We start from the raw sequence: 72,089 nt of genomic DNA on the forward strand, positions 1-72,089 counted from the left end.
GCAGGACCTGCACTTGGCCTTGTTGAACTCCATCCCATTGCAATCAGCCCATCTCTCCAGTCTCTCCAGATCCCTCTGCAGAGCCCTCCTGCCTTCCAGCAGCTCGACACTCCCACTGCCAAAGTCAGGGGGGTTTGGTGGATTGTCATTGAGTCTCACCTGGGGTTTAGCAACAATATTCATTTCTCTGGGGTAAGAGAAGCAGTTTCCTAGTTCTGAATGTGGTCATCTAAAAGGACATTCCTGTCAGTTTTGCCTTACAGTGCTGCAGCAAATGGAGATTAAATCCAGGACATGGAAGAGGGATGGAGCTTCTACTGTGGACAGTGGCAAAGGATACCCCCAGAGTCCTTTTTCCTTCCAGAATCCCAGTTTTTTCAGAGCTTACTGCAATCCCAACACAGCACAGATGTGAGTTGCTTTTCAAAACCATGGCAAGAAAATCAACTCAGGCCACAGTCCAGCAGTAACTACACATCTTTTCACCCTTTTTCATCCTTTTTTTATTATTATTATTTTTTTGTGATGAAGCACTGTCTGAATTAAATGTTGCCTTTTGGTTTAGACACAGCCCCTGTTTCCCCTCAGCAGCTTCAGGATGAGTTGAGAGCTGATATGATAAAAGTAAACTGTCCTAACTGAGGGCACAAAACTTCCACACACCCTCATATGTCACTTCAAAACAATTAAAGATAAATTGAAGTGATTTATTTAGAATACCATAAATTTAATTGCAGTATAAATATACTCTCAAATTTGTCCTCTATTTGCATTGCTTATGCAGAATCCATTCAATCTCCATTTTTTTCTGAGTGTAATTAAGGACTGCTCAAGATGAAAGAATATTGAGCCATCAATTTTAAGCAAACTACAAGCTTAAAACAGAACACAGTTTTAAAAACAGTGGAAATTACCAGTTAGCTTTCAAGCTTTTATTTCTTATTTTTGGGGATGTATTAGAAAAATTATTATCATATAAACTGAGTTTTAGAAGGTTATATTGTGGAATAAAAGAAACACAGGGGACTTCCTCATTATTAATGCCTTGTGCATCGTATTTTAATCTGATTGAACACATTTCAATCTGATTTAACCTTGTGCAGATATTGCAGATGTTGGAGTGAAATTATAAATTCGGGGAAGTTAAGATTGATATTATTGTCAGTTGTGTCCTTCCTTACAAACTGCTTGGGAGTGAGGGATGCACCCACTGCCCTGGAAACTCAGGGCTGGGCTGTTCTCAGAAACAACATCTGATGCCAACCAAAAGAGGGGGTTTTTTTGAGAAGAACAAACAGGAAAACCAAGTCAGTGGTATCCAAGAAAAGCCTTTTTGTCCTCTCTTTTTATTTTCTATAAATGAAAATTGGTATTAATTTGCAAGTGACATGAGTGTGTATTTATGAGTTTCTACTAAAGAATATTATATTTGTTTATTATTTGCTTTCCTACCTCTCTGTCTAATATAAGGTTCCCCAGCAGTTTCCCCACAGGGAGGTGGTGGCACCAGCTCCTGCAAGAAGCCACTTCAGGAAATGTTGGAGCAAATAATGAAATGTCTTCTAGGAAACTGTGTGGTTCTCCATTGATGCAGTAAATCAAGAGGGCATGAATTAGTGGATCATGGTTTGGGTTGGAAGGGATCATAACCACAACCCCCTTTCTGGAAGCACTGCCAAATAATTCCTGTATGAATGGCCCTGGGCAATAGGAACAGGGCGTTGCATTCCCATGGAGTGGAGATGGAGAGTTTTGGGGGGTTGTGGAAACGAGGTTGGATGTTCACCAAGCAGAGCAGAGAGGTGAACAAATACATCATCTGAATCAGACTCTGGGAGGGGCTCAGAGAAGCTTTCCAGGGAGGATATTTGGACACACATAACCTGATGGCAACCTGTTCCACCCCAATTTTAGTGACATGCAAAACGTGTCTGAAATGATCCTCTTCATGCCCCAGACTCAGGTGAGCTCTGGAATGTGGCAGGAGTTGTTCCTCACAACTTGGTTTCTAAGGGATAAAAAAGACCAAGTTGGTTTTGCACTTGGGTAGGTCGGGTGTGTTTTCCTCTCTGTGCTCCACACTTGCAGTAATATTGTTCTTCATTTTGCAGAATTCCCCGAAGAGAATGAAAGAATAAATGAAATAATCTGGTGTGAAATTGTCACTTGTTCTCACTTTTAGGGTAATGCAAACACCTGGAGCCAGAGAGGGGGTGGAGAGGGAAGGTACATTTTGGGTTTGTAGCTGAATGTGACATAACACAATTCCTGTGGTGAAACCTGAAGGACAGAAGGGGATAAGGATGAGCTGATATTTCTCTCTCAAGCAGCAAACTGTTAAGAGCTCTGTAAAAAATTAGGGCACTCTTTAGGTGTTGGAAAATAACTCTGGGGAGCAGATTTGTAGGTATTTATTTTGCAGTTTAACTATATAGGGAGATTGGAATGTTGCATCCCTCTGACTGTCACTGTCACTGTTGTCTCAGTGACTAAAGGAAACATCTCACTTTGAATGCAAGGATCACATCCCAAATGGGAAAGGACACCTTTGTATTAAAAAAAAAAACAAAAGTCAAGCCATCAGCTGGTGTAAATCAGCTCAGGCTTTCTACCACCACCATCACCAAATTGGCTGATTCTATCAAGAGAATATTCAGACCATTAATGCCAACAGACCTGTGCAAAGAGGACTGGGAAAAAAACCCTAAAATTCCTCACAGGAAGTGTCCTAACTTCTAAAACTGAGAATTTCTAATGTATCAAAAATAACTACATGATTCTAAAAGAAACAGAGATGCCATTGATCTCAGGAGGGTCTTTCTAGTCCAACCTCCTGTTCTGGGCAGAGCCAGCTCCAGAACTGGCACAGATTGCTTGAGTCCTTTCCTGGGAAGACCTCCAAGGTCTAAGATCTCTTGTATCAGCTTGGATTAAGAAGGATCTTGTATCTACAAAGCATTTCTTCTTCCCAAGGGATCATAAGAGCTTCCCTAAAGATCACAAACACCCCCTGGCTCAGGTAGGATGCTCAGTTCAGTTTTGATTGTTGCTGGGAAAATGCTTAGTACACATTAAAAGATGGAAAAATATTTGAAAATGCACTATTTTGTCTGGAAGTCGTGCACATATGCATTTTGTGAACATATTTAACAGCCAGCAAATACATTCTGTCCTTTGACAGATCAACATTTGAATTCCTGTGGAATAGAGAGAGGTTCATTTGGGGGGGGGAGATGGTGTGCTTTTTTTATTTTTTCCACAGGCTAAATCAAAATTATAGATAATTCATGAAGTTTCCTCGTTGAAAAACCAAGTACAACAGAGTCTGACAAAGGGAACGAAGATACCAGTGTGATATTCAGCAAACATGTACCGAGGGCCATGTTTTGAATCCCGGGTTTCTCTGAAGCACCAGGTCCCAAATTAACAGGACTGTTAATTTTTAATGCACTCTGTCAGTCAAAGGACCATTTTCTCAGGGAGGAGAACAGCAAGAATCTTTCAGCTCCTTCACGGGCTGTGTTGGGAAGCCAGATAACATTTGGGGTTTGCTTCTTCTCATGTTAAAAGGAAAAATATGATGTTATGATATTGTATGAATGTATTTGGCAAATAGGAGTCCTGGTCCAAGGGATCCACATAACAGATCCAGGCACCTGAGTTTTAGAACTTTGAAAGCTTTGGGTGTCACAAAGTTAAAGCTGTTAAATAAAACAGTTTCTGAACTGTTCAAAATTATGAAAAAAATAATATGTTGCTCTCCTTCCTTATGGTTGAACCTCTTCTTTGACCTTAATGAGAAGTGACCTCCATGCTCCTTAACAGACCAGCCACTTCCAGCCTTAAGTAGTCCTGGAAAAGTTTAGTTTCTGATGGGTCCACCCAAGCCCAAGTGAGAGCTTCCTGAGAGGAGAGGGCTCTGAGAATTGAATCTGAGGTTTAGAGAGAGTGTTGAAGCCCTTCCTGCTTGTTCCTTGAGGCTGTTTTCCATTAAAAACAAAAGCAGCATTTTGCACTTCCACGTTTAGGAGCTCCCCACAATGTACCTTCTGGAACACCACAGAATGTCAATGTTTGAGGCAGGCATTGGCTCCAAGAGGAGCCAGAGCAGAAACCAGCCCATCCCACTCCCTCCAGGGAGAGTGTCACGAGCACACCTGAGGCTGGAGGGGAATTTTGGTGCTTTCTGTGGCTTTAGCAGGGCTGAAGTAACAAAGCAACTCCTGTTATTTATGGTCAGAACCAAGTGCCATGGACAGCACCTGAACGTGTGGCCTCCTGTGGCACTCTGGCACCTGGGAAGGAGGCACTGGCACCTCCTGTCTCTGCTCCTGCCTATTTTCTAAACAGTCTTCAGGAGGTTTTTTCGATCTGTTTTAGCATCATGTGCAAGTTATTCCAAAGCAAATCCTCGTTCAGACTTTCACTTTGATCAGCTCCACGTTTTTTGATGTCTTCACCTGAAAGAAACATGTGCAAAATTGTGGTTTTCCTTGTAAACTGGGAAAAAAATCTACTGAATTAGAAAGGGGTTTGGTAACTAGATCAGTCTTGGCAAGAATATAAGTCATTAAAAGGCACTTGTATAACAAAAACAGCTTTATAAACACACATGATTATTACAACATCTGGCTTCAAAATCACATTTATGGTAAACTGCAATGTCCTAAATTAATTCTAAATAGATTCTGCCTCTGGTTAAGGTGTTCAAAAAAGAGAGCTCTTCCCAGGAAGGCCCTGGAGAAGAGTGGAAGTAACTTAAGAAAGAAAATTGGGAAGAAAACAAGACCCCAGTTTCTATTTCATGTTCTATTTCAGGAAGGGAAGGGAAGGGAAGGGAAGGGAAGGGAAGGGAAGGGAAGGGAAGGGAAGGGAAGGGAAGGGAAGGGAAGGGAAGGGAAGGGAAGGGAAGGGAAGGGAAGGGAAGGGAAGGGAAGGGAAGGGAAGGGAAGGGAAGGGAAGGGAAGGGAAGGGAAGGGAAGGGAAGGGAAGGGAAGGGAAGGGAAGGGAAGGAGGAAGGGAAGGGAAGGGAAGGGAAGGGAAGGGAAGGAAGGGAAGGGAAGGGAAGGGAAGAAAATGAAATGTCAGCTGTGATAGAGAAGCGTGCTGGCTTAAGGACAAACCTTGCCATCCATCTCAGCCCCAAATCCACGATAACTGGAAGCTGAACATCACCCCCACCTCTGCAGCCCTCCTGGCTGTCTCTGCAATATTTAATTCTGCACTGCTGAGGAAGCCTTAAGCCACCTCCAGAACTGCTGGAGAAGGGTTTAATCCCCACTGAGCCCAACAGCTTCCAGCCCCATCCCTCACTGTGGAGACCTGAGATATATTTCTGTCATAAGCAAAGACAGCAGAGGAATTTGTATGCGCTGAACTCCGAGGGGTTTATGGATTTTTAGAGCACTGGTTTATGCTTTCATGTTTGTTTTCTTTTTCCCAGCTAATTAGAAAGAAGAGGAACACTTGAAGGAGAAAAGCCTTCAACATGCTCTTCAAAAGGTATTTTATCACAGAAAAATGTAGCCCAGCTGCTTTTAAAGTTGCAGTTAGACTTGCTCAAAGGAGCCCATGGTCTGAGAAGGAAAACACAAATAAGAGCAGATCTTTCCCACATATAATCCTGTGCTTTATACAAAAATGTATCGAAGGATTCTGAAAGATGAGAAAAATCATATCAAAGCAGCACTCCCTTCCAAATCACAAAAAAAAAAAATAAAAATCTGCATTCTCAGTAGAAATAGATGGAATTCCTGAATTTTAATAAAAGTAATCAATCATTGGTATCAGGTGAAGACAAGGTCCATTTTGCTATGCTGATGGAGCTTAAAAAACATATTCAGTGATAACTTCTGCCAGTAATATCCCTGCCAGTGTATATATATATATATACATATATATACATATATATATAGATATATATAGATATATATAGATATATATATATATTAAAAAACAAACTCCTGTGTTGTGCCATCTTCTATATTTGTCTCAGTCTCAGCTACATAGAATGGCACTAGAAGGGCAAAACCTTGAATAAAATAAAAAAAATAAAATAAAATAAAATAAAATAAATAAAAGGAAAGGAAAGGAAAGGAAAGGAAAGGAAAGGAAAGGAAAGGAAAGGAAAGGAAAGGAAAGGAAAGGAAAGGAAAGGAAAGGAAAGGAAAGGAAAGGAAAGGAAAGGAAAGGAAAGGAAAGGAAAGGAAAGGAAAGGAAAGGAAAGGAAAGGAAAGGAAAGGAAAGGAAAGGAAAGGAAAGGAAAGGAAAGGAAAGGAAAGGAAAGGAAAGGAAAGGAAAGGAAACTTTCTATTTGTTGCTGTCCATTCACAAATGAGCAGCTTGGGGTGATCAAAGCAGCCCATCTGTGTGACCAGAGCCTGCCATCAGCTCCCCCAGAGCAGCTTTTGAGAAGCACATGGAATTAGCTGGGATTTACACCAGTGCAACAGAATCAATTAACTCAGACCCCAGTCTGCAGCCAGCCCATTGCAGATATATATGCAGCGATAAAAAATGGTAATTATTGTGGAATAATGTACTCAGAGAAATGGTTTCTTCTTTCATTCATTACTTTTATTTCCTTAGAGATCGTTCCCTGGACTTTCTTTACCTTAATTACAGCTGTTCAAGGCTGGTGCAGGCAGCTTTGGAATTTATGTTTGTCTATTCTAGTCCACTCATGTGGCAAACTGTTACACTTCCTACACTGCTATCACTGATATCATTTTACCTCCTGACAGAGAATTTCCCTTCCCTTCCCTTCCCTTCCCTTCCCTTCCCTTCCCTTCCCTTCCCTTCCCTTCCCTTCCCTTCCCTTCCCTTCCCTTCCCTTCCCTTCCCTTCCCTTCCCTTCCTGAAATAGAACATGAAATAGAAACTGGGGTCTTGTTTTCTTCCCAATTTTCTTTCTTAAGTTACTTCCACTCTTCTCCAGGGCTTTCCTGGGAAGAGCCCTCCTTTCTTTTCTGAACACCTTAACCAGAGGCAGAATCTATTTAGAATTAATTTAGGACATTGCAGTTTACCATCAATGTAATTTTGAAGCCAGATGTTGTAATAATCATGTGTGTTTATAAAGCTGTTCTTGTTATACAAGTGCCTTTTAATGACTTATATTCTTGCCAAGGTGGGGGGGGGTTGGGTTCAATGTTTTTTTCTTTTAAAGATCCTGGTTCCCTATAGGGAAAAAAAAATGTAAGAAAATCCTTATGAATGAGATAATAAACTGTTTTGAGTCATAAATTGTAACCAACAAGATAACATCCCTTTCCAAGACATTGGAAGGGATTGAATTGAAAAGGATAATGTCAAGATATTGGCTTTCTTTAAAGTGCATGTGTGTACACACACATATATATGTAGATGATTCTGTATTAGAACTCCTAAAAGCAGGCACTGGACTCTATTTCCCTGTAATATCCACAACACCTTCAGGGTGGGAGAAGGTGGCAGAGCTGGGTGGGAGCAGCAGTTCTGTGGTGCCTCATTATTCATGTCCTTATTGACAGCAAGGACTGGTCAGTGGAGATGGAGGTCTGAGACAAAGCTCATTCCAGTGCCAATAAATATTTTCTCTAACTCAGGAGGGAGCAGATCATCTCTGGTGATGTGTTGGCTGTTATGGAATCATAGAATATCCAGAATGGGAAGTGACCCATAAAATGACAGAATCATAGAATCAGCTGGGTTGGAAGAGACCTCTGAGATCAAGTCCAACCCTTGATCCAATCCCAATTTGATTACAAGATCATGGCACTCAGTGCCACGTCCAGTCTCATCTTAAAAACCTCCAGGGATGGGGAATCCACCCCCTCTCTGGGCAGCCCATTCCAATCCCTGAGCACTCTCTCTGCAAAGAAGTTTTTGCTGCTCTCCAACTTCAATTTCCCCTGGCAGAGCTTGAGCCCATCGTGCCCCCTTGTCCTATTGCTGAGTGCCTGGGAGAAGAGACCAACCCCCACCTGGCCACAACTTCCCTTCAGGCACTTCCAGACAGTGCTGAGGTCACCTCTGAGCCTCCTCTTCTCCAGGCTGAACACCCCCAGCTCCCTCAGCCTCTCCCCACAGCACTTGTGCTCCAGTCCCTTCTCCAGCCTCGTTGCTCTTCTCTGGCCCCGCTCCAGCCCCTCAATCTCTTGCCTCAACTCAGGGGCCCAGAACTGAACACAACACTCAAGGTGTGGCCTCCCCAAGGCAGAGTCCAGGGGAAGGGTCACTGCCCTGGGCCTGCTGGCCACGCTACTTTGGATCCAGGCCAGGATCCCCTTGGCCTTCTTGGCCACCTGGGCACACTGCTGGCTCCTGTTGAGCTTCCTGTCCCTCAGTCCCCCCAGGTCCCTCTGCCTGGCTGCTCTCCAGCCACTCTGTGCCCAGCCTGGAGCGCTGCAGGGGGTTGGGGTGGCCAAAGGGCAGGACCTGCACTTGGCCTTGTTGAACTCCATCCCATTGCAATCAGCCCATCTCTCCAGCATTGAGTCCAACTGCTGGCCCTGCACACCACATGGCAGGGGGTGGAAGGGGTTTGGGGGCAATACTGAACCCAGGAGCTCCCAGGATATGCCCAAAGAGTGATGTGCTCTTCCCAAAGCTGGAAAAGTCAGGATCACAGCTCCTCAGGGGAATCCCAGCCAAAGGTCAAAGAGTGATGCCCATCCCTCGTTTCCACAAAGCAGGACTCCTAACTTGGAAAGAAGCTGGACATTAAATAAATATTTTGCTTAGAAATGGATTGTAATTTTGATTTACCTCTAGAATATTATTTCATCAATAATTAACATGCTGAGTGTATAAAGCCTGTGCTCCAGCCTTTGTGGCTGGAGGTATCTGTTCCTTCAGAGATGTTTTAATTTGAGTATTCCACTTTGTTTACTTGCTCAGGTTTAGTAATCTCTACTACTTTTGGCATTGAAATAATTTGACATAATTTAAGAGGCTTCCAACCACCATAAAGGAGCAGAGCTTATGAATCATTAAAAATTGTTGACTGTTACTTGTCTGAGTAACACAATTTCAAAGATCAAATGTTTGCCTCTAATCTCAGCCTGCCAAAATAGAAATGGGTTTAAATATGTCAATATTTCGGTTTGGGAACTGAGAAATTCTCTTCTGGTGGTGGGATACTGAACACAAACAGCCAAGTACCTTTTCAAGGAGTTGGACTCTTTTTTTTTCAGCTCTCTGAAGGTTGTTGGTTGGGGTTTGGGTTTTTTTAAAGCAATAAATGTGACTTGTTAATATAACCCAAGGTGGGTTAACCTGTTTACCAGGTGCCCACCCAGCCTGTCTCACTCTCCCTCCTCCCAGCAAGACTGGAGTGAAAATAAGATGAAAACTTGTCAGTCTAGAGAAGGGCAGGGAGATCATTCCTCCATTTCCATGTGGGCAAAACAGCTTCAAATTGGGGAGGATTAATTTAATTTATTTCCAATTAATGACAGAGTAGAACAGTGCAAAACAAACAAAGAAACAAAGGTTAAAACTGGGGACACAAACCTTAAACTGGTGATCATGGAAAAGATTTTGGGGCTGTTTTGTTCCCCAAGATTCCCACAGGTCTCACTCTTGTCCTTCACAATCTTATCAGACAAATCATTTATTCCAAACTGTCCATGAAAACAGCATTGACATCAAAGGACACTTTATGGGCAGACAAGAAAGGGGGCAAGAACAGCATTTAAGAAGCCCAAGGTGATGGAAGAACTGAGACTACAACAGAAAGATAATCCATGATTGTTGCACAGCAATAACTTCCTATAATAAGGGGGAAAGCCTCCCTGAGCCAGAAACAAAGTCCCAGCCTTGCACCAAGGATTTTCTCCAGCTGTTAAACTGCTTTTAGTGTAAGGTTTTGTAATTATGATGTGATGATTGTCTGACAACAGTAAAGACAGGCTTTTTCTGTTCCTTTTGGTTGGTTTTTTTCTGTCCATCGAGTGTAGCACTATGTGGGGAAAAAAACCCATGGCCACGAGAGTGGCAGGAAAACAAGAGTTCAAGGAGTGCTCTCTTTTTCTCCCTTGAACATCTGATGAAACCCAAAGGAATATCCTCATACTGTGCTTGTGGCCATGCAGCTCACAATAAAAAATGTTTTATTTCCAGCTGGGTGTTTCCTGGTGATGGAGCTTTTACAAGGTCCCAGTGAAAATGGAATGGTTATTGGAGAAGCGAATCCTGTGCTCTCCATGAGCATTCCAACAACAGGCAAAGGGTAAGGAAGTCTCCAGAATTCTCTGGTTCCAGTCATAAAGACAACTACAACTTTGCTGCTCATTATGCTATTTTTAAAAAATCATTGTTTTATTTTTTCAGGTACCCACGAAAAAAATGCCAAATTCCTTCTTTTGCCTCCTACACACGAGACATTTTTCATTTCTGTGGGTCCCTTGGAGCCAACTTGAAGCCTCGATCCAGGGCAGCTTAAAGTAATGATTCAACTTCTGGCTTATTAATTTGTTGCAATACAAAAGTGATATTTCAATCTCCTGAGTAAGGACCAGCCAGAATTTCTGCTTTTTGGCTGCAGATCTGGAAATAGTTGGTACTTCTTTAGGTTAAGAGGTGCTGAATAATGAAGTCATGTCTTTGGTATCTTGCTGTTGAAACCATTGAGAGCTTGGCCTACAAGGTAAAAATACTCATCACATCACACACCCTATGAGGATGTTACTGATATTTTGGTTTTCTTTGTATTTAAGTGGTTTAGTGACTTAAAAAGTGATGCTCACCTGGTTTATTTGGGAACAGTGGGAATACCTGCTCAGCCTTGCTGTTGGCTTGACCTGGAACTGGGAAGAGCAGCAAACAAAGGAGAGGAATCCTCTGAATCCTAAAATCCAATTCCTCTGATTTGCCCTGCCACTCATCAGTGTGCCAGCCTGGCTTTGGTTTATGAGGAAATCAGTTCAGATTAAGCAAAAGTTCTTCTGGTTTGTATTTAAATGCAAAAGAAAACAAAAGAACTACACTAAAGTAGGAAAATTTTTTGTATATATATTACAAGAATTTGGTGTAAAACATAATGATGACAAATTCCAGCCAAGAGAACTCCAATTCAGTGGAATTCAAGTACTGAAATCTTATTTCATGAGTAAGAACTCCCAGGGGACAGTGTAGCTAACCAGGATTAGAAGTCCTGCAGTGACTTTTTGCCATACTTTAGTCCTTAATTCCCCTTAACATTCATAACAAACACGTTTTCCTTAAGAGGGTTTGCCAAGAAGTCAACCTGCCAATGAACCAGACAGTTTGATCTGATATGTCACACTTCATTCTCCCCATGAGCTCTAAATTTAAAAAGGCTTTCTTTGGGGAATCTTAACTGTAGCAGACACAGTTTTTTAAAAAGGGAATAAATCACAGAAGCTGTAAAATGATTCAGGCCTGGCTATTCACGTGCTGTGCACAGTGTGGATCCTTTTCTTTCTCTTGCTTGGCAGAACTGAGGTTATTGTTTATTTGGAGTTTAAAAAAAAAAAAACAAACAACAAAAAAAAACCCTTTCTTTAAAAAAAGAAAAATAGGAAAAAAAGGTGGGGAAAGGTTTTTCCTAATTCCCAGTTCTGGTAGATCAAATAAATAGTTCTTGAGCCAATTTTTCATGAGTATGAACAGCCAGATGAAACTTGGAGAATGAGGTTTCTCCCAGTTCAGATCATCCCTATATCGTTTCCTCTTTGTTACACAGAGCCTGGAAGGTGTTTATTGATAATTCCAGTTTTAGTGCAGCTTGGATTGATGTTTTTTTTTTCTCAGAAGATGCTGTTTCCTTCTCTGCCCCAGGAAATTAAATTCCCCTGGAACCATAAGTAGAGATACAAGTGAACCATCCTCGGGGCATGACATTGACTGAAACTTTTCGTTGGAACCCAAACCCAAACTTAGAGCTGCTGGTTTATCTCCAGTTATTAAAAATACTCATAAACAGCAATAAGAGAAGCTGGAGATGGAATAAGTTGAATGGATGTGGATTACAGAAATTAACATTTCTCAGTCAAACAGTGTTTTTTGTAGTTGGAATGGATTATTTTGTTCTTTCCTGAGATGACAGAGATTGTGGGGGCTTCTCTTCTGCAGGACACTTTAAGAAGGTTATTATTGCAAAAGTCAAGAAAGTCCCAAAATCCAGAAGGGATCTTAGAGAACCAACTCCCCATGGGAAATAAATTATTTTCAGCCCAAACTCATAATATAATGGAGTTGTGAATTACCTCCCTTATAAAAATCTTAATATTTCCTCTAATAATTATGCTTGCTACACTTTCAATGAGGCTGGAACATCCAAGAAAAATATCAAACATTTCAATGCCTATTTCCTGCCTTAAAAATGCTGAAATGCATAGGATGGTGGTCATTAAATTGGGATGCTTCTTTGCACAATAAAAATAATTAAATAACAAACAAAGAGGGGAGGGGGGAACACAAGAAACCCCCCCAAACAAACCAGAATAAGGCATGAGCTAAGTGAGATGCCCAGTAAAATGGACTATTCATCCTCAGTGATCAGCACCTGAGTGTGACCTCTTGCCTGGCTGTACATTTTTCTCCCCAGCTCCTTGACAGGAGGTGGAACCAAGTGGGAATCAGGTTCTTCTCCTAAGGAACAAAGGACAAGATGAGAGGAAACAACCTCAAGTTGCACCAGGGGAAATTCAGGTTGGATGTCACAACAAAATGTTTCATGGAAGGGGCTGCCCAGGGCTGTGGTGGAGTTCCCACTCCTGGAGGTGTTCAGGAGACATGTGGAGGTGTCACCTGAGGGTTAATGGTGCTCCTGAGGGTGGTGCTGGGCTCATGCCTGGACCTGATGCCCTCAGAGGTCTTCTCCAAACATCACAACTCCATGGTTCCCTCTGCACAGGACTCACCTATCAGGCAGAAATGGACTTTGGTTTCCTCAGCCCAGCCTGCCCATTTGGCTCTTTGGCAGCAGAAGTTGCATTTCAGGCCTCTGGAGTGAAAAGAAACTTCCCAGTTTTTAGCAGACTGCCTTTGGAAAGTCAGGAGGGTGAGTTGCTTTGAGGAGAATCAGCTCTTGTTTAATCCTCTGTCAGCAGCAGCTCTGTGAGATTGTGTTTGGCTTCTCCAGTTAAGCAGATTGCAGCCCTGATGGGAGATAATGTGATTATCCTGCTTACATTATTCCTTAGCAATAGTGAAGCCAGAAAGAAATGGCAGGAGAAAACTGGATAATAAATGTAAATAATGGAAGAGCCTTAAATATAAGGCATTCTATGGATCAAATATTAATAATCACAAGTCTCCAACAATGAACAAATGTGCTTGTTATTAAGTCCATTTTCCAAATGAAGCTTCTTATATTTGAGGATGCAGTCCCCATTCTTCAGCTTTGATCAAACTTATCTCCCAGCAATTAAATTAAGTGTCCTACTTTTTTTTTTTTTGATTCTAAGCACTCTGAAACTTTTTCTTATTACAAAGAGGCTTGTTGACATCACAGCTCATGGGATTGTTTGTCTTACTCAATTAGAGTAAAGCAGGGCAGCTCCAGCAGGACAACAGGGGATTATTCTTTCTCCAAAGAGATGTACTCAGGGTACATTCATCACAGCAGCATCATTAGATTGTGAGGAGACTTTTCCAAATCTGTTTTTCAGTATCACATTACAGCTAAACCAAACAATTATCAATCATTTCCAAGTGTACAGGCCGAGCTATTTTGAACTGATGTCTCAGGTTGCATCTTCCCCAACTCAATGCTTTGCTTTCCCATTACCCAGGAAATGTTTCTTTATATGAGCTAGAAGATAAAAGTGCTGAAGGCTGACAAATTACAGTTCCAGAGGAGTTTCAAGTAAATATTAGCTGTTGTTTATACTGGTTTAGGTCTGGACCGTGGAGGTAGGTTAAGAAAATTCTATTAACCTGAGCTTTAGTACTCTTAAAATCTCGAGAGTGATTTCAGTCCACTCTCCTAGAACACACCTCAGGAATGTTCAAGCAGGACTGGGGCAGAAATACAACCTGGTTACCTACACTGTCCCCTGAGAGTTCTTACTCATGAAATAAGATTTCAGTACTTGAATTCCACTGAATTGGAGTTCTCTTGGCTGGAATTTGTCATCATTATGTTTTACACCAAATTCTTGTAATATATATACAAAAAATTTTCCTACTTTAGTGTAGTTCTTTTGTTTTCTTTTGCATTTAAATACAAACCAGAAGAACTTTTGCTTAATCTGAACTGATTTCCTCATAAACCAAAGCCAGCCTGGCACACTGATGAGTGGCAGGGCAAATCAGAGGCATTGGATTTTAGGACTCAGAGGATTCCTCTCCTTTGTTTGCTGGTGTTTAAGTAATCTGAGCATGAAGGGTTTGATGAGAAGGCTGTCCATGAGTGGCTCTCACTTTTAAATCCCTTTGTGAACACTCCAAACCCCCCCTCAGCTTCTCAGGAGATGCAGCTTGGCAGGAAGGTGCTGGTTTGACACACTGCTGTGCCAATGGCCTGGGAGATGTTGCTCCTTCTCTACCACCTCTTTCAGGTTCACACAGTAAGGACTGAATTCCTTTAAGATACCAAAAGGAAAGAACCACAGGAATTTTGGCCACCTCAAGTTCCTCTACTGAGTGTCCCAGTGAGGAGGAGTTACTGTGCCTGTGTCTGTGCCCTGCCTGCCACACTGGAGCTGCTTCCTAAGGGGCCATTTGACAACTTGTGCCCCTGCTCCAGGATTCCCACTGACTCCTGAAGGGAAAACAAGCTCTCTCCCAGGTCTGTGAAGGAATGGAGGTATGAGAGCTCAGGCAGAGCACTGGCTGTGCAGGAACAGCAGCCACAGCCCTGGACTTTCCACCAGAACATGGAAATCTGTGGCCTGAGGAGGAGCATCGGAGTCCAAAAGGGAGCAATGAGTTCCTGTGACTTTTAAATCATGGCCTCATAAAACCCCAAGAGTTCCAGTGATGCCTCTGCAGTCACCCCAGACCTCTAAGGATTGTTTGCTAGGACACAAAGCAAGGGACCAACCCATGGAAATCACAGAACAGGGAAACCCCAACAACTAAGCACAGTTTTCCTTCTTTCCTGCAACCACTGCCTAGATACTCTGAGAAAATCCATGGCTCAGGAGCTTGAGCTCAGTCTATTTGTTTTCTTGTTGCTGTGTTCTTATCCCATCATCACTCTATTCCCTAAGGTGACATTCAAGGTCCTAATTGTGGAGATCAGGTTGTTGTCCTGGACAGCCTGCACGTGTTTCTGTTGGAGCCACACCAGGCTGGTTACACTGGGCTGGATCTCGGCTTTAAAGATGATTTTCTGAGGCAGAGAAGGGAGAGAAAGGAAATAACAATGTTTATAGGAGATTGTCAGTATGAAAGTAGCAAGATCAACTTACCTTTCCTTGGCAAAGTATAACGTTGCTATTCATTAGGAATTAAAACTCAGTACAACTCTAATTAAAGGATTAATTTTCTTATAATTTAAAGCATCTTATTTTTTAAAAAATCTTTCCTACGTCTGTTACATACTTAATAAAAAATTGATATTTTGAGCAACATGTCTAATAATGCTTTTCTGGATGTTCAGATGAATTTGACAGAACTCAGAGCAGAGTGAAAATTAATTGATTCTATGCAGAAAAAATGTTATTTTTCAAAAGCATTTAAATTAAAAAAAAAAAAGAATTAAAAAAAGAGACATTTAGAGTAACAGTCATGTCTCATTTGTGCCTTTGCAAATCTCCCTCCAAAACCCTGAAGTGCCATTTTAACAAACTGCTGGATGTAATTCAGTACAAAAAAACCTCCTCGTTGTGTTGGGTATTGCAGAAAACTTGACATTACTCTATGAAATTAATTAGCATGGAAATGCTTCTAATATCAGAGTGATGTTAATTGCCTCCCAAGGGTGAGTGTCAGCCAGAGCTGGAGAGGAGGAGGTCAGAGCAGAGGAGAAGCTCAGGCCTGACTCCCAGCTCCTTCCTCTCTGCTCTGTCCATGTCCATCCATGGTGTGCCCATGTCCATCCAGGGTGTGCCCATGTCCATCCAGGGTGTGTCCATGTCCATTCTTGGTGTGCCCATGTCCATCCATGGTGTGCCCATGTCCATCCTTGGTGTGCTCATGTCCATCCTTGGTGTGCCCATGTCCATCCAGGGTGTGTCCATGTCCATCCATGATGTGTCCTTGTCCATCCATTGTGTGCCCATGTCCATCTTTGGTGTGCCCATGTCCATCCTTGGTGTGCCCATGTCCATCCATGGTGTGCCCATGTCCATGCATGGTGTGCCCATGTCCATCCTTGGTGTGCCCATGTCCATCCATGGTGTGCCCATGTCCATCCTTGGTGTGCCCATGTCCATCCATGGTGTGCCCATGTCCATCCATGGTGTGTCCATGTCCATCCATGGTGTGCCCATGTCCATCCATGGTGTGTCCATGTCCATGCATGGTGTGCCCATGTCCATCCTTGGTGTGCCCATGTCCATCCATGGTGTGCCCATGTCCATGCATGGTGTGCCCATGCCCATCCATGGTGTGCCCATGTCCATCCATGGTGTGCCCATGTCCATCTTTGGTGTGCCCATGTCCATTCTTGGTGTGCCCATGCCCATGCATGGTGTGCCCATGTCCATCCATGGTGTGCCCATGTCCATCCTTGGTGTGCCCATGTCCATTCTTGGTGTGCCCATGTCCATCTTTGGTGTGCCCATGTCCATGCATGGTGTGCCCATGTCCATCCATGGTGTGCCCATGTCCATCCTTGGTGTGTCCATGTCCATCTATGGTGTGTCCATGTCCATCTTTGGTGTGCCCATGTCCATCCTTGGTGTGCCCATGTCCATCCATGGTGTGCCCATGTCCATCCTTGGTGTGCCCATGTCCATCCATGGTGTGTCCATGTCCATCTTTGGTGTGCCCATGTCCATTCTTGGTGTGCCCATGTCCATGCATGGTGTGCCCATATCCATCCTTGGTGTGCCCATGTCCATCCATGGTGTGTCCATGTCCATCCATGGTGTGCCCATGTCCATCCTTGGTGTGCCCATGCCCATCCATGGTGTGCCCATGTCCATCCATGGTGTGTCCATGTCCATCTTTGGTGTGCCCATGTCCATTCTTGGTGTGCCCATGTCCATGCATGGTGTGCCCATATCCATCCTTGGTGTGCCCATGTCCATCCATGGTGTGTCCATGTCCATCCATGGTGTGTCCATGTCCATGCATGGTGTGCCCATGTCCACCTTTGGTGTGCCCATGTCCATCCATGGTGTGCCCATGTCCACCTTTGGTGTGCCCATGTCCATCCATGGTGTGTCCATGTCCATCCTTGGTGTGCCCATGTCCATCCTCGGTGTGCCCATGTCCATCCTTGGTGTGTCCATGTCCATCCATGGTGTGCCCATGTCCATCCATGGTGTGCCCATGTCCATCCTTGGTGTGCCCATGTCCATCCATGGTGTGCCCATGTCCATCCTTGGTGTGCCCATGTCCATCCATGGTGTGTCCATGTCCATGCATGGTGTGCCCATGTCCATCCTTGGTGTGCCCATGTCCATGCATGGTGTGCCCATGTCCATCCATGGTGTGCCCATGTCCATCCTTGGTGTGTCCATGTCCATCTATGGTGTGTCCATGTCCATCTTTGGTGTGCCCATGTCCATCCTTGGTGTGCCCATGTCCATCCATGGTGTGCCCATGTCCATCCTTGGTGTGCCCATGTCCATCCTTGGTGTGCTCATGTCCATCCATGGTGTGTCCATGTCCATGCATGGTGTGCCCATGTCCATCCTTGGTGTGCCCATGTCCATGCATGGTGTGCCCATGCCCATCCTTGGTGTGCCCATGTCCATCCATGGTGTGCCCATGTCCATCCATCGTGTGCCCATGTCCATCCTTGGTGTGCCCATGTCCATCCATGGTGTGTCCATGTCCATGCATGGTGTGCCCATGCCCATCCATGGTGTGCCCATGTCCATCCATGGTGTGCCCATGTCCATCTTTGGTGTGTCCATGTCCATTCTTGGTGTGCTCATGTCCATCCATGGTGTGCCCATGTCCATCCATGGTGTGCCCATGCCCATCCATGGTGTGCCCATGTCCATCCATGGTGTGCCCATGTCCATCTTTGGTGTGTCCATGTCCATTCTTGGTGTGCTCATGTCCATCCATGGTGTGTCCATGTCCATCCATGGTGTGCCCATGTCCATCTTTGGTGTGCCCATGTCCATTCTTGGTGTGCACATATCCATCCTTGGTGTGCCCATGTCCATCCTTGGTGTGCCCATGCCCATCCATGGTGTGCCCATGTCCATCCATGGTGTGTCCATGTCCATGCATGGTGTGCCCATGTCCATCCAGGGTGTGCCCGTGTCCATCTTTGGTGTGCCCGTGTCCATCCTTGGTGTGTCCATGTCAATTCTTGGTGTGTCCATGTCCATCCTTGGTGTGCCCATGTCCATCCTTGGTGTGTCCATGTCCATCCTTGGTGTGCCCAGGGAGCAGGTAGAGAATTCTGTAGTTCTTGGGATAAACACAGCACTGAGAATTTTTCCCCTGCTTTTGCCTCCAACATTTTTTTCCATTTTGATGCTTTGCCATGAGCCACTCATACTTCTTATGGATTGGAATAATTCCTGAAGGCTTTCTTTCCATTTTTAATCCTCACCTTTTCTATTTCAGCAAAGGGTTTTAAGAAAAGCCCTTTCACTTGTCACAGACAAGGCTCTTTGGAAGGGCAATCCTGTTTGCCTTTTTTTGGTCTAAACATCAGCTAAATGTAACCATTTCACAAAATTTCAAAAAAAATGGGAAATGTCTAAGTGTTCCCATAGAGCTAAATCCTATGAATTTCTTCCAATGAAACATTAGCAGTGATTTCAGAGGTCTCAGCCAAATCAAAGAGCACAGGCAGCATATCTGAGGCCACCATGTACCTGTGATGAGAATCTGAGATTCAGATTTAAATTTTATCAGGAAAATCTGGTTTTTTTTAAACTCCTCAGACTGGCAGGCTGATTTTTCTCTTCTAAGACATCAGGAATTGATAGCACACATATCCCATCATAATAACCTCATCACTAAAACCTCATAGTTCTTATCAACATCAATAGATCTTTAATTTGACGTATCAATCACTGTCAAAAAGCTGTGATAGGCCCTGGCCCTTCATTCTGTAATCCTGAAAAAACTAAAGCAAAAGTGTTAACAAAGGAAAAATGTTTATTTGAGGCTTCTTTTACTAAACTGTTGAAAAATGAGTCTTGCAAAAGGCATTATTTGGCAAAATCCAGCCAATTGAGAGCTGGTGCTGTTGGTACTATTATGCACTAACATAAGTGTACAAGTGGTTGCCAAGAACTACACAGTTACCTGAGCAAGAATTTCAAGTGTATTTTGTCAATCTTTCTTCCTTTTCTATGTCAGATCTGTTCATTTCAGCTTTTCTGATGTCCAGGAGTTCCTGAACAACTTTCAGAATCTTTTACTTCCTGTGATTTTATTTCTTCTCTCTCTCTCTCTCTTTTTTTTTTATAGATCTATCTTCATTAATTCATTCTTTTAAGACCTTGTTACAAAGACACAGCTTCAATATTAACAAAAAAAAAAAAAAAGGAGAGCAATGGGTGAATTATTTGACTTGTAAATCACCAGCAGAAATTAAATTTCACACTGTAATTCAGTCAGAAATGTAACACTCAGGTTTGTGGTTGCTAAAATCCTTATTAGCATTTTGGAAGAAGGAAAGTGATGGTTTGAATTTTGAGCACCATGAGGGGTTTTTTTTTTTCAAAATATTTGAAAAATCTTGGGTGATGATGGAATTGCATCAAGGATGTAAGAGCAGCTGAAGGGGAACAAGGAGCAGATGAGTCATTCAGTGTTGGCTGAGCATTTGCAAAATGAGGATGTTTGTGCAAACTACAGCAGATGGGTCTTATCATCAGTGGTGAGATCACATCTCCAGTCCTGGGGACAGTTCTGGGCACTCTTGGACGACACACTGGAAGGGGCTGCCCAGGGAGGTTTGGAGTGCCCAGCCCTGGAGGTGTTCAAAAACCATGTGGATGTGGCACTTGGGGACATCTTTAAAGGTGGTGCCAGGTTAATGTTTGGGCTGGATGATCTTGGAGGTCTTTTTCAACTTTAATGATTCTGTGATTTTATGTTTTAAAAAAATAATATAAATATAGTTATTTAATGATTTTTATGGTGGGGGAGTTTACTAAAAATCAAAGATCAGCTCAGTTGGTTAAAACTTGGCTGTAATAATGCCAAGGTCATGGGTTCAATCCCCTGTGTGGGCCCTTGACTTAAGAGTTGGACTCGATGATCCCTGTGGGTCCCTTCCAACTCAGAATGGTCTGGGATTCTGTGAATTTTTTTCCTAATATCTGAACCTGCTGTCTTTCAATTTGAAGCTGTTCCCCTCTGTCCTGTCACTCCAGGCCATTGTAAACAGTCTCTCTTCATTTCTTTCTGTATTAGGTGAAGGTCCTCAGAAGGTACCTGGTCCAGGCTCCTGCTCAAAGCAGGGGCAGCTCTGAAGTCAGACCATCATTATCAGGGCTTGACCCAGTCAGTGACCAAAAACCTTCAAGGGTGGAAAGGAGGCAACAGCAACCATGGAAGGCTGAGGTTGGAAGGGACCAACCCAGTTAATTCTGCCTCTCCTTCCCACCTGTAGCAGTTCTGCCTTTCATAGACTAATGAACAAAAATAAATGTTGTAGCATGTTTTCCTCAGGTAACTATCACCACCCAAGGACTCATCTTCATAGTAATTTAATGGTTACATCTTCAAAATTGCAGATTCACACATTAAAAATAGACAAAGTGCTTCTAAAAGTCAGTCTGAGTTTTCTTACATTAATATCGTGTCTCTAGACTCATTACATAAAGAGCATTAGTGATCATAACATCCAGATTTCCCCTCAGACTTCACATGATGCCACTTCTATGATACTTCTGAATTACAAAAGGAGGTAATTTCAGGTTCAAATTGCACTTTAATGTGTTACCACCACCCCAATTATGCTGCAAATACCATTTTCCCCCTAATAAATACATTATACTTCAAAGCTGTGCCTGCAGAGTTCAGGCAATATTTCCATTCCAACACTAATGACAAAGCCTCAGTAGATACCCCAAACATGCTCTTCAGCTGGATGACATTTGAATGGACTGAGCAGAATGTTCAGAGTCACAAAAAGGAAATGTGGTGCTTCAAGTGACATTCCCAACTGTAATTTGCCTGCTGGATTTTTGGAAAGTCTTAGCCAGGAATCAAGAACCAGCCTTTTCAACCTGAAGGAGCCTCAATAGCCTGGTAATAAGTTGGAAATGAGTAAAGAAAAGCCAGAAAGAAACGGAGGTGGTGAGAATTGACTAGGAAAAAAATACTTACTGAGCATGTTCTTCATGTCAGGGCTAAGAGGGACAACCAATTCTGCAAATCTTCTCCTTGCTCTCATATCGTAGAGGAAGATGCAACTTCAGTCTCTGGGTGCTCAAATTAAACAGCAAAACTGGCCAGCTGGCACAGGAGGGCATTTTACCACCTTGCAATGTGAGATGGCAGCTCCAAGAAATCATTAACAACACATCATTTTGAAGGTCCTCGATGTATCTGCCCATTTCTCACAAGCATGGTGCACATGTGAGCAGGAAATCCAAATGACATCAGCAGCAAAGCTTGTTTTTTAAGTTATTTATTATTTATTCCACCCAAGGTTCTTAGTAATAAGTGAAAAATTGCTTATGTCTGCTGGTGTATCAGTTGTACATGGCAATCAACAGTAAATTAGTTAAAAAATCTGGTAGGCTGGAAAAAACCTCCAAGATCATCAAATCCAGCTGCCAACTCACCACCACCAACATGGTCATCACTGAAACAGGACAAACCAGGAGCAGGTTCATCCTGAAGGATCACAATCCATGGGAAGGAGAAGAGGGAGGAGGAAGGAGGGCAGAGGGAGCTGCTGTGGACTGATCATAACCCCCATTCCCCCTGCACTTCTTGGGGTGGGGAGGAGTCAGCAGTGAAGGAGTGAGCCTGAGTCTCACCAAAAGGGTGGGGGGAAGGTGGTGTCATAATTTTGTCCTCATTGCTGCCCAAATATATTTTAATTTATGTTTAGAGAAATAATTCAATATTAATCATGACTCTATAATTAAATAGCAAAAAATAATTGTTAGTAAAGTAACTACTATTATACTTTCTATTATTGATAGTAAACAAAATGAAATAATTATTAAATTACTCCATAATTTAATTGCTCACTTGCTCAAGTTGAATCTGTTTTGTCTGTGATGGTAACTGATAAATGACCTTCATGTCATGATCTCAACCCATGAATCATAGAATCATAGAATCATAGAATCATGGAATGGATTGGGTTGGAAAAGACCTCCGAGATCATCAAGTCCAACCCTTGGTCCAACTCCAGTCCCTTTACCAGATCATGGCACTCAGGGCCACGGCCAAGCTCAGCTGAAAAACCTCCAGGGATGGGGAATCCACCCCCTCTCTGGGCAGCCCATTCCAATGCCTGAGCACTCTCTCTGCAAAGAAGTTTTTTCTGCTCTCCAACTTCAATTTCCCCTGGCAGAGCTTGAGCCCATCGTGCCCCCTTGTCCTATTGCTGAGTGCCTGGGAGAAGAGACCAACCCCCACCTGGCCAGAACTTCCCTTCAGGCAGTTCCAGACAGTGCTGAGGTCACCTCTGAGCCTCCTCTTCTCCAGGCTGAACACCCCCAGCTCCCTCAGCCTCTCCCCACAGCACTTGTGCTCCAGTCCCTTCTCCAGCCTCGTTGCTCTTCTCTGGCCCCGCTCCAGCCCCTCAATCTCTTGCCTCAACTGAGGGGCCCAGAACTGAACACAACACTCAAGGTGTGGCCTCCCCAAGGCAGAGTCCAGGGGAAGGGTCACTGCCCTGGGCCTGCTGGCCACGCTACTTTGGATCCAGGCCAGGATCCCATTGGCCTTCTTGGCCACCTGGGCACACTGGTGGCTCCTGTTGAGCTTCCTGTCCCTCAGTCCCCCCAGGTCCCTCTGCCTGGCTGCTCTCCAGCCACTCTGTGCCCAGCCTGGAGCGCTGCAGGGAGCTTTCATATGAGCTTTCATATCCCTGCTCTTCCTATTTTCCTCCCCTTGTCCCTTGAGAGGGGACAATGAGGAAGCAGCTGAGGGGTAGCTTGGCTCTCAGCCAAGGCTAACCCAGCACTTGAGCAAAAAATTTCTCCTAAATTTTGGAAAGACAGGAGTTACCAGGGGATTCTGGGTGGGTTGGATGCAGGACCAGAATCACACAAGGCGGTGATGTGTAACCAAACATTGATGTGCTGAGCAGGATGGGCAGTGACTGAGGACTGTGACCCACCAAACCCAGCCAAGGATCCTGTGACCCAGTGGAGAGCAGCACCTCAGACTCAGGGAAGGGACACCCACTCCCATGGGAAGGGACCAGCTTCCCAAGCCAAACAACTCACACAGTTTAACCTGGTCACAGCCACATCAAAATCATACTCTGGGGGTCTTCCATTCCTTTCTCCACTGTTTGATTTGTTTTTATCCCCATTGGACACTACTGAGATGCTAAAACTGTTAAAAACCCTTTAAAACTCTCCAGTGTATTTTACTAGAGAAAATGTAAAGCATGTGAGTTTTTCTATCCTGGAATACAAATCAAGAAGAGACCCTATGGCTTTGCTTCACCACAAAGCACCAGGTAACTTCAGCCTTCCTGTTGCTGAGGCCAATTTGCCATTCCACAATCTGGCTGTGCCTTCTGGCTCTCAAAACCTTTGGCTATTTTTTTTTTTGGCAGTGTTATTTCAAAGTCTGTATGGAAATAATTTCCCCTCTCCATTCTCATGCTCTGGTTTTTGTGCTGTTTGTGACCCAGCATCTGCACATCCTGTTTTGGTGTGATTCCATGAGAAGAATCAGTTGCCTGAACATCATCTCTCACTTTCCTTATCCATTAACTTGCTAAAAAGCACCTTTTTTGTCCTTCTTGAAGAAGAACCTTTCACTCTGGGAGCTGAGGTGTGTCCTCATCCGTGATTAGTGCTACCAAAGCCCTGTGCCTTTGGAAAGTCTCCTTCAGGAAGCAGCAGGTGCTCAGTCCTGGCCACACTCGTGTCCCAGCAGAGACCACAATTTTCCCAGGCAGCCCCAGCACTCTGAGCTTTTGCCCACTTTTCTTCTACCTCGTTATGCCTTGTCTTGTTTGGTTTGTCCTGGTTCATGACAGAAAGAGAAAACAACTGTTTGATTTCCATTTACAGCAATAATGGAAGGAAAGCAACTGCGTGTTTTAAGTGGATCATCAAATTTAACACCTAAAAGAACCAACAAACATCTTCAGAACTTGTCATGAAATGTGACCTCTGGAGAACTGACAACCCACTTTTATGCTTCTGACTTGGGTTTTAGTATCTCCAGTGTTAGAAGAATCATAGATAAAAAAATTTCTGAGTTTTATAGTGGTATAAATACGATCAGAACTTGGCCAAGCCCATGACAGTGAGAAGAGACCTATCAGAAAGATATTAATTAGATAGAAAATAATTTACTAAGGCACAGTTGATCAATCTCTTTACACCTTAATTATACAAAATGTTACAAATAATATGACATCATCTATAGTCACCTGGTGGATCCTGATACCTTTATGATGCCATTGCTCTCCTGGTACTGCCAGCACATTCTGATAACAAATTGACCTTATAATTTAATTTATTAGACTAAACCCAGAACTTCCATTTCAACAAAACACCCCAAAACTGCCTGGAAGAAATGACTGGAGGTGACTCTCAGTGCTCTGGTTTCGTTGACAAGGTGGACTTGATGATCTCAGAGGTCTTTTCCAAACTTAATGATTCTGTGATTTCATTCTATATAAGAATTTCCTTTTTAATACAAAAAAAAAAAAAAGAAATTGGGGTCCAAATTAATACAACTGCAATTCAAATCCTCCCTGAGACAGTTGTCTTTTTTAACCCTCTGCCAATCCAGACTCCTAAATCTTTCTTTAATTGAGGCAAAACCTTCATCTGGAGTTTTTACGGAGTAGGAAAAAGAGAATGAGAATTTCATATTTAGAAATTATATTACATGGAGAGTAAAGTGACTTTAAATTCACACATTTTCTGATTTATAAAGTGTATTATTCTCGGGATTATTGAATTTCACAGGAAAAGAAAACATTCTGAATTAATATAGTAATTCCCTCTCTGTGAATAATGTTGCTTGCTTTAATATGCACATCCTTCTCAAACTTTCACATTAATAAACCAGAAGTGTTCCTCATTTCCCAATTCTTTGTTGTATTGTCTTTTGGTTTGGTATTTTTTAATAAAGTTTCAGGATTTCACATGGTATGATGTTGGCAGGGAACATAAACTGATATTACCTGTGGCTTGAACTGCAAGAATGTACCAAATAACTGCAAATCTCATTCAGAGTTTGTAAATGTATTTTCCTGACTCCCAGAAAACAGACTTACACTAGGAAATAAATTTCCCTCATAGTCCAAAGGATGAAGTCTCCTACTTGGTGCAAAGCCTTAGGATTTATGAAGAGGTGGGTAAGAAATCCATACAACAAACCTGGATGGCAGGAAAAGGGTGCCCAGCTTTTAAAGTAGAGGTCTATAATTTGTTTTATTTTTAACTTCAATAGGCTGAGGGTGGCAAGGAAAAGGAGGGGAAATGAGGGACAGCAGCTCTTGCTAGTTTAGGTCATCAAAATTATTCACACATAAGAAAGAACATTAGGTTTGGCTCTGGAGGAGTAATTCTGGGAATTAAAAATACTTCTGAGTTCCTGCCTGAGTGGGAGAGATAAGACCAAGGTTTTGGGTCTCTGATCTCCTTTCATATTGCTGAGTTGTGCTTGGCTGTTTCTTCTCACTGACTGGAATGACCATTTTCTAGGATCAACTCCTGTAACCTGAAGTTCTGCTTGTTATGGGTTCACCCAGGTGGGCCTAGATTTGGGCTCTGAAGTCTGGACTAGGCCGAAGCTGTCAGCTGACTTGAGCTGGGCTGAGCCAACAGCTGACCTCTTCTAGCCAGTAACTTTGTATTCCATCCCACATTATGGCATCATCTCCAGGGAAGTGGGAACCAGTGTGGGAGTGGTTAAGGCAGTCACTTCTCAGCCTCCTCTTGGGAGGACTCACGATGCTGCCCCAGGGGGGATGGAGAGGACCAGGCCCACCACTGGCTCACAGGGTACCTCAGGAAAGTAAAATGTGTTGTTCTGGGTCTCTCCTTTCTGCTTGAGTTTGTCTCCCTGGGGAATAAGTTTTTTCTTAAGTAATGTGTAGTTAAGACAGTAAAGTTTGTGTGTTTGTTAAGAAGTGAGGAATTTGTTGTGTGTTGCAGACTTGTGTGAGTGTATATTTGTACTCTCTTCTAATTGTCTCTTTCTTTCTGTGAAAAATATGTGTAGATTTAGTATAAATGCGGTTTGAAGTGGTTTTTTTTCTTTCCCTTCTCTTTTCCTCCCTTTCCCTGGTGTTAGGAGGGAGGCTTTTCTCTCTGTGCTTGGGGGGGTTGGCAGTTGCTTATCTCAAACCAAGACAGAAGGTTGTGTGGACATCTCTGGGAAAGCTCTCAGGACTGTCACCTCCACAGGGAAGATGTGTTGAATATTGAATATGGTGACAACACAAGTTAAGAACTGTGTGACAAAGGAGTCACAGTTGTGGGATCAGTATTAGTCTGTTATTTGTCTCCTCACCTCTAAGCAGTTCCTGAGATATGGCTTAAATTTCCAAACCTTCCATGGGTTTTTGTCAATGATTATACACAGATATGTGTTTTACTGGTTCAACATAAATGTCTTTGAAGTCACTTATGAAAACTTCAGCCCATTTTACTGAGTATAGACCAAGTTGTTAATAGAGTTAATTAATATATATGAATATATGTTAATTTAGCACAGACATGATTTGCACTCCGTGATGTACAAGTGTGTAACTAAACCACTGAGCTTCACCAATTAATGACTTTTTACCAACTGAGACTCGTGTGCTTGTATTTTTCTTTTTATTTTTAATTTTTACAATAGGGGTGGAAGATTTATCTGTCAATTTAATCCGAATAAAGTGTGTTTGGTTCCCAGAGTGCCATTCCTTGGTGATCTATATTGAACCTCTTGCCCATCTTCATCCATTTCATCACAAAAGCTGCTTTCACTCTAAATGCAGCTTATTGCCAGCTGTGATGGCATTGCCAATAGAGTAAATTAGCCTTAAAAGAATATAGGAGCTTATTTCTCTTCATCTGTTAAACCTAATAGTCAAGTTAAAGGTTCAGGGAATGGCATGAAGAGAGAGGAGAAACATTCAATATTTATTCTTTAATAAATAAAACAGTAAAAATTGTTTACTTTGCAGACCGTGTTTTGTTTCTTTTTTGTAATGAGAAGTGAGTGAGTATTTGGGAGAAACATCATGATATAACCAGAGGATGAATTTCCAAGCAACGTTTGTCCTTCTGTGAGGAGCCCTGGTTTGACTGCCATGGGAATGCTCTGCCTCTGGAGCATCTGCATCTCACTCTTCTGAAAGGATGGATGGAAAAAATTGATGAATTTTCTGGTTCATGTTCTTTTCAACTGTATATTTCCATGTAGGTGTGTAAATGTGTGTGTACATGTGCATATCTCTCTATATATAGTTAAATACCTACCTACATACATATATATCTTAAAACTTCCCTAGAATCTGTTGTTTACAGAGAGTTCATGGGACATGGCATTTCATTTAAGCTTTCTAACACATTTTGCTTTGCCAAGAGCTTCAATGTGTTCCCTGTCTGAGTCCCTGAACCCTTTCTGGCAGTAGGAATTGGGATGGAGGACTAAAATGGCTGTGTCATAGGATTGACTTCCAGCTGTTCACAAATACATTTTTGTCCTAGTTCAGCAGGTGGGATCAGTTTATCCCTGTGTGGGTGTGACCAAAGCTGTCCATTCTAAACCCTCTGTGCCATTTCCCAGGAACTGTTCCCAATGGCCCATTGGCAGCAGCTGGGAGCTGGCTGGGAAAGAAGCCTGGCAGAGGAGCTGGGAGAACTGCCCTGCAGGGACTCCTTGGCACCTCCACACCCACCTGAGGGCTCAGCTCTGCTCATGGACCAGCAACGATTCCAAAATCCCCCCTGACTGCCAGAGTCAGATCCCCCAGGGTGGAACTCCCTGCCCTGGGGGAGGCACTGGGGGCTCCCACCTGCATCTGAGGGGAGAGAATCTTGGGGTCTGGGGACTTGGGGGACCACTCATGGGATCCAAAGGATGACCAGAATCTCGACCAGACTGTGCCATCATCTGCACCAACAGGCTTTTACCTTCACAGAATCACAGAATCCCAGACTAGTCTGAGTTGGGAGGGCCCCACAAGGGTCATCGAGTCCAGCTCTTAAGTCATTGGCCCACACAGGGGATTGAACCCATGACCTTGGCATTGTTACAACCAAGTTTTAACCAACTGAGCTAATCCCAGGGTGTATCTTCCTTTTCCTTTAGACTCAGGGGAACCCCGTGGGGCTCAGCACAGGGGCCAACAAACCCCATTGTGTTTGTGCCCCAGGGAGTGGGTTATACTTGTGGATTTTGTGGGTTAAAACCAATTTCTCTTTGTGCTATTGCATTCATTAAAATATTTTTATTAAATTGCAACTCTGCCTTATAATCTTTTTTGTGTTGGGTTCCTTTTCTCCTTCCAATTTACCTTGAAACCAGCACAATTTTCAGAGCAGCTTCTGCTTTACCAACAGCTCAGGATGCAGAAGATGCAGGGCACAGAGTCCACAGCAGCAAATCCTGGTGAGTAGCAACACACAGACTGGATTTGGGATGAATAAAGGAGCAAAGAGTGTAGTTTACTTTTCCAAATTATACCTTCTTCTCCAAACCCTCATTAAGAGGAAAGGTGGCAGAAAACTGGAATAAAATAAAGAAAATGTCAACTTTTTCCATTTGTGGCCTCCTTAATCATTACCTTCTACCAACCACTCCACTTGCCCAGCCAAGTGTTTAAGGAATTCTCTCCTCTGAAGGTCCAAACCACACTGAGGTGTTTGGGCCTTTTCCTTAGGAATTTTTCTTTATGGGGCATTGGGATCCATATTCATACAAGGCAATGTCATTATTTTCTGTAGTCAGCCAGTATATTTACATGTGACCAACACTGCCTAATTACAGTTGCAGTTTAACTAATTGTAAGGAGGTTAAACGAGCAGTTTAGCAGCTTATTTGGGGCGAAAGTTTTCTTTATCATTTGAAAACCAGAAATTTTGCTTCTTTTTAAACATTCTGCTTCTGAAACCCAGAGTGGGTATTTGAAGAAAGTGAAGATTCAATTATTTTTCACCAGGGTGTGCAATTTAACCCAAGGATTATTAAGATTTCATGGCAGATGCTCTCCACCACCAGCCATTTAAACAAAATTTCCCTCATCCCAGAGGGAGATGGTTGCCCATAACTATCCCCTACACCATAACATTTAATTAGACTTAAAACTTACACCAATTTGCAGTTTTCAAAATAAACTTTCCATGGATAGTTTTTATTAGAAGGTTTCTCCTCATTCCAAAGCCTTTTAAAATTTTCCAATAGGTAAAATCTCATGAAGTTGTTATTCTCTCAGATAACTCTCTTCTGGTCAAATAACAGACCATGTTGAAATGTGTTTTCTTTTCCAGTGGTAGGAGTAGGTGTGAGTTAGAGTCATGTTAATTATAAAAGTATCATTTCCACCTCCGGCATAGCTCTCAACCTCATGAGGGCACGCAAGCTTCTCCCCCACGACAAGGGGGTGTCACCTGTCTGGGAAGTATCATTTCCTCAGATGGTAAGACTGACAGAGACAGACAACAGGCCAGCAAAGGCAGACAGAGCCTTTGGAAACCTCCATAAAAGAGTCTGGTCCAATAAACACCTGAAGAAAAGTACAGAGATCAGTGTCTACAGAGCCATTGCACTGTCTACTCTTTTCTATGGGTCTGAATCCTGGGTCATCCACCGCCACCACCTGCGGCTCCTCGAACGCTTCCATCAGCGCTGCCTCCGTTCAATCCTAAACATCCACTGCTCTGATTACGTGCCCAATGTGTCTGTTCTGAACAGGCAGGGTCACCAGTATGGAGGCCCTGCTGCTGAGAATGCAGCTGTGCTGGGCAGGGCACGTCTCCAGGATGGAGGATCACCCACTGCCTCCCGAAGATTGTGCTCTGTGGAGAACTCGCCACCAGCTGCCGCAAGAGAGGAGCCCCGAAGAGGAGATACAAGGACTGCCTGAAACAACAGCTCAGCCTTGGCCATATTGACTGCCCCAATGGGCCTCTCTGGCCCCCAGCTGGGATTCATGGAGACCATTCCCGACGCTGCTGCTTCCTTTGGGAACGCAGCACAGTCAGTGTGGAGGAGAAAAGACAACGCAGACAGAACCGTTCCTTGCCAATATGGCCAAAGGAGACGTTCCCCTGTGCCTTTTGTGACCGGACCTGCCTATCCCGTATCGGCCTCTTTAGCCACCAGCAGCTTGCAGAGAGTGTGGGTAGTGCCCTTCCCAAATCTTCCTTGCCAATATGGCCAAAGGAGACGTTCCCCTGTGCCTTTTGTGACCTGCCTATCCCGTATCGGCCTCTTTAGCCACCAGCAGCTTGCAGAGGGTGTGGGTAGTGCCCTTCCCAAATCTTCCTTGCCAATATGGCCAAAGGAGATGTTCCCCTGTGCCTTTTGTGACCTGCCTATCTCGTATCAGCCTCTTTAGCCACCAGCAGCTTGCAGAGAGTGTGGGTAGTGCCCTTCCCAAATCTTCGTTCGCAAAGCCTGGCCATGATGATGATCATTTCCATACAGTCTCAATTCCTCCTCCCATTCCTGTGGCTGCAGAACTCAGAGCCCACCGGGGATTTTTCCGTGTTTGGGAAGATTTTGCACTTGTCAGGGTGTTCTGTGAAGTGCCTGCACTGCCCAGAATTTGCACTCTGCGTTTTCCATTTAAATGTCTCTGCTAAAAGGTGTGATCACACTTGCAATTATATTCTCTGCCTTTCTGAGCACACCTGCCCTGTGTGAACCTTTGGAAATGTCATGCTCTGAAACAAGTAATGCAGAACATTTAGGATGATTCCTCTGTTATGAGCCTGCATATGTGTGCTATTGGAAAGATTTTATTGAGGTTTTTGCCTAGTTTTATAATGTTAAAATAATTTCTCTCATTATAAAACATCAGTAATGGGAATGTCTCCTCTCAGACAGGGAGCCCAAAATGTGACTAACACAACAATTAACACCATGATTCATTTTTAGTATGTCATCAAATTGCTCTGACATCCATTGAGATCTTTTCTCTAATTGGGGTGATTTTGCTCTTCTGAATGCACAGTGTTGAAGGGCCTGAGGGCTGGACAGCTTTGGCCCCTTGGGATCTCTGAGATCTGCCAAACACATCACAGGGAGTGACCCCCAAACTATTTCCATTTTCATTCCTATTTTCTGTAACATGTGCACGTGCTTTAAAGCAGCAAAGTGTGTTACTTTTACATTTTATCATTATCTGTGGCCCTCTATACAGCTAAAACTTTCCTGCAAAAGGGGAAACCTGCACAGATTGACCTTAAACCAACACATTTTCTTGCTGCCATTTTTTATCCAAATCCAGAAGTTGAGGGGCCAGGTTTCCTTTGTCCTTTTAAAGTGCTCATTGAACAGAAAGCAAAATTATTGCTGATTATTTACAACCCTTTTCACCAGTTCATCAGAGCTTTGTCAGGATCTCATTGGGCTGCCTGAATTCCTTGCAACTCCAGAAAATAATACATATAAGAGATAGTTGTTCATTAAAAAGGCCTCCTGTCTGCATTAGTCTTTATTCAAAGAGTTTAGTGTATTTGAAAGGAACCATCAGCTGTGCCTGGCACACGGATTTTGTTATTTTCTTTTTCCTGTTTCTAGCAGAGATTAGAACAGAGCCCATTGAGCCCAGAACAAGCTGGAAGATTGAAGCAGGTTTAATATATTTTGTGCATTTTATCTGGAGGTTTGAGCAAGTTTTGTAAAGACAATAAAATTCAATTCAACCACCCTCATGTTAGATACTCTCAAAGAAATGAAAGGTATCTGAATAATCAGGATTTCTGCAGTCCACCTGCACTCCAATATTACCCTGCTGAAAAAATGCTTGGAATGTTTGGTAGCAGGAAAAGAAATCAAATGGCAAATTAGAGTTAACCTAAGCAAAAATAGAGATCCCTTAGGGATCTGGGTGAAAAAATTATCATATTGGGACATGCCCCACTGTAATGATGCCTTATAATGCCAATGCATAATGCTGAAGGTAATACAGACTAATAAAAATGATGCCAAAGGGGTTTTTGTTCTGATTTTCACATTTTGGAGATTTTAGGAACACAGTAGTTGTAGATTTTTAGAGGGTTAATATTTCTAACAGTTTCAGTTTAATGCCTTTCTATCACTACCCCTGTCCCAGAACAGGGAGCTCAAATTCCTTTAGTTAATTAATCTTGGTTAGACTCCTTTCCAAGGTAGAGCTGAAGGATATCAGAAGGCCTTTAAAAGAAACATAAACACAGGTCAGAGTGACCCAGAAGCCAGAACTGGATGAACTCCAAGGGACCTTTGTGTGCCTGAGGAAGAGGAGCTGATGAAGACAGAGGGTCTTGATGACCCCAGACCCAATTCCAGGGGTGGGACTGGAGCTGGACTGAGAAATGTGTAAAGCAATGATTGGAGGGATCTTATTATAAAAGCCATGGAAACAAGAACTGGGGCACATTCATGTCATCCTGTATTCCTGTGGGCTGTAGGCCTGGGATATTAAAGGACCTTCACTTTTTATCTTCCCCTACACTGACGTGGCTCAGAGTCCTGTTTTTGGGGGGAGGGGTCACTCACGGCATCAAAAATAATAGTAATAAAAGAAACAGAAGTTTGGAGCGTAAAGAAATGTCCATTTGGGACACTGAGAAATTTCTGTGGAATTTGCTTTATCTGGATTTTGCACTGAAAAAATATTTTGCAATTTTGAAAAATGTTTTTTCAGTCGAAGAAGTGGCTGAAAGGTGAATTGTCAGCAGGTGCCTTTATCCTTTATCCTGAAAGGATGAGAGGATATCAGACCCAAGAAGGTGTGTAATTTTTACTCCTCTAAGGCTGTTTATGACTGGAGAAGCAGATCTTCATGTTGCCATTCTTGCAGATGGGAAATCATTACACAATTTAATGAAATGCAGTACAGAGAAGGTGAAATTGGAGTCGTTGTTGCTTCCTTGCCTTTACCAGTTCGAAGCAGCTGAAGCAGAACTAAGATAAAAATAAAATGTGAGATACACTTTTCATTCCATGTGTTTGTGTAGTATTTGTGTGGGTTTATTTTTCCACACCTACAGACACAGACAGCTCTGCAAACACACCCAGGCACACAGGCTCACAAACACACTTTCTGCATGAGAGAAAACTTTTAATGAAAGCACCTTCTGCCTGAGAACTGACCTAAGACTCAATTTCTGAGAATATCTTCCTATATCCTGAAATCTGGTACATTGTGTAGCAGGAAAGAAATGTTATTATTTTGCCCATAGGCCATTTGGGTTTAGGTGAGTTCATCATAATACCTTTATCTAACAAAATTCATAAGCACTGGAGGAGTATTCCTCAACTTGCTGCTTCTAAGAGAAAATAAGGAAGGGCTTAGTTTATATTTACCTGTCAATTTACAATAACTGTAAATATTTTTAATTGATTCTGGCCTGTCAGATTCATGATCTCCAGCTCTGGAGTGACCAGTGCTGTCACCTCCAAAATAAAGATTTCCCACCAGAAATTGCACCATATTCATTGCCAGTTGTAACCCACCTTCCCAAAACCCATTTTAAACTCTATTTCAGATAAAAGCCATAAATGTTTGGGAAGGAGAATTTCTATAGCACTTGCTGGAATCTGACAGGGAAAGATGTCTTTGTTAAAGTTTTATGATGCACAGGGAATCTTTCCTGGACAGAGAGATCATCTGGGAGGGAGATAAGGAGGAGGCACTAATCAGGTGTAATAACACCACTGCTGTGTTTTCCTTATTAATTCCTCCTTTGCCCAAGGTATCCCAATCCTGCTGTGCTTGCAGCCAGCCCTGGAGCCTCTGCTCCTTTTCCTGCCTTACCTTATTTGCTTGATGCTCTAAAATGTTGTTTCCTGACACCTCAAAATCAATGTTTTCCTCCCCAGAGACACAAGATGAAAATGTTATACTGGCAGTGACTCCTGTTCCTTAACCTGCCCATTCCTTACCTTTTTTTTTCACTTTATTTTGCATCAAGCATTAATTCTTGATATCTCTACTGAATTTCAGTAGGAGACAAAAAGGGCTAGAGAGCTGTTCCCACATTGGTGGCCATTGCATGACAGAACTGATGAAGGTGGGAAATGAATGGTTTTATTCTTCTCCTCTGGTTTCCCAACAGGCCCAAGTTGAAGCCCAGGGTAGGGGCAGTGTGGAAAGGCTGCTTGTCCTGCAGCTGATTGAGCAGTGGCACTGTCATAACTGAGATGGATGGATGGATGGATGGATGGATGGATGGATGGATGGATGGATGGATGGTGGGTGGGTGGATGGATGGATGGATGGATGGATGGATGGATGGATGGATGGTGGGTGGGTGGATGGATGGATGGATGGAGAGAGAGAGATGATATAGACAGATATAGATATAGATATAGATATAAATGAGTAGCTAGATTGATTGATTAAGATGATATAGAAGAGATATAGATATATATCTATATATATGGATATATAGATATAGATATATAGATATATAGATAGACAGAAATTATATAGACAGATATAGATAGAAAAATATAGAGATGATACAGATATAGACATAGATTACACAGATATATAAATATAGATATAGATTATAAAGATGATATAGATATATATAAATATAGATAGATATATAGATGATAGAGATTATATAGATAAATATAGATATAGATAGATACAGATATGGATTTACATAGATGTAGATATAGACATGGATATAGATAGATATAGATATATAGATATAGATATATAGATATTTAGACTTATAGATATAGATGATATAGATATATATATGGTTATAGATATAGTTACAGTTATTGATATAGATATAGATATAGATATAGATATAGATATAGATATAGATATAGATATAGATATAGATATATCTCTGAGCATTACCATCTCCCTGACTGCATGTGAACATGAGCTCCAACCTGACAGTGAAAGTTCAGGCCACTGTGTAGCTGCTCTTTACTCACCCTCCTCACGAGAAGCACGTAACTGATTATTTCTTGTGAGCTGAGGGCAGGAGGCAGGTGTTTGGGCTGCTCTGCTTTGTGTTGAAGCCAAGGTCACTGAGAACTCAGCCTCTTCTTGTACATTGAATATATTCTGACTTCCCTTTCCACTGAGCCAAGCTCGCTCACTCAGAATTGTGAGGCTTCTGGGTGACCACAGAACTATAAAATAATTAGGGCTGGAAGGAGCCCTAAAGCTCATGCCTGCACTGTTGCAGGGCCTGTACCTTCATCTTTGCTCTTACCTTTTGTTTTTCTCAAAAAGAACCACATAAAAAGCATTATGCCTTGGGATAAGCAGCTTGTGCTGGCGGCCGTGGATAAATTGCTTTGGATTCAAGCCTTGCTGCATTCCAGCTGTGCTTTAGCCACAGCTCTCTGTGTGGAGGGGAACAAGGGCTCCCTGCTGGGAATGATCTTGTGGAAGGAAACTGGTGCTGTAGCCAGAGGCAGAGCGTGAGACAACCATGTGGAGAGGCTTTGTTGTAAAGCATCATCCAAACAGACTGCAATGGTCTGAGAAGGAAGGGTTTGGTGCTGCTCTGGGATTTCAGCTGCACAACACACTGCTGGGGGATACCAAAGGAAAATCTGCATTTGTACTGCAATATTTGTGTTAGAAATACCTATTGTTTGTTTCATAGAATCACAGAATGGGTTGGGATTGAAGGAACCTTAAAGATCACTTAGATCCAAACCTTTGTCTGGTGCAGGGACACCTCCCACCATCCCAGGTTGCTCCAAGCCCTGTCCAGCCTGGCCTTAGACACTTCCAGGGATGGGGCAGCCACAGCTTCTCTGGGCACCTGTGCCAGGGCCTGCCCACCCTCCCAGGGAGGAATTCCTTCCTAATATCTAATCTAAACCTTCCCTCCTTCAGCTTAAGGCCATTTCCCCTTGTCCCTTCCCTCCCAAGTCCCTCTGCAGCTCTCTCAGAGACCTGGAAGTTGCTGGAAGGTCTCCCTGGGGTCTGCTCCTCTCCAAGCTCAGTCAGATTTCTGTTCCTCAGAGTGTTTGTTAAGCTGGGAAAAACCACAGGCTCCCCAAGGGACAGAACAGCAATACATACTGATCTTGGGGTTATTTCTTGTGCAAAACCCACCTCTGATGGCCAGTTTGGGCTGGATCAGGGCTCTGTGGCTCTACCTCAGTGGCACTGCTGACCACTGAGGCTATTTTTCAAGTCATGGAACTCATGCTGATTTCAGCTTACACCTAAACTCACCTTTTTGCAGTCATAAATCTTGGATCAGTTTTAATGATTCCAGTAAATTGGTTCATCGTTTTTTGACAGGAAAATTGACTGCTCCTTTTTATTATTCCAGCATGTCCTCACTCCAGCTATTGCCACATGTCATGTAGGATTTTCTACAGTGTTTTCTACAACTTCTTAGATATGAAATATTTAGAGGTTTTCTTAAAGTGTGGTATCAAAGCAACACAGAATCCTTTAGGTTGGAAAAGACTTCTAAGATCATTGAATCCAGCTGTTAATCCAGTAGTTCCCAATCCCCCACTAAACCATGTTCTCCATTAGGAATATTTTAAAATATCCACCGTTCCCACTGCAATACAGTTGGCAAATATTCTCTAGAGGTGAGAACATTGAACTATATTTAGTGTATGAAAAAGCCAATTCAATCAAAAAATGAACACAATCAAATCCATTTTGTTATAGGATTTCATGGGAAAAAAGATGATAGTTTTACTAAAGGATTCACTGATGAATTAACTGTGTAGTTGATTGCAAGACTTACTGGCCTTTTCCTTCCAAAGTCCAGTTGAAGGAGAGCTGAGACACCAGTGACTAAATAGTCCAGTTTCTTAAGAGATCCATAGAAAATAACCATAATTTTGAAGGAAATATTACACATTTTTAAGTAAACAGAATTTTAAAGTCCACAAAATCCAAGGAAAAAGGTGTGTTTGGAGACTCTGAACAGAATGTCACTTGAAGGGGGAAAAAATAAAATTAAAAAGTAGTATATTTTACATCCAGAGAAATCTGTCCCTCTCCAAACTGTTCTAACACACAAAATCTGCCAGAACTGGATGAAGAATGATTCATTTGATGTTACTGCAGAGTGCAAATATTCCAGTTGTGATAATTTGTTATTTCAGATCTACCAATTCAAATGAAACCTGTTGTATAATTCTTTCAGATTTATCACGAGTTAAATTTCACTAATTGGATTTGTTTGATGTGAGCCAAGTGTGGATTGAATCACTCTGTGAGAACAGGACATGGAATTTTAGCATGGAATTTTATCTTCCTTCCAGTCTTCAATTTGGCTGTTTATTCTTTTGGTGTCTCTGTTAATTCATTTCGACCAAACAGGGCAGTGTGATTGTCCCTCTGTCATGATTTAATTAATTTAGTAGTAGCAACTTTATTATGAATGTTTTCTTAGAGATTTAATTTTCTATCAGGACTTTTTGTGTCTTTTTAGGTTTTTATTGTTGTTTTGGGCTTTTTGTTTTGTTTGGTTTGGTTTTTTTCTCTGTTTGGGTTTTATTTTGTTTTACAAAGTGAGAGACCATAAGGAGGATCTTTCCATGGCACAAATAGGCCAAGATGGGTAAAAGATCTACCAAGTGCCAACAGCTGGAGCCAAGAATAAAATATCCCAGGGAAAGGACCAAGGAAATGGCAGAAAACCAGCTGGGTTGAGAGAGTAATATCTGAAGTCAGAAAAAGGGAGTCTCTGCAGAGAAAAAACTTTTCAAATCATTAAAGGAGGTTTAAAGAAATATTTTAGTTACTAACACTTGTATGAAATCAGCTTGCTGAGCTGCTCCAAGTGTTGAGTGCTGAGAGAAGGAATGTTAAATGGTTTGGGTGCTTGTCCCAGAACAGGAATTCTGCCTTTGGGCTCCCACAGCAGCACTGGAGTTTGACCTCTCTGGTCCACTCTAGAAAGAAAGGCTTGCCCTCAAAACAAATAATACAAAATATATTAAATATATTTCCACTCTTAGGTGCTGAATTTCCACTTCTAATGAAATACAATGTGGTAGAAACATTCGTTGTTCACCTTGCACTGAGAGAAAGTAGAATAACACTGAATTCACCAAGATTTTGGAATATTTTCCCATGAATATGGAGATCCTGGGTAAAGAAACAGTAACATTTTGATTTGTCTTTTCATTTGGTTTTGATATTCAAATAGCTGTGAAATGTTGAATGAAAATAGTATATGGAGATGCCATTTTACTACAGCTTTTAACTTTTTATACAGCTTTGATGGCTGACTTAGAAACAAACTCTCATACCTAGAGGTAGGGCTCTTTTAATGTTCTGTATGCAAACTGCAAATATAAGACCATCAATGATTAATTAAGAAATCCAGAACAAGCTGCCAGTGAGGGAGGACACTTAGAGTAGGAATCAATGATTAGGACTTGATTGCACTTGTAATCAAGACAGAACAGGCAGCCTGTGCTTGTAATTTTGTATAGCTCTATTATCCTGAAGACTGGTTAGATTCCCACTTTCCAGAAATGAAAATTCTCACAAGGCAAAAAGAATGTGAATCAAATGGAACTTTATGGAAACCAGTAGAAGCAACTTTGGAAATCTGGATGTGCTTCTCAAGAGAAACTAATTAAGGCTGCTTGTGTATGTTCATTGTTTGGGTGTGATTTCAGAGTCACAGAATCATAAAGGTTGGAAAAGACCCCCAAAGTGATGAGGTCCAGCCTTTGGCTGAGTCCCAGCAGGGCCACCAAACCATCCCATGTGCCACATCCAGAGGTTTCACAGGGCTGGTGACCTGCCCTGGGCAGTGTGTTCCAGTCTGTCACTGAAGGATTTTTTCCTGTTGTCCCACCTGAGCTCCCTTGGCACACCTTGAGGCCATTGCCCTTTCTCCTGTCACTTGGCACTGGGCAGCAGAGCCCAAGCCCAGCCTCGAGGACCATCTCACCTCTCTGCAGCCTCAGCAGTCTGTGGAAGGAATTTCTATGCCTCCTGTTTCAGAAGACACAAGATAAACTGCCTACAGTTAGAAACAAACTGCAGCCTGTGAGGAGCCAGACTGGAGGAGGTGTCTCCAGTAGGACTGTGATCCATGGAAATGCCCCTGACTTGAGCAAGGGAAAAACAGGAGGAGGAAGGGCTGGCAGGGAGGAGCTGGTACCCCACTCTCCATCACCCCTGCATCTTGTGGGGGTAGAAGCAAAGGAGTGAAGTTAAGCCTGGAAAAGGGCTTGGGGGAGGACAGTGATTTAGTTTTTGTTAGTCACCATCCAGCTCTCTTAAATTAGGAATAAGCTGAAGTGAGGGAAGGTTTAGCTGGGATATTGGGAAGGAATTCTTGGCTGTGAGGGTGGGCAGGCCCTGGCACAGGTGCCCAGAGAAGCTGTGGCTGCCCCATCCCTGAGAGCGTCCAAGGTTGGACGGGGCTTGGAGCACCCTGGGCTGGTGGGAGGAGTCCCTGCCCATGGCAGAGGGTGACACTGGATGAGCTCCATTTTCCCTTCCAACCAAAACCATTTTGTGATTCTATGATTTTTTTGCCCAGGATGGCAATTGGTAAAGGACCTCCTTGTCTTTATCTTGACTCAAGAACTTTTTCACCTTTTTTTCTTGGCCTGCCCTGTTTGGGGAAGGGGAAAAAGGCAGCTGGGGCTGTGTCTGGCAGCTCACCAAGATAACTCACCACAACTGCACAAAAAGCTCTCTCAAACTTCATGTGACAATTCCTAAAAGTCATAGAATATATGGATAGGGCTGAGGGCCAGAAGAATAAACATGTCCTGGCAAACCATTTACAACACAGTAAACAGTGTTCAAGAAGCCAAACCCACTTCAGACCACAACATAAAGGGCACAAAACATGAGGTTGCAGGAAGAAGCTGCATATTTTATTTCTCACTGGAATAAGGTACCAATGTGGATAGATCAGAAATGAAGGAAATAACTCCAGATTGGCAGTGCATCAAAGACTCTGCTTCTGAAGATTCTGTTTTGCCCAATAACCTGCAGTGAAATTACTTCACATATGAAAAGCTTATTCACTTCAGTAAATGTCACACTCTTAATACAGTCATTTTCCAAATACTATTATATCATAAAATGTTACAGGAAATAATAAGGTTGCTTTATAATTAGAACTGTGCAGGATCACAATCTCAGATTACTCATTTGCTTGAACATTCCTTTACCACCAACTGCCTGGGTGACATTTGAATGTCACGAAACTTCCCTTATTAATATTTGCACAGCAGTTTGGGATCAGAGTTTGTACATTTGCAGTGAGTTCTCATCACACCCCATGTCAGCCACAGGCACTCTCAGTGCCCTGCTGAGGCAATGCCTGTGGGAGGGCAGGAACAGCTCCTGTGACCAAGAGGAGGGGCAAGTTTGTAAGAAAATAAGGTATAAATCGGCTTAAATAATTTGGGGGATTTGGAGGTCCCAAGAGTACAGTGGCAATGAGATAAAAGGACAAATTCTCAGCTGTCACTGATTTGCTGCAGGGCAGGAAAGTGAAGAGCCCAGGTGGGCATTGGGAAGGAGAATGAACACTTGCCAGTCATCATTCTTGGATGTTATATCTTGGTGCTCTCAGACTCCAGAGAGCTGGGCCTGGAGAAAGGTGGTGGAAAGAGACCCTAAATGGGTGGGGATGTGGCTAAAGGGCTGTTTGGGTATTAGTTTCATGTTCTAGTGCATAAGAACCATTCCTTCCCAGAATCCCCAAATCAAAGAATATTCTGAGTTCAAAGGGACCCCCAAAGATCATTGAAGTCCAAACTCCTGGACCTCTCTAAAGTCCTACAAGTCAATTCTTCTTGCACCTTTGGCTTTCTCTCTCTCTATCTCTCTTTTTTTTCTTTTTATTTTAGGATTTTAGTTCCTTTAATTGAGAATTCACTGACTCTGTTAATGGAGAATCACAGCTCTGGACTGACATTCTTGTCCAGCAGAAAGACAGGCAATAGACTGATTTATGGACATGAATGCTGTGGTAGCTCCCTTAGATTGAAGTCATTGAGTGTGTTTGGATCCAATTTTATTTCCATGGGATTTAACCCAAACATGCAGCATTTTTAAATATATTTTAGGGTAGAGAATTATTTTTTTCCTTTTTTTTTTAAATTTTTTAGTAGCTTCTCACAGATTAAGAAGTCTCTACTCCCATTAACATGTCACTGCAAAGGTTTGTGTTAATTCAGGAAATTTTCAGGCTTTTCCTGCCATGCTGTTACGGTGAGTTCTTATCACATTGAAAAATGCCACCCTAAATCTATAAAAAAAGGGAGTTTACACTAATCTTTCTTCTTTAACAAGGAAGTCCTGCAGTTTATTTACCAGTACAAGATGTAGATGTATAACCTGTGCAATTTGCCACAGCACATGCCCAGGTGCTTGAAAAATTGACTGCTCCAGATCCAATAAATACCTGCAAGCAGGACTGAGAGGAAGGGAACAAAAGGAATGTTTCCTATAAATCATTGCATTTAAAAATGGAAATACTCTTTGCCTTTTGTGTGTCACGTTAAAGAGAACAACAATCATTCATTAAACACTATAAAGCAAATAACTTTCTCCCTTGGGGGCATCCACTTTAGTCCTTTCTAATGTTTCACTACAGAGAGGTGTTAAATTCATACTAAAACTCACACAGGATCTTATTTTATCTCCAAGACATCGATTAAAATGGCACATGGTGGGGTTGTTGGGGTGTCCTGTGGAAGTTGGACCTTGTGGGTCCCTTCCAAGTCAGGATATTCTGTGATTTTATGAAAATAATTAATAATCGTTGACATCTGAAGTATTTTTTTTTTTAGTCTTCAAACAGGATGAAAATTAAAAAAATGAATAAAGCAGAAGGAACATCAAACCTGTTGTCTCCTGCATCATTTCACATGATGGAGAAACAGTTCCTTGAAAAGAAAAACCATTAGGAAATTGCTCTTCAAAAATCCTACTTTGGTAATGAGTAAAAATCCCTCATCTCTGACATGGCAGAATATCTTATAGATTTTTTCATTCAGACATCACATCAGAAAAGAATTGATTTTTTTGAAACCAAACAAGAATTATTCCAAGGACTGAAAAACAGTAATAAAAACCCCATCATATTAGCCATCTGAAACTATTAATTTATAAATGCCAATTCCAGATGTTGTTTAATTTTTTTTTTTACATTTTTTTAAGTAATTAAATCTGCTCGTGGATGAAGATACAAAAACAGCTAATCTGGAAAACACAAAATTTCTCAGCCTTTTAAGATCATGTCATTAAAGGAATTTATCAAAATTTGTAAGTGGTGGGTTTTTGCTAGTCCATTATTCTGTATTTATAGGTACCATAAATAGGTAGCTTTTGGTTCAGCTTCCTTTCTACCTGCTTTATCTGGAATATTTCCTTTATTCCTGGAGACAGACCTCAGGAATCTTCCCCTGCTGCTCCTCCTTGTGACACAGAGCCACTGAAGCCTTGAACTGGATTTGGATCTGGATGTGGAATTCCATCCCAACTTTCCCTTTACAACCAGAACATGAAATATTTTTCCTTTTGTCCTCAACATTTCACTGCCTAAATTTCCCTATTTAATTTCAAGCAGTGGATTTTTTCCTCCCATATGTATAAAAAATTCTCTTTTCTTTCTATACTCCCCTGGAACTCCCAGATCTCTGCTTTGCATTTTATTTTTGTCACTCTGGAAATGTTTCACTTCGCTCTCAGGGTGTGGGGTAGGAATAGAATGTTGGAAAATCTTCTTCCTGTACCATTTTCCACACAAGGATTTCTGTCCCAGCCCTAAGTGACATTTAAATGTCTTCTCTCCTTCCGACTTCACAACTCTTTTTTTTTTTTGATGCAGAACTTTAAATGACATTTTAATTTCATCCAAAAAACCCCTTCAAACTGGTCCTTCTCTATGGGAGGTGGGGGAGGAAGCACAGAGGATGCTTTGTGGGTTTTTATTTGGCTTATTTTATTTTATTTTATTTTATTGTATTTTATTTTTATTTTATTTTATTTTTATTTTATTCTATTTTATTTTATTTTATTTTATTTTATTTTTATTTTATTTTTTATTTTATCTTATTTTATATTTTATTTTAATTTTATTTATTTTATTTCATTTTATTTTATATTTATTTTATTTTGTTTTGTTTTATTTTATATTTTTTGTTTTATTTTATTTCATTTTATTTAATTTCCTTTTATTTTATGCTTTTTATTTTTATTTTATTTTATTTTTTATTTTATATTTTATTTTATTTTCTATTTTATCTTATTTTATATTTTATTTTAATTTTATTTATTTTGTTTTATTTTATTTTATGTTATGTTATTTTATATTTTATTTTATTTTTTATTATATTTTATGTTATTTTATTTATATTTTATTTTATTTTTTATTTTATGTTATTTTATTTTTTATTTTTTACTTTATTTTATTTTATTTTTTATTTTATTTTTTATTTTATTTTTTTATTTTATTTTTTGTTTTATATTTCATTTTAATTTTTTATTTTATTTTTCTTTTTTTTTATTTTATTGGGTTGTTTGGGGTTCTTTCTGGTGTTTCAATTTTCTGATGTTTCATTTTTTGGGGTGTTTTTACTGTTCTGCTTCAGTCTTGGGGAGGTTTTGTTGCTGTTCCTTTCCTCAAGCAATCCAGGTGTTCCCTGAATCTTGGGAATTGTCCCATGGAAAAAGAACTGCACAAAGTGATGCATCACAGACCTCACTGCTCCCTGCACTCCTTTGAAATCCCCTCCCTCTCCTTCCACAGGAGCTTTAACACAATTATTTTATAAAACCTTTACAAACCCAGGACCCAACAATCATCCAAGCTGTGCCTGAAGTTTCTTGCTCAAGAAAACCACGTGTCAAATTCAGATTATTTGACTCCATATCAAGCAATGTGGGATTCTGATTCCTCCCAGTGACACTAAAATAGTGTTCCACTCCCACCTGGTGTGGCTTTTCCCTCTTCTATTTTCCTCAAAATGTCTCTTTCTTCAAAAAAAGGACTTAATTCTATGGCTGATTTGTCCTATTTAGGAAACAGTTGTCACAGGCCATCATTAATTATGAGTTTATCTCTCCACTAATGATTCTTCACCCAATACTTTTGCAGCAATGTATTTAATAACTGTCCCCCAAACAATTCAGAGCTGAGAATTCCAGGGCAATCTCCAAATACAGACAAGTAAACAGGGCATTTAATTTCATCTGTAAAACCTCTGCTCGGGCATTAATGATGGGGAATTTGGAAAGAAGGTGCTCTTTGAATCTGAATTCTGAGCTTATAAACACAAAAAGCTACAGCCATTCACTAATTAGGAAAGTTTCAGACTAAAAGGCAGGGTTTGCAACACAACAAAATTAACCTAGAAAGGAGAAAATAGCATTAAAAAGCAACATAAAAGAAAGTAGACAAACACAACAACCTTTCTCTTTGATTTTTGGGGGAGTATAAATAATTCTAGAGATGACTTATCAAGGGGTTTAATTATTACTGACAGACACCACCAAATGAGGGTTGATTTTGAAAAGCATTCACTGAAGAACTGAGGTGAGCACCAGAAATTAAATGAAACAAAAAAGCCAAAACAATAAATTTCTCCAAACATTAAAATATCCCTGTGGTAGTATTGTTCATAAATTGCTATTTTAAGAGGAAATTATTCTCATTGTACTAATTACTCCCTAACAGTAGAAATTTTGGTAGTTCTCAGATCACTGTAAACATTCTGGGAGTTTAGAACCAGATTAAAGCCAGGTATAATTAGTTATTATTGATGATATAGATGAGGGGATTGAGTCCATCAGCAGCAAATTTACTGATGACACCAAGTTGGGAGGGAGTGTCGAGCTGCTGGAAGGCAGGAGGGCTCTGCAGAGGGATCTGGAGAGACTGGAGAGATGGGCTGATTGCAATGGGATGGAGTTCAACAAGGCCAAGTGCAGGTCCTGCCCTTTGGCCACCCCAACCCCTGCAGCGCTCCAGGCTGGGCACAGAGTGGCTGGAGAGCAGCCAGGCAGAGGGACCTGGGGGGACTGAGGGACAGGAAGCTCAACATGAGTCAACAGTGTGCCCAGGTGGCCAAGAAGGCCGAGGGGATCCTGGCCTGGATCCAAAGTAGCGTGGCCAGCAGGCCCAGGGCAGTGACCCTTCCCCTGGACTCTGCCTTGGGGAGGCCACACCTTGAGTGTTGTGTTCAGTTCTGGGCCCCTCAGTTGAGGCAAGAGATTGAGGGGCTGGAGCGGGGCCAGAGAAGAGCAACGAGGCTGGAGAAGGGACTGGAGCACAAGTGCTGTGGGGAGAGGCTGAGGGAGCTGGGGGTGTTCAGCCTGGAGAAGAGGAGGCTCAGAGGTGACCTCAGCACTGTCTGGAACTGCCTGAAGGGAAGTTCTGGCCAGGTGGGGGTTGGTCTCTTCTCCCAGGCACTCAGCAATAGGACAAGGGGGCACGATGGGCTCAAGCTCTGCCACGGGAAATTGAAGTTGGAGAGCAGAAAGAAATTCTTTGCAGAGAGAGTGCTCAGGGATTGGAATGGGCTGCCCAGAGAGGGGGTGGATTCCCCATCCCTGGAGGTTTTTCAACTGAGCTTGGCCGTGGCACTGAGTGCCATGATCTGGTAAAGGGACTGGAGTTGGACCAAGGGTTGGACTTGATGATCTCAGAGGTCTTTTCCAACCCAATCCACTCTATGATTCTGTGATTCTATTTCCTCCTACAGTTCTTTTGGTTGTGGTACATAACATATATAATATTAATGCTGATTTTCTCAGCCATCAGCAACTCCAAATTTGTGCTTTGACAACTAAAATTTCATTACTTGAGACTGGAAAGTGTTTCAGTCCTTCCTCCCCAAGCCACCTATCTTCAATCATAGCTGTCCTAATGGTCTGCAAGAAAAATCACTTGTGTGAGAGTGAATTGGTATTATTGAATTAGTAAAGATCATAACCCTGCCACCAAGGAGAGAGAGGACATTAATAGTGATGAGAAATATTTATTTAATAACTATTTACCAGAGTGTGTAGTGCCAGGAGAAGGGAAATGGCTTCCCACTGCCAGAGGGCAGGGATAGATGGGATATTGGGAAGGAATCCTTCCCTGTGAGGGTGGGCAGGCCCTGGCACAGGTTGGGCAGAGAAGCTGTGGCTGCCCCATCCCTGGGAGTGTCCAAGGTCAGGTTGGACAGGACTTGGAGCAACCTGGGCTGGTGGGAGGTGTCCCTGCCCATGGCAGGGGTGGCACTGGGTGGGCTTTATGGTCCCTTCCAACCCAAACCATCCTGGGTTTCTGTAGTTCTGTGATAGCATCAGAAAGAAAGAAATCTGGAGGCTTGGGAATATTAATGCTATTTTTATCCTGTGCAACAGCCAGTAATATCTTCTCTGTTCATCTTGTCCTTACGGTATTTATTATGAGCATCTATTGTCAGCAGCTGAATTTCAGCATTTGTAATCCCATCTGGTACTCCCTTTCCTTGCTGCAAGGATTATTCCCCAGGAATAAAGGGTCTTAGGGTAAATATCTCTCTTTGCTCTTTCAATATCTCTGTTCCCAGTTTCAATATCTCCTGGCCTTAGACAGGATTTTTTAACTCTGTCACTTTTACTTTACACAGACTGAAGTTGGCATTTGCAGAGGTTGAAAGAGGCTCAGCCACAGAGAGTGAGGCTGAGCCATCATGCAGGAGGCAGACACAGTTCAAGTCCTGCTGCCAAGAGAGGAGTCAACTCCCAGAGCCTTGAGCAGAACAGCTCCTGCATGATGGCTCAGCCTCACTCTCTGTGGCTGAGCCATCATGCAGGAGGCAGACACAGTTCAAGTCCTGCTGCCAAGAGAGGAGTCAACTACCAGAGCCTTGAGCAGAACAGCTCCTGGCCAGTGAACATGATGTGCCCTTTTTACACTCTCAAGATTTGGGCTATTTTTTCCTACTCAGAGTCATTCAAAGGAGATTTCCTTCAACTCTGAGTCAGCTTCTACTCAGTGTTGACAAGGGATGAAATCAAATGTTAATGTAGAGGCACTGAGTGAGCAATTCCCTGTTTGCACTGGAGGATTGCAGCTCATTGGCACCCTCTGGGCACAGCCCCTCACCCAGCACTGGGTGTGCAGCAGCAATTGCTGGTTTGAAACTCATAGCAAATTTTCACTTCACCTTGATAAAGTCTTCTAAGCTGAATACTGGTACATATTGCAATTTGTTTAGAGAAGTTCATTCTAAAACTGAGCGTTCTCATCCACCATTCTAAAAGAGAAATGAAAAAAAAATTTCTATTTAAATAATTAATTTTAAATATTTGTATTTTTTTCTCAGTTTCTCTCTGCACTGATGGTGGCTGCACTGGCAGCATCTTCATTTTTCAAGGACCCAATAGCTACTGAATTAAGCTGGATACAACTGTGTTTAAAATACCCAGTTTGTTGTTGACTCATACTGCAAAGCCTAAATAACTGAAGTCTTGAATTGGGTGATTGTCTGACAGCCAGTGGGAAAGATAACTTTGCTGTGTGCTGTAGGCAGAGGAGTCAGGAAGGCTGAAGAGCTCTTTGAACAGGATTCCCAGGACTCTAATTTTAGTGAGACGCTGAACAGGCATTTAAAGACATTTGTGAATAATCTCATTAAAGAATGGCAAATTCTAAATGTACATCTCAAAAATAATCTCTGGGATGTTGTGAAAAATGCCTCAAAAATAGCGTGGCTAGCAGGCCCAGGGCAGTGATCCTTCCCCTGGACTCTGCATTGGTGAGGCCACACCTTGAGTGTTGTGTTCAGTTCTGGGCCCCTCAGTTCAGAAAGGATATTGAGATGCTGGAGCGGGTCCAGAGAAGAGCAACAAGGCTGGTGAAGGGACTGGAGCACAAGTCCTGTGGGGAGAGGCTGAGGGAGCTGGGGTAGTTTAGCCTGGAGAAGAGGAGGCTCAGAGGTGACCTCAGCACTGTCTATAACTACCTGAAGGGAAGTTATAGCCAGGTGGGGGCTGGTCTCTTCTCCCAGGCACTCAGCAATAGGACAAGGGGGCACGATGGGCTCAAGCTCTGCCAGGGGAAATTGAAGTTGGAGACCAGAAAAAAATTTTTTACAGAGAGAGTGCTCAGGCATTGGAATGGGCTGCCTGGAGAGGTGGTGGATTCACCATCCCTAGAGATCTTTAAATGCAGATTGGACGTGGCGCTGGGTGCCATGATCTGGTAAATGAACTAGAGTTGGACCAAGGGTTGGACTCGATGATCTTGGAGGTCTTTTCCAACCCAATTGATTCTATGATTCTATGATTCTATGATTTCCTGAGAATTTACCCTCCCATGTGTGTGTTTCTGGGTGTGCAAACATGCACACCTTTTTACTGTTCAATATTTTAACTCCCAAAATGGACCTTTTTCACTGCCAGGTAAGAGGCCAGTAAGTAAAGGGCAGTTTCAGCTCTTAAACTGTTGTGGTTTTGTTGCTGTGCACCCCTGAGTTTATGAACCCTGACAAAGCTGTTCCAGGTGAGCATCACCTTCCTTTCTCCACTGGCAAAAAGAATGCACTGGAGGTACTGGTGAGTGCAGAGGAGTCACCAGGATGGGCAGAGGCTGGAGCAGCTCTGCTGGGAGGAAAGGCTGGGAGAGGTGGGATTGTCCAGCCTGGAGAGGAGAAGCTTTGGGGTGACCCAACTGTGGCCTTGCAGTGCCCGAAGGGGCTCCAAGAAAGGTGGAGAGAAACTGTTGACAAGGGATGGAGAGACAGGACAAGGGGAATGGCTTCCCACTGCCAGAGGGCAGGGATAGATGGGATATTGGGAAGGAATTCCTGGCTGGGAGGGTGGGCAGGCCCTGGCACAGGTGCCCAGAGAAGCTGTGGCTGCCCCATCCCTGGGAGTGTCCCAGGCCAGGTTGGACAGGGCTTGGAGCACCCTGGGCTGGTGGAAGGTCCCTGCCCATGGCAGGGGGTGGCACTGAATGAGTTTTAAGGTCCCTTCCAACTCAAACCATTCTGTGATTCCATGATAAATCATAACAAAAGGCTTAATGTATCAATCATATTTTCCCATTGAACTCTGCCTGAGCTGATTGTTTTTACCTGAGGACAAAAATAAATCAACACTAGACAAAAAAATTCAGGCTTTTTATTTTTTTATCAATCTGATTAATCGTAATCAAGTTGTAAGGTGTACACTCAATTAGCATGACTTTCTAAAATTATCTATTCCAATTAAACCAGACAATACAGCCTTGATGGTTGAGAGTGCACAACAACCACTTTATTAAATATTCATGCAATGCAAGCTCTCTTACCAACAATGGAATGCTTCTTTTGGTGTTCAACCCACAAATCTATACACTTCTGATTTGATTCACTTCATTTCTGGACTTACTTCTGCCAAGATGACATATCCTCTGCATAATTCAACTAACTCTTGCTCACACAGCTGCAGCCATGGACTGCTTGTATGTGCTTGCAACGTGTTTTAACTCTGCAGGAGGATGTTATGGAAGGATCTACAAAGAGGCAGATACCCAGTTCTGAAGAGATGTGCCCATGAGAGCAGGTCAGAGCAATGGGAAAAGCATAAAAGCATCAATGTTTTACTGTTGCTTATTTTGGGGGTCTATTTTGTGGGGGGTTTTGGGAGGTTTTTATCTGGAGGATTTTTTATCTTCTGGGTTAGTTTTTTTTTTGGTTGGTTGGTTGGTTGGTTGGTTGGTTGGTTGGTTGGTTGGTTTTTTCCCCATAGTAATGAAGCAGAGCAAAACCAGAACCTAATGGATTTACTAAAGGCATCCAACTTTCAGGGGAGTTTCCAAGAGATAAGGTTTAATTTACTGAAGGCATCTCACTTTCAGGGGAGTTAAAATTTAAGGCCCATCCAAGACAGGGCAAAGTATGTATAAACAAAGGTATAACAGAACAGGTTAATCCCAAGAAAGAAGATAAGAAATTCAGAGCACCATGTTTGGCAAGACCCACTAAAAGAATCAGCAAAACCCAGGCCAAGCTGAAAAGTTCATGAAGATGAGGAGTAAAAGTACGACCACCACCAGATGAAGTAACAGGATCTTCCACCATAATATTCCTCAAAATGATCAGCTCCACCCCAACTCCACCTGCTATGAATATTATAACTAGATGTTGCAATATTAGAATTGTGCATGAATATGTAAGTAAAAAGTGTTGTAATCCCTCACTAGAGCTGTATAAATACTGTGGCCTCTCACTGCTGACTTTGGAGCTCTTTGTCCCATGCTAATGGGAGGGTTCCCCAGCGTTGCCTTAATAAATACCTTGCTGTTTATTGACTAAAACTCTGTCTCTGAACAGTTTGTTCTGCCTCTTTGGGCATCAGTAAGCTGAAATTGGACAAAGGCAAAAGGAAGACTTTTCACGTGTTGGTTGGTGACCTCTTTGACAGAAGGTGCAATCTGGTGTTGCAGTTATATTTAGCCTGTGTCCTGCTGCTGATGTTCTTCATCAAAGCATGTGATCCATGCAGAAGGGGCTCACTCAGGGGACAGGAGGCAGAAGAGGGGGAGTGTTTGCTGGGATCAGCATATCTTCATTCCTTCTCTTACTTTTGCCCTTCCTTCAAGAAGAAATACCATGACTCCAGACTGCAGAAGGAATGAGTGAAGGGAGAAGGGGACAGATGGCAGAGCAGTTTCAGTACTAATGATGGAGCTTCTAGAAAATGCCATTTGCAGCATAAATCACAAACTTCTTTTTGGGGGGGGGAGAAATAAAGAAAATATCCTTTTCTCATGGTTTAAATCTAAATAACTGCTATGTGGAGATTAATTTCTGAGAGAAGTCCATAAATCCCCTTCTTGCAATCCCACACATTCAATGTACCTCCTGTGAGAGACCACAACTGCATCCATTGGGAATTTTGTGGAAGTGAGGCACATGATCATCTTTGGTGATGTGGACAAACACAGTTATCCAGGCAAATACTTCTCATGCAAGGAATGCACATATTTTCCAAGACATGTGATGTCTGGGAATGAAGAAAAAACTGCCCAGGCAGTGTAAGAAATAGTCATTTCTCATGAATTATTAACCTTCTGAGAACTCAGGGGAAAAGGACACTTGAGAACCTCTTCCAACCTAAGGAGCTGTTATGGGTTCACCCAGGTGGGCCTAGATTTGGGCTCTGAAGTCTGGACTAGGCCAAAGCTGTCAGCTGACTTGAGCTGGGCTGAGCCAACAGCTGACCTCTTCTAGCCAGTAACTTTGTATTCCATCCCACATTATGGCATCATCTCCAGGGAAGTGGGAACCAGTGTGGGAGTGGTTAAGGCAGTCACTTCTCAGCCTCCTCTTGGGAGGACTCACGATGCTGCCCCAGGGGGGATGGAGAGGACCAGGCCCACCACTGGCTCACAGGGTACCTCAGGAAAGTAAATTGTGTTCTTCTGGGTCTCTCCTTTCTGCTTGGGTTTGTCTCCCTGGGGAATAAGCTTCTTCTTAAGTAATGTGTAGTTAGGACAGTAGAATTTGTGTGTTTGTTAAGAAGTTGAGGTGGGGAACTTGTTGTTGCAGACTTGTGTGAGTGAATATTTGTACTCTCTTCTAATTGTCTCTTTCTTTCTGTGAAAAATATATGTAGATTTAGTATAAATGCAGTTTGAAGTGGTTTTTTTTTCTTTCCCCTCTCTTTTCCTCCCTTTCCCTGGTGTTAGGAGGGAGGCTTTTCTCTCTGTGCCTGGGGGGGTTTGCAGTTGCTTATCTCAAACCAAGACAGGAGCATTAACAATGCTCTGACTGCTCTTACAGGGGAAAGAGGGGTTTATTTCCTACATTTATGACTTTTTAACTCTACATTTTAATCACCATGTTTTGTCCCAGAAGCAAGTACAGAAGGTTTGCTAGAAATGCCACAATCATGAAGAAAACCCGTTCTGTCTATTTTTATTACATTTAATACATACAGATCTTGACAGAGACCACCAATTGTGTGTGTTTGTCTCCATGGATTTCTTACACATTCTGCATATCTGTGCCCAGCTCTGGGCCCGCAGTGACAAGACATGGGCAACACTTGGACTCAAAAGAAGGTAAATTTAGATTTGTGTGGGGAATACCTTTATTATGAGGAGAATGGGCAGGCCCTGGCACAGGTTGGGCAGAGAACCTGTGGCTGTCCCATCCCTGGAAGTGTCCAAGGCCAGGTTGGACAGGGCTTGGAGCAACTGGTGGGAGGTGTCCCTGCCCATGGACAGTTCCTGTTTTGGGAACAAGATGATCTTCAAAGGTCCCTTCCAACTCAAGCCACCCTTTGATGCTTTGATTCACACATAATTTGTGTACTTAACATAAATTCATCTCCTGAATACAAGACCAAATATTTGCAATCATTTCAGTAAACACCAAATTTAGGTTGCTCTAAGTGTTTCTAGCCCTCCTATGAACAGAATCATGTTGTTCCTCTCTCCTTAGAGTCTGCTAAGAAATCTGAGCTTGGTAAATTGAATGTGGGCATGATTCCAAGCAATACAGTTATTAAAATCAATATTTCTTTTCTCCATACTTTCAAATAGGGAAAAACATCCTAATTCTCAAAGACAACAGCAAAATATAGGAACTACAGAGTAAAAAAATCTATCTGGAAACCTTCTGATAGAATGTCTCCAACTCGTGGTCATAAAATAGATTTGTTAGATGTAATTTATTAAACTGTCTGCTTAGATATTCTCAGAGCACCTGAAAGGCAGGGGATGTTTAGTGAAGATTAAAGGAGGCAGTTTAGTTTTAAAACAGTTTTTCCTCTAGTGTGAAGAAACCCTTTGAGGAGGGTGGTATTTCTGCCTGGTGGCTGCACCAACTCAGGCATCCCAAGGAATCCAGTTTTGAAAAAAAAAAGGATCAACTTCTGAACCAGTCCATATGAGCTGACTGAATTGGAAGCTGGAATTTGCAGTGGATAATGTATACAACAGCCACTGGGGTATGTGTTGTATTTCTGAAAGAGAAAACAGGAATCTGGATGATTCTCTGCAGTTTCTGAGTGTCAAGTTTCACCTGAAGACAGAGGGTACATTCCAGGACCAAGTTTCTTGCAATCAAAGGCTCTGTCTGGCTCTTTGACCCTCTATTGGCACATGGAGATACTGGAATGAGCCCCACTATAGCCAATAGACTGATGGGAGTAACCTCATGTGACTTAATTCACTTTGATTCCTGAATATTGGGCACATTCAGTGGCTGTGGGTAAAGCATTTTAGTACCACTGGATGTTCTCACACTGGTTTGATCACTCCTAAGCATGGGCTGAAACACAAGCTTAGCTCTACACACAATAAACAAACCTCTTGTCATTCAGTAATGAAAAAATGCACTCTTTTTTTCCCTATGAATTAAACTTAATTGAGTGTAAAATTTGAGCCTGCCGAAGACAGGAACCAAATTCTTCTTGACAGCAGTGAGGGCAGGATTTTATTCACTGCCTTTTGGCTTTTCTTTGTAATGGACCAGGTCATTGTGAGACCTGTTACCAAATGCTCACTGCAGAAGATGCCTGCAGACCTGACAGTCTTTGGAGTCACACAAGTCTCTGCTGTTTCTCAGGTCCAGAACTAAAAGCATTTTCTAATAAACCTCAGTAACATGCTAATAGGAAAGTGATTCTCTGTGTATATAGAATGTTATGAGACAAAAAAAAAAAAAAGACCTCTTAAAAAGTTAAGGACATCCACTTTATAGGGAGTCCTTTTGGTATTTTTTCAGGAATATTTGAAAGGACAAAATTTTTCAGGAAAGCAGAAAATATCTGACCTGCCAAATTTCCAGAAATCCCCCCAATAAATCATTTCTTAATGAGTTCAAAGGCCACATTCCTCCCTTTGATGAAGTTTTAAAATACCCCCAGCCTTGTTCCCATATTCCCTGCACACTCAATACTTCAATGTTCAGAGCTGTGCCAAACAATGACAACAAAAATATAGCAGAAAGCCTTTCTAGATGCTTTTCTGACATGAGGCAAATGCAATTCAACGCTGACAAATGCACAGTGTAGGAGCTTGGTTGCCAATAGAATAACAAATAGAAACAGAATTAAGTGTCCCAGCCTGAGAGGGCTGAAAATCATCTTAGCATGTACAGCCACGCTGCCTTCCAAACCCTTTGCCCTCTTCTTGCTGAGCCTGGTGTCAATCTATTTTGCTATTATTTGGCTTTGTCCTTTAAAAAAAACCTTTGACTTTATTTGTTTGTTTGTTTGTTTCTGTCCTCAGTGTGCCCTTTCCCTCTCGTTGAAGAGGTGAGCACAAGGTACACAATATCTGGGCTGACTCAGAGAAGCCACTCATCACTGAGGCTGCACGTGGCTTTACTGCACTGCAAAGCCTGGCTCTAGAGCTGCCCTTCCCCTGGGCTGTGCCAGGGGATGGTTGACAAGCCACTCATCACCGAGGCTGCATGTGGCTTTACTGCACTGCAAAGCCTGGCTGTAGAGTCCAGGGGATGGTTGAGAAGCCACTCATCAGCAAGGCTGCACATGGCTTTACTGCACTGCAAAGTCTGGCACTAGAGCTCAAGAGATGGTTGAGAAGCCACTCATCACTGAGCATGCCCATAGCTTTACTGCACTGCAAAGCTTGTCACAAGAGCTGCCCTTCCCCTGGGCTGTGCCAAGGGATAGTTGAGAAGCCACTCATCACTGAGGCTGCCCGTGGTTTTACTGCACTGCAAAGCCTGGCACTGGAGCCCAGGGGATGGTTGAGAAGCCACTCATCACTGAGGCTGCCCGTGGCTTTACTGCACTGCAAAGCTTGGCACTAGAGCCCAGGGGATGGTTGAGAAGCCACTCATCACCGAGGCTGCCTGTGGCTTTACTGCACTGCAAAGCCTGGCACTGGAGCCCAGGGGATGGTTGAGAAGCCACTCATCAGCAAGGCTGCACGTGGCTTTACTGCACTGCAAAGCCTGGCACTAGACCTGCCCTTCCCATGGGCTGTGCCAGGGGATGGTTGAGAAGCCACTCATCAGCAAGGCTGCACGTGGCTTTACTGCACTGCAAAGCTTGGCACTAGAGCTGCCCTTCCCCTGGGCTGTGCCAGGGGATGGTTGAGAAGCCACTCATCACTGAGGCTGCATGTGGCTTTACTGCACTGCAAAGCTTGGCACTAGAGCCCAGGGAATGGTTGAGAAGCCACTCATCACTGAGGCTGCCCGTGGCTTTACTGCACTGCAAAGCCTGGCTCTAGAGCCCAGGGGATGGTTGAGAAGCCACTCATCACTGAGGCTGCCCGTGGCTTTACTGCACTGCAAAGCCTGGCTCTAGAGCCCAGGGGATGGTTGAGAAGCCACTCATCACTGAGGCTGCCCGTGGCTTTACTGCACTGCAAAGCCTGGCTTTAGAGCTGCCCTTCCTCTGGGCTGTGCCAGGGGATGGTTGAGAAGCCACTCATCACTGAGGCTGCATGTGGCTTTACTGCACTGCAAAGCCTGGCACTAGAGCCCAGGGGATGGTTGAGAAGCCACTCATCACCGAGGCTGCCCGTGGCTTTACTGCACTGCAAGGCCTGGCACTAGACCTGCCACAGAATGACAGAATGGTTTGATTTCGGAGAGACCTTCAAATCCATCTTGTTCCACCCCCTGCCATGGGCAGGGACTCCTCCCACCAGCCCAGGTTGCTCCAAGCCCTGTCCAACCTGGCCTTGGACACTCCCAGGGATGGGGCAGAACTTCTGTTAACACAAAAAAATATTTTAAAGCAAGGTTTGTAATGTTTTCTCTTTGTTCTCCTCTCAGTTTCATGTATAATTCCAAAACTGAGATTTTTCATTGAAATAAAAGATACCAAGAGATTTCAGTGCTTCCTTTATTTCAGTTCTGGGCTCTGACAACTAAATAATTTTATTTCTCAGTAGGAATATACAGATATATATAAAATACACCAGCACAAGTTGCTTTGTATCTGTGTTAACCAGTCGAGGGCTAATTAGTTTTAACCTCCAAATGCCAGAACAGCAAATGCATTTGGGGAAGATTTTATAGCAAAACTCATATCCCACCTTGACTGGTTAAAGTAAAAGTGGCAATTAGGTAAGGAAAAAAAATTATTTCAGTATAATAGGTTTTTTGGCACATTAAAGTTTATGGACATGAGAAAAAATGATTATAATTTTTATTTTTACTGAGAAGAATAACATAGGAAATATTAAATATTTCTCAAATTATTCCAAGATGTTATGGATAGAACACTGGAAACAACCCCAGTAAATGCAGTTATTTTCTGGAAGAAAACCAAATAAAACCAAACCCAAATAACAACCTAAACACCCTAATTAAGTAATTAAATAGGCAAATGGATATTTAAATTCTGGGAGGCATTACTTTTATCTACAGTGACTCTACCTTAATTTCTGCATACATGTTTATGAAAATTGTGGAAAACCAGAATTATTTATATTGAGCATATCAGTTTAAAAATCCTATAAATTCTCAGAATATCTGATACATGAGCACAATTTAATTAATAATTAAATAACATATAAACTCATAATCAAACCTAAACTGTAGTACTGATTTCCACAAAAGGCTAAACAAGAGCTGACAATCCACACTGTAAAACTCCTCATACACCTGGAAGAAAATTGCTGTTCTGACAGTTTGGTTTTATAAAAGAGAAGAAGTACTCCAGAGTTTCAGTAATTTAAAAAAAAAAAAAAAAAAGATTTATTCTTGAAATTGATGGACTTGTTTTCATTGCTGCTTTTTATTACCTGTAAGTAAAAGTAGCATTTTGATTACCAGATAAAATAAAAGCCTCAAGGCTCCTCTATTGAGGTTTTGTTCTCTGCTGGTGGAGGAGAAGCTCATCTGTACCTGACATTTCCCAGGGCACTGGGGGTTCACATTTTGGTGAGCTTTTAACAGCACAGGCATCAAATGCAATGGCATTTGTGACACTCCCATAAGGGTGACACTCAGTAAGCCCTGCAGAGTGGAGGGAAATGTGCTTTATTGAGAGAACTGTTCTGTTAGTCTGGAGGGATGGAAAATTCTCACTGCCGCAAATTGGCTCCTGGTTTAATTCTTTTAGCAGTTCATCTCTGGGAGAGACTTGAGAGAGCTTGTTCCAATATTCTCCCAGCGAGTTTTTGTGTCTCTTTCTTCTAAATTTCACATAATCTTCTAAATTTCAAATAAGACACTCCTGTCTCATGGTTCATATTTATGGAACATGAAGTAGTGCCTTTGTAACCACCTGTAAACTAAATGACACAGCTCTGGTTTCTTGACACTCCTTGGGAATTGTGCAAAGCTGGTTCTCCAAGACTTGGAATTCCCCTTGGGAGCCACATCATTTCCAAAGGGTGGGACTTCATCAGAGAGACACTGCTCCAGTGGTGACCTCCAACTGCCTGCCAGGAGGGGGGAGCTGGAGGCAAGTGGGGCTCTGCTCCAGGGCACAGGGGCAGGAGGAGAGGGCACGGCCTCAGGCTGGGCCAGGGCAGGGGCAGGGGCACAGCAGCAGGAATACCCTCCTGGAGAGGGTGGGCAGGCACTGGAAGGGGCTGCCCAGGGAGATTTGGAGACCCCACTCCTGGAGGTATCCAAGGAATGTGGAGCTGCTTTTTTGGGGCCGCAATGGTACTTGCTCAAAGGCTGGACTTGATGATCATGGAATCATAGAATCATAGAATGAATTGGATTGGAAAAGACCTCCAAGATCATCAAGTCCAACCCTTGGTCCAACTCCAGTCCCTTTACCAGATCATGGCACTCAGTGCCACAGCAAAGCTCAGCTGAAAAACCTCCAGGGATGGGGAATCCACCCCCTCTCTGGGCAGCCCATTCCAATCCCTGAGCACTCTCTCTGCAAAGAATTTCTTTCTGCTCTCCAACTTCAATTTCCCGTGGCAGAGCTTGAGCCCATTGTGCCCCCTTGTCCTATTGCTGAGTGCCTGGGAGAAGAGACCAACCCCCACCTGGCCAGAACTTCCCTTCAGGCAGTTCCAGACAGTGCTGAGGTCACCTCTGAGCCTCCTCTTCTCCAGGCTAAACACCCCCAGCTCCCTCAGCCTCTCCCCACAGCACTTGTGCTCCAGTCCCTTCTCCAGCCTCGTTGCTCTTCTCAGCCCTCATTTTGGAGGCCTTTTCCAGCCTGGATGATGTTATGGTACCATGAAATGTGAACCCACAACTCAGAGAACTCGGATTTCTTTACCTGATGTGGGGTTACAGCATCGAGCTTGGCCCTGGGATTCACCCACCAACCTCACCCACTTGTCCATCCACTTGCTGCAGTTTCTGCTTAGCAAAAATCATACAACTTTCCACTTTTCAGAGGGCAGCAAAATAATTTTGATATTTAAACAAAGGAAACACTCCAACTCCTAATCCAAAGCATAAAGTTGAGACACACAGGCACGAACACCCCTTGAGTGTGATTATAAACTACCCTGGCTAAGAGCTGTGCTACACAAAACCAAGGAAGTGACATTGCTGAGGAAACTGCTCATTATTTTTTTTATACCATGCATTCCATTATTTCAATCCTTTTTTCCTGTGATCAGCAGCAAAGTAACTGATTGAAGATTGACAGATACATTGTTCCTCTCCCATCCTTTCCTTTCCTCAGTTCTCCAAGACTTCATAGTAATACCCATGACTGAGAGAAATTTCTCCGGGGCTGAGCTTTTAATAAAAGCAGGATTTTGACATATTTACAATATTAAGGACCAGCATTCACTTCATTTATTTTTTTTAAGCTAGGAAAATTCTATTTTTTTCCATTTTTTCTTATTACTCATATCTACAAGTAGCATTGCACCAAATCTTTAGAGCTGAACAGCCTCCAGCTTTCTGCAAGTTAATCAATAATGATGCCAGATAGAAATCTGGACTCCCTCTACTATTATATCAACAAGCATATGCTGTTTATTAAGTCTAACTGCAAGCTGACTTTAGAAGAAAGAGGGAAAATCAACCAACACAGCATCTGTTTATTAATACACTCCTGGTTCTCCCATTTTCTTTCCTATTTATTTTCAATCTACTTGGAATTTGTCTGAATCCAGAAAGGGAAATCTGCGGATTCTGTTGCAAAGGGCAGAGCAATATTCAGTGATAAGTAGCTCTCCTTAGGAGGTGTCCCAAAGCCACTTGTCCAGGTCTCCATCCCAAACTCAAGTTCCTCTTTCCTCATCCCCTATTTCCCCATGACTGAACAGATGCATTAAGTGCATTGATAAGGTCTGGCCTAAAAATTAAGATTAAAGCAAAACACAGAGGGAACCCTTTTGTGTGTCTTTCTGAGAAAGATACACCATGGATGTGCTTGGGTTATCCACATTGTGAACCAAAATATGTCCAAAAACTGGGTGGAAAGAGGAGAAATCACAAATTCAAGGAAAACAGGGGCAAAACTCAGCAGGTTTAACCTTACTCAAATAACTGATCTCTTGTAGTGCTGGTTCAAGCTCTGAACCTGCTCTTACATTGCACACCTGTGGACTAGAGGAAAATTTGCACAAAATCATTCGGTTGATATCAAACTTTTTCATTCTGGAAGACATAAAAAGGGGAGAGGGGGTAGAATAAGACTGTTAAATGTCCTTCCAGCACTAAGAATTGTGGTTGCTCTGGGCTATTTGGGAGGAATCCATGAATCTTTTGCATTTAAAATGATTATCCATCATAGTCAGTGTAAGTCTTGTGTTGAATTCAAGTAATTTTGGTATCCTGCTGATGCTGGGAATGACCCTCCTCCCAAAAACAGGACTCTGAGCCACGTTAGTGTAGGGGAAGATAAAAAGTAAAGGTCCTTTAATATCCCAGGCCTACAGCCCACAGGAATACAGGATGACATGAATGTGCCCCAGTTCTTGTTTCCATGGCTTTTATAATAAGATCCCTCCAATCATTGCTTTACACATTTCTCAGTCCAGCCCCAGTCCCACCCCTGGACCAACCCCTGGAATTGGGTCTGGGGTCATCAAGACCCTCTGTCTTCATCAGCTCCTCTTCCTCGGGCACACAAAGGTCCCTTGGAGTTCATCCAATTCTGGCTTCTGGGTCACTCTGACCTGTGTTTATGTTTCTTTTAAAGGCCTCCTGATATCCTTCAGCTCTACCTTGGAAAGGAGTCTAACCAAGATTAATTAACTAAAGGAATTTGAGCTCCCTGTTCTGGGACAGGGGTAGTGATAGAAAGGCATTAAACTGAACCTGTTAGAAATATTAACCCTCTAAAAATCTACAACTACTGTGTTCCTAAAATCTACAAAATGTGAAAATCAGAACAAAAACCCCTTTGGCATCACTGCCAAAATCTATGTGAAATTAAAATTAAAGACACGAGCTAAAACAGTACCCATCTTTAATAAATAATGTTAATATATTTATAGATATATGTATCAGAACTTGGAGGTTCTCATCTGCCACTGAGCAACTGTTATGGGTTTAGCCAAGTAGGCCAAGAAGTTAAGTTTAAAGTTCAGGTTAGGCTTGGGGTTGTCAGCTGGCTTGAGCTGGGCTGGGCTAGCCAACAGCTGAGCTCTTCTAGCCAATAATATCGTATTCCTTAACTGTCTTGGTTTGAGATAAGCAACTGCCAACACCCCAAGCACAGAGAGAAAAGCCTCCCTCCTAACACCAGGGAAAGGGAGGAAAAGAGAGGGGAAAGAAAAAAACCACCTCAAACTGCATTTATACTAAATCTACATATATTTTTCACAGAAAGAAAGAGACAATTAGAAGAGAGTACAAATAGACACTCACACAAGTCTGCAACAACAAGTTCCCCACCTCAACTTCTTAACAAACACACAAATTCTACTGTCCTAACTACACATTACTTAAGAAGAAGCTTATTCCCCAGGGAGACAAACCCAAGCAGAAAGGAGAGACCCAGAACAACACATTTTACTTTCCTGAGGCACCCTGTGAGCCAATGGTGGGCCTGGTCCTCTCCATCCCCCCTGGGGCAGCATCGTGAGTCCTCCCAAGAGGAGGCTGAGAAGTGACTCCTTAACCACTCCCACACTGGTTCCCACTTCCCTGGAGATGATGCCATAATGTGGGATGGAATACAAAGTTACTGGCTAGAAGAGGTCAGCTGTTGGCTCAGCCCAGCTCAAGTCAGCTGACAGCTTCAGCCTAGTCCAGACTTCAGAGCCCAAATCTAGGCCCACCTGGGTGAACCCATAACATTCTCCACCCCTTATTCCATACCATATTATGTCACTCATATCTTAGGTTCTCATGCTTAAATACTCTTTATTTTTCCAGGGCTATTTCCCACCCCTCCATAATGTGAACCCATAACAATACCATATTGCATCATCTCAGAAGGGGTAAGAGCTGGTGTGGGAGTGTGGCTTAGGCAGTTGCTTCCCAGCTGTGGTCCCAGCAAGACACTCTGCCATCCCAGGAGGATGGGGAGGCCCAAGCCCAGAGCACCAGCTCACCATTGTGTTATCTTAGGGAAGTAAATTGTTTGTTCTTAGCTTTTCTCTCTGCTTAAGTGTCTCAGGTTTGGCCTAGCTTCTTACCAACCCTGGACTGCCCTCTCCCTCCCCCCTGAGTCCTCGTAGCAAAGGAAAAAAAGCTGAAAAAAAAACCTGAAAAGAGAAGAACTCAAAAGAAACTGAACTGAATTAAAAAGAAATTATATTTTCCTGACATGTGCAAACACATATATACAATGTGTACACACCACGTGGGACCCCACCCCCAGGGGAAAGGGAAAAGGGAAAAAGGGGAAAAAAAAAACAAACAGCTTGTTAACCAGAAAAGAGGAAGAAACAGAAACAAACCTAAATAAATGAAACAGACAAATGCAATCAAAGGAGAACAAGCATGAAATGATCTCACCCACGTCCCAGGCCAGGAACACCACAAGAACAGAACAGACCATCCAGGCTTCTCCCACACCCAGCTCCCCAGAAGAAGGAAAACTAAACTCCTCCTCTGTTACATGGAAAACACATATGGAATACTTGTGCTGTCTGCTTCCTTAGTTACACCCAGTTACTGAGGAAGCCATGGATCAAAACCATTACATTCTGTCTGTCTCTGAAGAATTGACTTCTCTAGAATGATTTGTAGTTAAAATGGTAGAATTTGTGTTTACTGGGAAGTGAGAAATTATTTCTTGTTATACATAACTTGTGTAAGTGTGTGTTATACTGTAGTTTTCTCTTAATTTTCTCTTTTCTGTACAAATACATGTAGTTAGTTTCAGTATAAACCTAGGGTTTTTGGAAGGTTTTTTTTCCTCTCCCTCTTCTTTTTCCCTTGGCTGGTTGGTGGGAGGAGAAACCCTTTTCCCTCTTGTTATGGGTTCACCCAAGTGGGCCTAGATTTGGGCTCTGAAGTCTGGACTAGGCCAAAGCTGTCAGCTGACTTGAGCTGGGCTGAGCCAACAGCTGACCTCTTCTAGCCAGTAACTTTGTATTCCATCCCACATTATGGCATCATCTCCAGGGAAGTGGGAACCAGTGTGGGAGTGGTTAAGGCAGTCGCTTCTCAGCCTCCTCTTGGGAGGACTCACGATGCTGTCCCAGGGGGGATGGAGAGGACCAGGCCCACCACTGGCTCACAGGGTGCCTCAGGAAAGTAAAATGTGTTGTTCTGGGTCTCTCCTTTCTGCTTGGGTTTGTCTCCCTGGGGAATAAGTTTTTTCTTAAGTAATGTGTAGTTAGGACAGTAAAGTTTGTGTGTTTGTTAAGAAGTGAGGAATTTGTTGTGTGTTGCAGACTTGTGTGAGTGAATATTTGTACTCTCTTCTAATTGTCTCTTCCTTTCTGTAAAAATATATCTAGTTTTAGTATAAATGTGGTTTGAAGTGTTTTTTTTCTTTCCCCTCTCTTTTCCTCCCTTTCCCTGGTGTTAGGAGGGAGGCTTTTCTCTCTGTGCTTGGGGAGGTTTGCAGTTGCTTATCTCAAACCAAGACACCTCTGTCCTGGATAAATGGGGCATTGACCAGGAAACGAAGGCCACTGGCAGGTGTCCCAGAAGGTTGGCAGAGTTCCCAGGAGCATTGTTATAGAAACATTCCTTGATTTCTGCTTTGTTATGGTACATCTAGAACAAATAAGATAAGAATGTCCTCTTGCTACTGGATACTTGTTTTATTCCTTGTACTGACTGTTTCTGTGAGTTCAGACAGCTCAACTCGTACCTGCTGTGGATGCGGCCACTGCAAGGAGAAGCCTTCCAGCCAAAGCAAACTGTCTTTCTCTCCTGCCTCACCTCAACAGAGAGCAAACCCCAAGCATGAGTCACATGGTGAACTGTGGTCCTTCCTGTGTGACCAGGGGAAAGGCATGAGGAGGTGGGACAGTGAATCTACTTCTGTGCTTGAAGTCCAGGTATGGAAATCAAAACGTTAGAAAGCAACACCTATTTTTAATAAATCTTTTAATACAGTAGGAGTTTCAGTTGCTGGGATGGAGCTTGCAAACATTGCCTAAAGCAAATCAATTGGACACAGCAGGACATGGCAATAAGATGTTTTGAACTTCAACAGGATTAGTTCAATCAGAGTCCTTCGAAAGGTTGGGTTACATTGGGAGATGGGAGTTGAATGACAATGCAGGAAGAAAAACACTGAAAAAGAATAAAAGTATAGATTAGCCTAAACTCCAGGAGAATCATTGCAGAACAGTTTGGGCTGGAAGGGACCTTAAGCTTCTTCTTGTCCCAACTCCCTGCCATGGGCAAGGAATTTTCCCTGAGGGCCCATATAGCTGTGGGAAATTGCACTTACCTCCAGCTTGGTGCAGTCTTTAGGATTGCCTATATTTAAATGAAAAAAACCCCAAACATGACATTTGATAGTTGCCAAATTGGAAGACTAACTCCAAAAGTCGTTTTTAGGGGTGGGTTGTGTTAATTAGATTGGCCTTACGTTGGAAGAGAACAGCATGAAAGAATTCCTAACAAAATGCATATTAATCCAGCTGAAAGTCAGAAGAATGTCAGAAAGTTTGGCCTTTTAAAAATATCTCAGCATACTTTTGCTGTGGTGTTTCATAGGCACAAATTCATACACATCTTGAGCCTTTCAAAATTTGAGTTTGCTTAATCCTGAAAAGTATTCTCTGTGCCAGAGAACTTCAGAAGGGCTGAGTGTTCCAGACACCTCTGGATGCATCCAGACCAACCCTCCCACTGCTCTACAGCCTTTCTGGAGAACCTTTTGCCAGGTTCAAACACTTTCCCCGATTAAAAAGAGAACCAACCCAACCCAAACCTTCTCCCTGTGTTTCACTGGAATTCTCTTGTTTCCAGCTTGGGCTGGTTACCTCTTAGAATCATAGAATCATAGAATCAATTGGGTTGGAAAAGACCTCCAAGATCATCGAGTCCAACCCTTGGTCCAACTCCAGTCCCTTTACCAGATCATGGCACTCAGTGCCACGGCCAATCTGTGTTTAAAAATCTCTAGGGATGGGGAATCCACCCCCTCTCTGGGCAGCCCATTCCAATGCCTGAGCACTCTCTCTGTAAAGAATTTTTTTCTGATCTCCAACTTCAATTTCCCCTGGCAGAGCTTGAGCCCATCGTGCCCCCTTGTCCTATTGCTGAGTGCCTGGGAGAAGAGACCAGCTTCCCACCTGGCCAGAACTTCCCTTCAGGTAGTTCCAGACAGTGCTGAGGTCACCTCTGAGCCTCCTCTTCTCCAGGCTGAACACCCCCAGCTCCCTCAGCCTCTCCCCACAGCACTTGTGCTCCAGTCCCTTCTCCAGCCTCGTTGCTCTTCTCTGGCCCCGCTCCAGCCCCTCAATCTCTTGCCTCAACTCAGGGGCCCAGAACTGAACACAACACTCAAGGTGTGGCCTCCCCAAGGCAGAGTCCAGGGGAAGGGTCACTGCCCTGGGCCTGCTGGCCATGCTAGTTTGGATCCAGGCCAGGATCCCCTTGGCCTTCTTGGCCCCCTGGGCACACTGGTGGCTCCTGTTGAGCTTCCTGTCCCTCAGTCCCCCCAGGTCCCTCTGCCTGGCTGCTCTCCAGCCACTCTGTGCCCAGCCTGGAGCGCTGCAGGGGGTTGGGGTGGCCAAAGGGCAGGACCTGCACTTGGCCTTGTTGAACTCCATCCCATTGCAATCAGCCCATCTCTCCAGTCTCTCCAGATCCCTCTGCAGAGCCCTCCTGCCTTCCAGCAGCTCGACACTCCCTCCCAGCTTGGTGTCATCAGCAAATTTGCTGCTGATGGACTCAATCCCCTCATCTAAATCATCACTAAAGATGTTAAACAGGACTGGACCCAACACAGACCCCTGGGGAACACCACTGGTGACCAGCTGGATGCAGCTCCATTCACCAGCACATTGTCTCAACATTGGGAACCGCTGAGAAGAATATTGACCTTTCTTAAAAAATCAGCTGAAGTATCATAGAGCCCCTGAGTAAGAATAAGTCAGAATTCAAAAGGCCTTATCTCTTCTCTTTGAAGCAGCCAAAGCTCCACTGCCTTTCTGAAAGAAGAACCCTAATTGGAGACTACAGGAGTGTTTTGTAGCAGAAACTACAATGAAAACCAATGCAAGGAAACAGTGTGAGAAATTTCTTCTCGTGTTTCATCACTGAAAGATATAAATTGAACTGATGAGGCTCCAGGCAGAAGGGAGAGTTGCATGTTAAAGGAGGCAGGAGGGGAGTTGTGGGAATCACTATTTATAGTTAGAGAAATTTGGATTTTTTACTATTGAGACTGCAAATACACTTCCCCTGCATTACAGTCCCAGGGAAGTTGTTACTCTGAATATTTGGGAATAGCTGTGGATACAGACAACTGGCTTCAGTGCTGAGACAAAATGACTGAGCTTGGGCAAACTGTGAGCCCAGGATGTCCCTTGAAAACAGAGCAGATTTGAACCTTCAAGCTTGATCATTATTAATTGCTATACAGGCATTGGTTATTAGTGGCTATAAAGGCAAATTCTGTGAGGTTGTGGACTTACTTATCAATGTGCCTTCAATGAGCAGCTCACTGAAGACAATGGGAAGGCAAAGTGGGTTTCTGTCCCTACAGTCAGAATAATTCCTCCTCTGTAGAGCACAATTATTTCTAAATACTGAGTTTGGTTACGGGATAAAACAACACAGACTATTCACCCCTTAGTTATCTTATCTATAACATTGCATGGACCAAAATATCTTCCAGAAATAATTGGGACCTTGAGCAGATGAAATTTGTTTGGTTTACATTGCTGCTATTAATTGCTGAGAGCATCTTCCTTATCAGACTGTCTTAGACACACATAATTTTATTTGTGTCTCTGACAAAGTGAGATGCTCAAAATAGATGGAGAAAGAAAAGGAAAAGTGTCTTTTTCTATGGTAGCAGCCAGATAAGTGCATGGAGTTTGTAGTGAGTCATCAAAGGGGGAAGCTGGCAAAGACTCAGAATTAAAAGGGAAAAAAAAAAAAGAAGGACAGAAAGATATCACTGAGCAAAAGGGAAAAATTAATAACTAAATCCTGGAGGTTATCTGTGATCAATTCCTTTCTTTTAATTCTTTTTTTCAGTCTAGATCTGAGCCAAAATCTTTTGGGTTAAAAATATTAAAGCCATTCAAAAGGGATTTATTCTCCACTATTTTGCAGAATAGAAAATAAACTCATAATTCTTATTCTGGACAAAGAGCAAATTCAATTTGTTTACCTATTCCTTTTCTTAAACATATTACCAAAAACCTGGCAATACAAATTACTTATCATTAGATCATGCAGTTTATCATTTAAACATAAAGGGTTTGTCATCAATAATCCTGACTTGTGAAACACTGAGAAAAGCAGTTTTTTGAATATATCCTATTTTCCTATTTCCACTGGGTGCATTATTTTGCTTCTGTGTGTATAGAATTGCTCTCCTAAAAGTTACAACCACAAGCCAGAAATCCACCCTGAACGTGTAACAAATTGGAATTATCCATATCAACAAATAAAACCTACAGAAAGTGCTTTCCTAATGTTGCAGCTTATTTAAATAAGTAACGTTTTTAATATTTCTCTAAGTGTGAGCAATTTAAATTAGCAAAATTATAAAGAGAAAATCAATCAATAACTCAAAAATTGCTTTAGCAGATTCATGCTATGCTGTCACTACAGATGGCTGTTGTGTTAACCATTTATCTCTTGATAATGGCAGCAATTGATCCCTAAAATGCCCAATGCATGAATTATCATAATGTCAGACAAATACAAACATGTTTAAAAACAGTCAATTTTAGCAAACAATTAATATGGGCTGCCAGAACCCCAAAATTCATCACTGCATTTCCATGGCTGTCTGTTAAAATTTGTATTCTGCAGAGTCATAAATATCCATAATTGCATTCTCATTTCCACTGAAGCAAAGAGAAGCTTTTTACCAGCCAGGAAAGGCTTTGTGAACCCATAATGGCAACGTTGTGATGTTGATTGAGAGATGGCAATCAGGGGCTGTGCAAAAACAAACTCCTTTTTGAATATGCATGAACGTGGCTCCTGCCTCAGAAATTATCAGCTGAATGGTAAAAGTTTAATTATCAGAACAGTCTCTCTGTCAGCCAGAGCTCTTGAGAGGGTGAAAAATTTTACCAGAGCTGATTTTTCAGAGAGATAATTTTGTTTGCTTTGTCCATATACCCAAAGATTTGTGAAAGTGTCCCCAGAATACCCCAAAGTACAGTCCTGGTGGGAATGAGTGAACCTGGAACCAGATCTGCCCACCTGCTGCAAGGGCAGTTCTCCTGAAAGCCACTCAGTGAAAATTCCAATGGCTTCAGTCACTCCTGAATGAAGAAACTTGAGAAGGACAACATAATTCAGTTTAATTAAGGAAGAAGAAGCCTCTGGCTTATCTCCTTCTTGGTAAATGTTGTCTTGAGACCTTCTGCCGTGTTGATGCCTTGCACTGATGGTGGTTTCTGACAGGATTTTATTGCATCTCCAACTGCTTGGAGAGAACTCTCTACCATCAAAGTCCTCTTTTCCTTTGGGGGAGGCAATCTTTGTAATTGAAAGCACTTCCAGAGTAATCAGCATCCCAACACAACATCTCCAGAGTATCCAAAGGCTGTGCTCTTCCAACTGACTGCCTGACTCAGTTTGCAAACCAGGACCTTGGGAATCTGCTGGAGACCTTTCCACAGGTCTAGGACCAGCCAAGGGACAGGAGACAGTGGGCTCAAGGGGTTTAGGAGACACATCTGAGGCAGAACCTGGGCCAGTTTCCCAATCCATAAATTATTGGGATAATAAAATCTGTAGGTCAATAGGGCTCATTTTTTAAGCTACTTTGGGTAGGGAAATCCACACTAAGAAATACATAGACACATATATTTGTATATATATATTTATGTTTATATATAAATATCAGAACCACTCCTTATGGAACTAAAGTTTCTGCAGTACAGAAAGGACAGCCCAAGGAAAGCTTTGCTTTTTCTATGGAGAACTGATTGAGGCAAGCTGGAGCACTGCAGAACTACAAAAGCTGAAAAGGGAAGAGATAAAGAAAGCATTGATGGAGCAAACACCACGTTAGACAGGCCTGAGCCCTAAAGGTTTTGCTTGGAGAGAGGCACATGGCACTGAGAAAGGCAACAGAATCCAAAGCACTGCTAAAGCAGCACTAAATTAATTTTTAAAAAGAGATTACTTGGTAGGTAGTTCTCTCCAACCAGCAGTCCATTAGCTCTCTTGAATAATTCCATACAATAGTTTTGGTCCTTAGGTACAGCCCAGGTTATTTGCAGCAAAGTTCTCAAAGCCTTGGGGTGGTGTTACTGAACAAGTTATAGTTGGTTTGTTGTTTTTTTTTTTTTTAAGTAATGAATCTATGCAGCAGTGAGAGAAGATGCTGGAAAAAGCTTTTGATTTTAGTACAATAGTGTTTGATTCCCACATCTGTGAGTGACAGTCTTGTGCCAGCTGTGGCTTCCTCATTTCCTCTATCAGTGATTAATTTGGCATCATTCAGCCACTGGACATCTGATGTCTTAGTTTTGAGAGCAAGGCTTGTGTGGCAGAGCAAAGGATGATCAGAGAGGCACATCATGACCTGATCACATGCTGGAGGTACCCTCAAGGAGAACAGATTCATGAGAAGATCCAGAACCATATCCAATAAGTCCATGGAAATGATTAGCATATGTGCATGTATTTGGGAAATGTAATGAATATGTAATAGAAATGTCATGAATATGTATTAAGTTCCAGGAGTAGAACCTGCTGTGTTGGGTGCTTTGTGGAGTGACCCCCTTGCACCCAGAGCACTGTTAATAAACTAAGGTCTCCTTTCTAACCCAGCAAACTGGTTGGAGAGTTTGTTTCCTGATTTCAGGCACTGTAGTAGCTGCTAAGATGGGTTTTCAGGTAAAACACATGATGCATTTAGAGCACGACCACAAGGACAGCCACAAAAACAGTCTGATGAAAGGGGCTCTGTGTTGGCCTAATTATACAGGATTTCAAATTTTCTCTGGGCTTGTCTTGAACATAATTAACTTTGTTTATTGTAGCAGTGTTTAGTGCTGAAATGCTGATGACTTTACAACAATAGAAGTGTAAACATTGGGAATGTCTTCTGGAGCAATGGCCTGGCAAACACAGGGAGTCACTCCAATGAACAACAGCCCTTGATGCCAACGAAAACTGAGGGGAGCCACTACACAGCTCCCAGAGCTCTGACAGTTCTCACATTGCAGCTTGGCATTAAGGTAAGGAAAGAGCCAGAGCTGAGAGGGTATGACAGGGGCCCAGGACTGGGGAAGAAGGCACTCAAACTATCATGGGCATCACATTCCTCCTGGCAAAGATAAAGGGATGTAAGGCTAACAACCAGATAGATAGATAGATAGATAGATAGATAGATAGATAGATAGATGATGGATAGATAGATAGATAGATAGATAGATAGATAGATAGATAGATAGATAATGGATAGATGATAATAGATAGCTAGATATATGATAGATAGATAGATAGATAGATAGATAGATAGATAGATAGATAGATAATTGATGGATAGATATATGATAGATAGATAGATAGATAGATAGATAGATAGATAGATAGATAGATAATTGATGGATAGATATATGATAGATAGATAGATAGATAGATAGATAGATAGATAGATAGATAGATAGATAATTGATAGATGGATGGATGGATGGATGGATAGATAGATAGATAGATAATGTATAGATAGATAGATAGATAGATAGATAGATAGATAGATATAGGTATAGGTATAGATAGAGATAGATTGTTAGATTATAGATAGATTGATAGAGAGATACATAGATATATAGATACATAGATAGATACACAGATAGATAGAAAAATCTGTAATGCTTCCCTGCTCCTTTCTCCTTCTGGAGGATGCCTGAAGTTTCAGCCTCAGGTCCTAGAAGGACACTGGACATCTAAATAAAGGTGTAGATGTTGGCAGATTTTAATGAGTAAAAATTATAAGTGTATAAGTAATGACCTGGGTTATGGAGAGTTTTGGACTTACAGTGGGCAACCAACTATTTGTATTTAATTACACTATTAAGACATTAGCTGAAGTGACACTCATTTCTCAGCCCCTAATTTAAGATTCCATCAGAGCCTTGTGACAATGTGCAGCTTGATTAGCCAAGTCAGCAAGAATTGGGCACATGACTGTAATGTGGTGGGCACAGTGATGCTGCAGGGGGTGTGGGGAGAAGGGGGGAGGGCATTAGAAACACAGAGACCACCCTTAGCAAAATCAAGTGTCCAAGGCCAGGTTGGACAGGGCTTGGAGCAACCTGGGCTGGTGGGAGGTGTCCCTGCCCATGGCAGGGGATGGCACTGGATGGGCTTTGAGGTCCCTTCCATTCTGGGATAAGTTGAAAATAAAATAATACATTCAGTGACAATACTGCAAAGTTACTTCCTATCACATCTCCAACAGTGATCAGTGCTGACTGTAGGACATGTTTTTAGAAAAATTACCACAAATAGGCCCAGTGGGAATAATGGCAGGAGTCTATTGATCCAGTTTATTAGAAAATAAATAGAAAATTGAAAAGCAATCCTAGCATTAAAGTTTGCCTGTTGGTGAGTAAAACACCATATAATTTATCTCCATTGCCATTATGTGATCAATAATGACACTGAGGACCACGATCCATCTTTATCTCTCCTGAATTTCAAGGCAAATATCAGCTGAGTATTGTTCAACTCCATTGTTCATTCCCTACAACCAGAGGGTTTCACAAAAGCTAAAGGAAGTTCAGATAAAACACTTATATATATATATAAGTCAAGTGAAATAAATGCTTTTCCAAGTAATAGTTCAAGAGGTACAGCAATTCCTGTCAGCACAAGTGAAAGATGTCTAAAGGAATCAAATAAACTATTAAGTAAGCAGCTCCTCACAATAACTAAAATCATATTCCTGAAAGGAATAGGGAGCTCTGGAGAATTCATAGGGAAAATTGGAGATTCACACAGATTCACTCATCAAAAAAACCCCAAATTTATCCAATGTTCTGTCAAGAAGCTGCTCCAGGTGTTTAGGTGGCATCAACCACCTCTGCCTCCTGAAGGAGCTGATGTCCTGACCATGGGCCAGTATCTCAGGATCCTCTGACAGGCAGACAAGTAACTCCTCAGATACCCTCTTGGATTGATCTTCAGCCTGTGCTGGAGGTGTTGGATGCTGTGCAGCCACAGGTGGACAACAACCAGCTCAGAAATGCCTCCAAACCATGACTTATGGGGTTCCAGCCTTGGACCTGGTGGGTCACCAATCCAGGGCTGCAGCTGCTGCTGGAGCTGCAATGTCCTTC

Source organism: Pithys albifrons, chromosome 10 (assembly GCF_047495875.1).
Source record: "Pithys albifrons albifrons isolate INPA30051 chromosome 10, PitAlb_v1, whole genome shotgun sequence".
In the NCBI taxonomy this organism is placed as follows: domain Eukaryota; kingdom Metazoa; phylum Chordata; class Aves; order Passeriformes; family Thamnophilidae; genus Pithys; species Pithys albifrons.